Below are 59,041 nucleotides of genomic sequence, written 5' to 3'. Positions count from 1 at the left end.
TTCCCAAGCCGCCCCTCAGGGCACTCCCCCCACCAACATGGCGGCGCCTCCTGAGGGGAGGCGGGGGGGGGGGGGGGGCGCGGCCGCGGGCCCGCCACAGATGTGCACGTGGTGTGGGCACGTGACAGAGGAGCACGTGGTACAAGGCACGTGGCGCCGGGGCACGTGGCGCCGCCCGACGGGGCACGTGGGGAGGGCACCGAGAGCGGGACACGGGCCAGGGACTGCAGAGGAGGGCACGGAGCCCAGAGGACAAACGGGGACCCTGGGGCAGGGACACAGACCCCAAACGGGGACCCCGGGGCAGGGACACAGACCCCAAACGGGGCCAGGGACTGCAGAGGAGGGCACGGAGCCCAGAGGACAAACGGGGACCCTGGGGCAGGGACACAGACCCCAAACGGGGCCAGGGACTGCAGAGGAGGGCACGGAGCCCAGAGGACAAACGGGGACCCTGGGGCAGGGACACAGACCCCAAACGGGGACCCCGGGGCAGGGACACAGACCCCAAACGGGGCCAGGGACTGCAGAGGAGGGCACGGAGCCCAGAGGACAAACGGGGACCCCGGGGCAGGGACACAGACCCCAGACGGGGCCAGGGACTGCAGAGGAGGGCACGGAGCCCAGAGGACAAACGGGGACCCTGGGGCAGGGACACAGACCCCAAACGGGGCCAGGGACTCCAGAGGAGGGCACGGAGCCCAGAGGACAAACGGGGACCTCTGAGCAGGGACACAGACCCCAAACGGGGACCCCGGGGCAGGGACACAGACCCCAAACGGGGCCAGGGACTGCAGAGGAGGGCACGGAGCCCAGAGGACAAACGGGGACCCTGGGGCAGGGACACAGACCCCAAACGGGGACCCCGGGGCAGGGACACAGACCCCAAACGGGGCCAGGGACTGCAGAGGAGGGCACGGAGCCCAGAGGACAAACGGGGACCCCGGGGCAGGGACACAGACCCCAAACGGGGCCAGGGACTGCAGAGGAGGGCACGGAGCCCAGAGGACAAACGGGGACCCTGGGGCAGGGACACAGACCCCAAACGGGGACCCCGGGGCAGGGACACAGACCCCAGACGGGGCCAGGGACTGCAGAGGAGGGCACGGAGCCCAGAGGACAAACGGGGACCCCGGGGCAGGGACACAGACCCCAAACGGGGACCCCGGGGCAGGGACACAGACCCCAAACGGGGCCAGGGACTGCAGAGGAGGGCACGGAGCCCAGAGGACAAACGGGGACCCTGGGGCAGGGACACAGACCCCAAACGGGGCCAGGGACTGCAGAGGAGGGCACGGAGCCCAGAGGACAAACGGGGACCCTGGGGCAGGGACACAGACGCCAAACGGGGCCAGGGACTCCAGAGGAGGGCACGGAGCCCAGAGGACAAACGGGGACCCTGGGGCAGGGACACAGACCCCAAACGGGGACCCCGGGGCAGGGACACAGACCCCAAACGGGGCCAGGGACTGCAGAGGAGGGCACGGAGCCCAGAGGACAAACGGGGACCCCGGGGCAGGGAGACAGACCCCAAACGGGGCCAGGGACTGCAGAGGAGGGCACGGAGCCCAGAGGACAAACGGGGACCCTGGGGCAGGGACACAGACCCCAAACGGGGCCAGGGACTGCAGAGGAGGGCACGGAGCCCAGAAGACAAACGGGGACCCTGGGGCAGGGACACAGACCCCAAACGGGGCCAGGGACTCCAGAGGAGGGCACGGAGCCCAGAGGACAAACGGGGACCTCTGAGCAGGGATACAGACCCCAGACGGGGCCAGGGAGCCCGGGGCAGGGACACAGACCCCAAACGGGGCCAGGGAGCCCGGGGCAGGGACTCATGAGGAGGACACGGAGCCCAGAGGACAAACGGGGACCCTGGGGCAGGGACACAGACGCCAAACGGGGCCAGGGACCCCGGGGCACAGGGGAAAAGGGACGATTTCTGAGGGCCTGGAGCACGGGGAGGGCACTGAGAGCGGGACACGGGATATGGGAATTCAGAGGAGGACACAGAGCCCAGAGGACAAACGGGGACCCTGGGGCAGGGACACAGACCCCAAACGGGGCCAGGAATCCCGGGACACGGACACAGACCCCAAACGGGGCCAGGGACCCCGGGGCACGGACACAGACCTCAAATGGGGCCAGGGACCCCGGGGCACAGGGGAAAAGGGACGTTTTCCGAGGGCCTGGGGCATGGGGAGGGCACCGGGAGTGGGACACGGGCCAGGGACTCCAGAGGAGGGCACGGAGCCCAGAGGACAAACAGGGACCCCCGGGGCAGGGACACAGACCCCAAACAGGGCCAGGGAGCCCGGGGCAGGGACACAGACCCCAAACGGGGCCAGGGACCCCGGGGCACAGGGGAAAAGGGATGATTTCTGAGGGCCTGGAGCACAGGGAGGGCACCAGGAGCGGGACACAGACCCCAAACAGGGCCAGGGAGCCCGGGGCAGGGACACAGACCCCAAATGGGGCCAGGAACCCCGGGACACAGAGGGAAAGGAACGATTTCCGAGGGCCTGGAGTGACAGGACACAGGGAATGGGTTTAATGGGATTTAGGAAGGAATTTCTCCCTGTGAGGGCGGTGAGGGGCTGGGCTGGATTTCGCAGGGAAGCTGTGGCTGCCCCTGGATCCCTGGAAATGTCCCAGGCCAGGCTGGAGTCACCTGGGATGGTGGAAAGCGTCCCCGGATGGGTTTTAAGGTCCCTTCCACCCCACCCCATTCCCTGACTCCACGAAGCCGAAGAAAACACCAACATTTCTTAAACAGCAGTAACTTTATTGCCCACAGAGAATGCAAACAGTTTCCAGCCTTGCTGCAATCCAGCAAGTCTCCTACTTAACAAGGTTCACAAAAGAAAAAGAAACCCAAACTTATTTATTTCAGAAGGACCCTATTGTTCCTTTGAGCACATTCTCATTTTCAGGTGTTTTATTATTGCTCAAATCTACAGTCTGGTTGTGATTGGCCACTCAGATATGAGATATGCAGGATTAAAAAGGGGATACAGGACTTTTAGGCAGTAATTTTTTTAGTTAGAAAATGTACCTGCTGTAGGGCAGAAAACAATCCCAAAGGAGAAATGTTTGAATTTCTGAGTGCAGACTTTCTTTGGGCACCATTGAACTTGAAAGCAGAGTGGGATATCAGCAGACAAAAAATCCTGTACACTGATTTTGAGAAATAACATAGCACTGACTAAATCTTCACACTAACGATGCTGTAGTGTCTTCTAAAAAAAAAATTTAAACAACCAAAAAACCCCAAAATAAATAGGAAAAATTTATTTCACACCGAAGAAAAGCTTTGAAGGCTAAAAAAAAAAAAAAAAAAAAAAAAGAGAACATCTCCATGAGTCCAACACAATTACTGCAAATACTGAATTACTGACTGTAGTTTTTAGGGCACCTCCCCCAAAATGGGGATCTCCTCATTTCTCTCCAACAATGAGAGACAGAGCAAATGTCCCTTTCTTCTAGGGCCTTCCATAGCATCAATTTTTTCAAGGAAAAGGAGGAGAAAAGTGTGGCCAGGGCTCTGTGAAGCTTTTCCTGGCTGGCAGTGCCAAAGCAAAGCCAGGGATTGTCCCTTTATCCCCGGATTGGGAGGGCAAAGGTTGAACAAGGGTTAAATTTCAGCTCCCTAAAACTTCCACCCCTCTTCACCTCCTGCCTTAGGGAAAAAAAAAAAAAAATTGGATTTAAAGGCAACAGGAAACCACCCAGGGATGGAAAAGAAAAAAGTTTTGCTGTTTTAAGCAAGGAAATCCGAGACAAAGCTCGTTCCTGGGACAGGGGGATAAAGGGGGACCTCTGGGGCACAGTGACGCTGTGGGGGTGGATTGAATGCACCAAAAAACACGTGGGAAAGGACAAATCAGCAGTGGTTCCGTGGGCTCTCCACAGAGACATTCAGCAGCACGGAACAGAGGGAGCTCCCTTCCCTCAGACACCCCAAAATCCTGCTCCACTCCCACAGGACGCTGCAGGATCCCGACTCCACCGCTTCGTGCCAAGGCAAAATAAAAACGGGATGCATATCTCTTACAAATGGCCAAACTCACAAGCAAAAAAACATCACTGAAACCAGGAATCGTCCAGCTCTACATTTATTGCAGCTATCCAGAGATTTAACAACGCTACCAAAGGTTTACTTACACTAAAAGGGGTGTGGGGAGGGGGGGGAAATGTTCGGTTTTTCTCAGAACATAAAGCCATTGCCACTAGCTCAGCACTGCTGCATCTGCACGGGACAGAAAGGAGCAAATTCTCTACGGGATTAATGGCAAAACCCAACCAAAAGACAGCAGACACACCACTGGAGTGAGTTAAAATGGTCACTGAAGCTTGCAGTCTTCATGGAAGAGAGCCTGGAACTAAAATAACAGAAAAAAAGAAAAAAAAAAAAAAAGAAGAAGAAGAAGCTTTTAAACCTCCAGCAGGGCAAAGTGGCCAACAAATGTTTCATATTTACAAATATTGGCAAATTTGGCAGAGCTGCCTGCAAAAGGCAGGTCCAAAATCCCATTTGGGGGAAGGAATTTCAGCACCAGCACTGCTGCGAGTGAGGTTTGGCACAAGGGAAGGCAGGCCAGGCTCCGGCCAGCCAGGACACGGTGTGCCCAGTGGTCACTTCTGACTCTCAAGGCAGCATTAAAACTCAAAATTAAACTAAAACTCTGAATGGAACCATTTTCCTGGATCAGCAGCGCTTTCCTCCGAGCCTGGGGAGCAGCAAATGCACCCCAAAAGGTGCCTGGTGAAGTCAGGGTTAAACCAGAGCTGGTCTGGCCTGAGAGGGGATTTAAATCTGGCGTGAAATTCCACTTTTGTCACACAGAATCCTTCCAAAATTTGAGGGGAAAGAAGAAGGGGGAATTGTGCAAGGAAATAAAAATTGTGAACAGCAACACTGGGAAGGTTCAAAGAAAAGCCAAACCCAGCTGGGGGATAAATCAGAGACCAGCACTGGCTCCAGTTATCCCAGTCCAGGCTGGGACTGGGAGATCTCATGGAAAGGCTCAGGTTTTCCTGATTAAACCCAGGAAAGAAAGGGGGGCAGTGAAAAACACCCCAAAAATGGACTTAAACAGCTCAGCACCCCTGCCAAGCACTGGGATTGATGCTCTTCCTGTGGCCCAAAACCTTTAAGGATTGCAACACTTCCAAGAAATTTGAGGAATGTCTCAAATGTCCTTAATGTGCCACCGAAATTTGTATTTATGGCCTTGGTGCTTCAGCTCCTTGCACTGTGAAGGTGAAGACACATCTGATATCCATGGAAAACCAGAATATTTTCCTGGACTTGTCATTTTTGGGGTTTCTGAGTGATTTTTGTGCCTCAAGGCAGCTCAAACTGAGTGAGGAGGAAATTACCCAATGCCACAATTTTGTTCTCAAAGACAGCAAAGGGAAAAAAAAAAAAAACACCAAACTTTGCATTCATGAACTAAAAGTGGCTGCTACAAGCAAGGAGAATTTGTTGCTATGGATTGAAAACAGTTTTTAATGGAGAGAAGAGTTTAATTTTGCTCTTCGAGCAGCAGGCAGGGGCAAGTTGGTAACTCAAGAACAATTTTCATGCAGATTTTTGGCTGCTGGTCAGCAAAAACTTTAAAAAGATCTCCAGTGAAGCAGGTTTGGAACATCCAAGTGAAGACTTGGGGCTGGGTTTGGACTGGAAATGGTGGAGGAAGCACTAAAAGGTGCAGTATTTAAATTCTGTCCCCCTCAGCAAGTCAGGAAAAGATGAATGATCAGACCTTGGGTGTTAATTTTGGTACCACTTTGAAATCTTCCACGTCTTCAGAGCTGCTTCCCCAAGCAGGAAACACTTTTTGTTCATGAATCCAGGCTTCTCTTCCAGGAAATTCTGCCATATTCCCTTAAAAGCACAAGTTTTTTGTCTTATGCCTTGGGGTTGTTCACTCAGAGAACTTCTGCAAAGCAAATATTTAATAGGAATTATTCTCTGAACTGGTGATCCACTTCCAGCGGAATTCCGAGCGTTCTCTTCATCTGCAGGAACAGGAATTGCATCTGCCCAGGGGGAAGGAAAGGAATCCCTCAAGAATTTCTTGGAGAAGAGCAAGAAACAAAACAAAAAGCACCCTTGAAAATGAATTATTTGTCCTTTGCAACCAAAAACCTTCGGAGCTGAGGTTGTCAGGGAAGAGTTTGGTGTTGCCAGCCTGGGATGAGCTCAGCTGTTCATCCTACAAGACTCCAAAATAAACACAGTGGTGGAGGCTGAGAATTGGTGGATGGAAGGAAGGAAGAATGCAGGAGGAGCTTGGAAGATTTACCCCAACAACAAAATGGATCTTAAAATCTGAACTGCCTTGCAAAAGATGGGAATTGGAGAAGACTCTTGGTTGGAGAAAGGACCAGAACCAGGCTAAGCGCGGCTTCCAGGTCACTCATTCCATTTTTTGGTGAGCAATCCCATCCCAAGAGAGATTTGGCCAAAGAGACAGAGGGGAACAGGCACTTCTGACACCAAAAGCAGCTGTTTCTTCCTCAGAAGATGAGACCCTGCACCACCCAGGGCCAGCAGGAAGCTTGGCAAACAAACAAAACTCAAAACTGGAGTCCTCTACAAGAGAGCCGAGCGCTCTTCCCGCTGCTGCAGCTTCCCCCACAGCAGCTCTGCATGTCCCAGCCTCTGTTTGTCAAACCTAGAAAGAAGATTCGGGGTCACTCAGCACCTCCAGGCACTTCAGGGCACCTCTGGATTCTCAGAAACCAGAAAAAACTTGGTGGCAACAGCAAATAAATTGCTTGGAGAAGGAAGATTTTAAACGTGGGCTTTAATTGGAGACTCTAAAGGCTGTGGCACCTACCTATTTACTTGCTCTTTTCTGTCTGTACATTTGTATCATTCTCTGACGGAAAACATCAAATGCATCTTCTTTATTCTCTTCCCCTGCAACACCCAAGCCCTCCCCTGCAGAGGTTGCACCCCTAGGGAGCAAAATTTGAGAGTTAGAACACCCCGAGATGCCAAAAAACCCAGATTTTCCAACACAGGCACAGCTCAGGTGGCACCAATTCTGCACAAATTTGGTGCCTGGCACAGCGAATTCTTTAAAATAATCCCCCACCTCCCGTTCCAAGTGCAAATTCCCAGCAGGAAAAAGGGATTTTGTGGATAAAATCAGGTGGCAGAGCAAATTCTGGTATCAGTTTTAACTTAAGGCTTGGTCCTCTGCTGAAAAGATACCCCAAAAAACCCTTGATTTTGTTATTTCAGAAATTAAGAGGCTTTGAGGAGTGAGCAGGAAACACCAAAGAGCTCTGGATAAAAGGGAATTTTACGGAGTGAAGAGAAGAACCAATTACTAAATTCAATCATTTAATAAACCAATTAAAATGAGCAGGAACTGCCCCGAGGGCGTGAAGAGAGCACAGAAATCCCTGGAGAAGGAAAATTTCTAGGAGTGCGGACTGGAAAAGTTGTGTGGGCTCAGGGGGAAATTATGAAATAAATAAGATTTCTGCTCCTTTTTCAGGCAGAGGGATGAAGGAATCCATAGGGAAGTATTATCCATGAGGAATTATTATCCATTCTCCATGCTGGACTCTGGATACAGCAGCTTTAAATGACAAAATCAACCTTCTTTTCTTAAAAAAAGTGCATTTTAAAGACAAAACTTACCTCGTGGCAGCAGCACTCACCTCTTCCCATGTGCAATAAACCACAAAATTAGAGAAAAAAATCAAATTACTGCCTAAACTTGCAACATTGCTGAATTTTCCTTGTAATTGATGTGTTTGATGGAGCAACAGGGAGATCCTGGGGATAATCCTGTGGGATAAAAACCCTGCCAGGGTGGAATTGGAGCATCCCAAATTTTTCCAGCTGCCCTTACATACACTTGGACAGGTTCTCTGATGCCTCTGCCCCGTGTGCCCAGGCCGTGGCCCTCCTGCCAGCCCATCTTCTGCAGCATCTGGAACCCCACGTTCCTGGGGGTCAGTCTCTTGTGGGAAAATTCCAAATCTTTTGGTTTCTATGGAAAAAAAGGGGGGGAAAGCAGGAGAAAAACAAAGGAGGGTTGTTAGGCAGGGAGGTGATTTATTAAAAATGGCTCAAATCCACCCCCAGCCAGCCTTAAATTGAGTTTTGTTTGGATTTCTGGATCTAGAGGATTATTTTCTTCTTCAGAAAAAAGTCACTCAGAGGGTAATTCCCTTAAAAATTTTTCTTGAAAAAAATATTCCTTTTAAAAAAATCCGTTAAAAAAAAGTTCCTTCAAAGAAATTCCTTTAACAAAATATTCCTTTAAAAATAATTCCTTTTAAAAAATCCTGAAAAAAAAAGACTTTAAAAAAAGGAAATTCCTTTAAAAAAAGATCAATTTCAGCTCCTCAAACTGTTTAATGACATTGTTAAAATGGCAAATAACAACCCTTTGTACTTTATATAGTTGGTTTTTTTTAAATAATAAATATTGAGTGATTTGCTGACTCAATCTCTGTTACAAATACAGCACCAGTTAAATAAAACCTCACCAATTTTGGAAAATCACAATATTGTTTTCTGAGCAGCAAAGCACCCAAATCTTTATTTTTTAAATAGAAAATTAACACCCAGCTTTGCAATAATCAAAAAAAAAGGTGGTTAAAATCTAAAATATTAAAGTTTAGAGGAGCCACAGCTTTAGTCCAGATTTTTTCCAGGACAAAGTTTCTCATTTTTAGTTTGATTCTGTGGCAGGAACACAAATTTTTTACCTTTTTTTTCTTTGTGACAGGGCAGCCCCGGGGTCTGTCATAAGCAATCCTGACAGGTTCATGCACTGCAAGGCAAATCAAAGACAAAATTCAGCTGGAAAGCAAAATTATTTTAGTAAAGAACTCCAAAACACAGCCAAAAAAACCTCCAAAAAGTGCATTTCAAGCCTAACTCAATGCCTGGACCTAAAACAGAATCAATAAGAAAAATCAGAGCAATAAGAAAGATCAGAACTCAGAAATATCAAAAATATACTCAGAGAATATTGGAAGATGTTTGATACAAACTTTGCTGTTGGCCCATAACACAAATTATTTATTCAGCTTCTCCTTTGCCCCTTGAAAAACGTGAAGTGAATTTTGTGTTCAATTTTGCATGAAATGCAATTTTTTAAATCAACAACCAGCAACAAAGCACCTAAACAAAAAAAACCAAGCAGGATTTTTGTCCAAATTCTCTTTTGTTTCGATAGAAAACTGAAACATTTCCATGCCCACTGACCTTTGGGTTCTTCTATGAGGCAGATCCTTTTGGAAGCAGGGATCATCCCAACTTTCAGGGACTTGCTGCTGATTCGTTTGCGGGGGAATCGGGCGCCGGGGGCCGGGGGCGGTGCCTGTGTCGACAGATTTGGTACAGCACCATCAGAGGGGCTGGAAAGCTGCATTTCACCTCCTGCAATTTCCTCTCCTGCTCTGGAAACCAGCTCTTCCTCTAGGTTTGCCACACTTCTACCTGCTGGCACGTCCTCCTCTTCCCCCTCCGTTTCTTCCAGAGGTTGGGAGGTTTCCTCCTCAAACTCAGCTTCCTCCTCGTTGTCTTCTTCCTCTTCTTCTTCTTCCTCCTCCTCCTCTTCCTCTTCTGACATCTCCAGGGTTCTCTCTGCAGCTTTAGCACTTTCTCCAGCCTCAGCTGCCTCAGCACTGAAGTTGATGGAGGGGCACAACTCATAAACTTTCATTCTGTAGAACTTGAAAGCGGAGCTGTTTTGATCCTGGAGAAACCTGAGCCAATGAAAAACCAAAAATCCAGGGAAAATAAGGTCAGGAAGAGATTTTCTTCAGCTGGAACGATGCAAGATAATAGAAATAAATCTCTGGTTGATTTTTGAGTGGTCACTCCAGGTGTGTTTGGGGAGAACTGGAGGATTCCCTTCCTACAAACAGCAATTTTCCCCCTAAGCTGATGTTCAGCAGCACTTCCCAAACCCTGCTGGGAAGAATTAATTCAGCGGAATCATCTTGAAAATTCACTTTTGTTTCAGGATTCAGGTTGATTATTAGGATCAAAAAGAAATAAATCTATGCATTTGGGAGAAGTGGGGTTTTTTCTGAGATATTTCAGATATTCACCATTAATGGAAGTGCTGAAGACACCAGGGAGAATTGCCCCAAATCCTCTGTTCTTGAACACACTAAAAACAGAGATCTCAGCAAAAAATGAAAGGAAAAGGAAGCATTTTGGTGGTTGTGATGGGTTTCCAGAGGCAGGTGCAGGTACTCACCAGAGGTCGGGGTTATCTGCACTGTTGTCTATGCTGAACTGCTCGATTTCTGGTCCTACCTGAGCCACAAACTTGGCGAGTTTCTCTGCAGTTTCCATGGTTTTGGCATCCACTGCAAGGGACAAAATGTTCTGTTAGCATCACCCAGAGCCTGGAAAGGTCAGTGCAAGCTGAGAACTAGCCACTTCACAAATAAATAATAAAAGAAACGATGGTTAGGATTTCCAGCAGAAATTATTTTCATGGATAACTGGTTTGCAGGAGAAATTGTTTTCTATAAAATTCCACATCTAACCCCGAATCCTCACTCACCATCAGGAAACTGAGAGGCCAACGGTGGGAAAAGCTCTGGTGATGGTGATAAATCCTCAGGATCTGCTTTTCCCTCTGCTGGCACAGAAACCTCGGAGCTGGTGGCAGCTTGGGAGGCTGAGGTGGCGTCGAGGGCAGGGCTCTGCTGGGACAGGCTGGAATCTGGCACGGAAATCTTTGCCTGGATTGAACCTGGAAGATGTTTGTCTTGGTGCTTCAGCACTGTCCCAGCTGACAGCACAGTCTGGGTGCCTGTGGTTGCTCTCCTCACCTTCCTCGCCCTGGTGCCACGGGGTGGGAGAATTCCAAGTTTTTTCCTCTTGAAAAGCCTCCTTTTAATGCTGGCGACTTTCCTGGCGTAGAGCATGGCCCGGAGGGACTCCGGAGCAGCTCCCTCCCCACCCACGGTCCTTCTCTGCACCTCTGACAGCCTCAGCCTGTAATATTTGTACTCCAGACTGTCCTCGTCAGACAGGAACCTGAGGAACACAGAAATGAAAGGAGAACTCAGCTGAAAATTCTTAATTTTTCAAGCCAGGAAATCTCAGCGATCCAGCTTTTTCTTTTTTTTTTTTTCCAGGTGTTTAGCGTGAGGCTGAGCAGGTTTCTCTGGGAATAACAAGTCTAAGAGCAGCAAGGAAAGTGTGCCAAGCAAATAAATAATGGAGGGGTTTGACATAAATCGTTTGGGTAATTAATCAGCTCACACATGGAGAGGTGCTGTCATACACTGGAGATGTCTCAGCTTCCCTTTTCCAACTCGTGGAACTCTAAATCCTGTTACCTTGCTGGATGTCTCCATCACCTGCATTTGCTCCTAAATGCAAATTGCTTTTAACACCTCGGATTTGGATCGACAAAGAGCCATTATTGGCACATCAAAAGGAACGGGATCTCCTCCCCACAACACAAACACCAGGATCATTTCCAGGGACAGCAGGATAATTAGCTCCAGGAAAACATTCTCCAAAAAAAAAAAAAAAGCTGATTAAATATACAATAGGCTTTGATCTTTTCCATTGAGTGAAAGGCTGAACTTAATTACATCTACTCCAAATACCCCAGCCCCAGTTCCCACACACCCACCAATATTCGGGACAGTTCTTCTGAGCATTCCTGTCTTTGGCAGACAAAGTTCCTGACACGATGCTGGTCACCAGCTGCTCGATTGTGTCCACAACTTTCCTGTCAGCTCGTTGTGGGGCTGCGGGGAGAAATAAAAACCAGTCAAACCCACTCATTGTTTTATTCTCATCAGCAGAGTGACAAGATACAAGATGCTGTAATTTTTATTTTTTCACAGGTTGATATTTCCAATTTTTCAAGGTATTAAGAGGCAACAGAATCCCAGGAGGGCTGGGGTGGGAAGGGGCATCTGGAGATCCCAAATCCAACCCCTGCCCAGGAGCGGGTGACACAGGAATGTCTGGTGGGGTTGGGATGTCCCCAAAGGAGGCTCCAGGTTCCCTCCCTGGGCAGCTGCTCCAGAGCTCTGCCACTTCCATGGAAAGAAATTCTTCCTCATGGGGAGGTGGAACTCGTTGTGCTTTAGTTTGTGGCCATTACCCCTTGTCCTGTCACTGGGAAGAGCCTGGCACCATCCTCTGGACACTCTTTGGGGATATTTGTACGGATTTTGGGATCCCCTCTCAGCCTACCCTTCTCCAGGCCCAGCCCCACAGTCTCTCCTCAAGCTCCAGACCCCAAATAATTTCTGGAGCCTCTCCTGGTGTTCCTGGAACAGTGGAGCCCAGAACTGGGCACTCCAGAGGGAGCAGAGGGGCAGGATCCCCTCCCTGACCTGCTGGAAATGCTCTTCCCAAGGCACCCACACTTTTCCAGTGCATCCTTCCCAAACTAAAATAAATTAAGGAAAACTCTAAACTTTAACTGAGATTCTGCACCTGTTCATTATTATTAAAAACACCACGGTTTAAAAAAATCATTTTTGGCTCTCCTAGGTAAGTGAAATCATCCTTAAAAAGGCAATTTCTTCATGGAGCAAAAGGATTTTGTGGAAAATCCGTTTATTTGAACGCTGCTCCAAAGGGCTGAGTGACAAATTTTTAACCATTCGGTGTCAGCACTGCAAGGCCTCCCTGAGAAAGGATCTGAAGCTCAGGAAAAACCAGGATGAGCAGGAATGTTTTAGGCAGGAAGAATCACTGGCATAACCCAGGGATGGGGTATGAACATCTCCAGAGGAATGCACCTGGATCTGATTAAAGTGGTGATGGTGACATCTCCAGATTTGCATATATGCAAATATTCACTGTGTAGTAAAGGCAGTTCCAGGTTGGTCCTGGCCTCCCTACCTTGAGGTGGTGAAACCGGGATGAAAATCCTGGATTTAAGGTCTAAACAGGTGCCAGAAAGGGGAGGAAGGACATGACTTCACCACAAAAATGCCAACAGAGAGCATTCACTCCCTGCCCCAGCCCTGATTTGGGATTTACCTGGAATTCCCAGAGTCAGGAATTCCTGATCTGATGAAACCATAAAAATCAAACACATCCTGCAAAGCATCTCCCAGCAGCGCCCTCCCTTTTTTACCTTTGGTGTCAGGGCAGGGTGCTTTGAGCTGCTCCGTGGATTCTGGCTCTGGTTTTTTCATCTGGATCGGGTATCCACTCTTCTCCAACCAAGCCTTCAAGTTCTCAATGTACTCCCTCCCAAACAGCGTCGAATCATCAAAATTTGGGAATAATGTCGGTGCTGGAGCCATCTCCTGGAGCCCCACAGCCTCCAGGATTTTCTCCTGCCTGAAAACAGAGGCCAGAGCAAAGGTCTGCCCCAGCAGGGCCAGGGATTTACGACAGAGGGACACAGTGGTCTCGAAAGCATTGGCCATTTCTCTGGGATTGCCAAACCCATTGGTTTTAATGCTCAGCTCATAGGCATTGCAGGCCATCAGCAGTGGGGTGACCCCCTTGAGGAGGCGGTCCTGGAGCCTCATGATGTATTTATCAAAAGGTTTGATGATCTCAAAGAAACAATTCTTGGTTTTCACCGCCCCCTTGTCCAGCAGCATGTTCAAGAACTCGTTGTCCACCTTGGGGGTTTTCAGGGCGGCGTGCTGTAAACTCTTGATGGTGAAGAAACAATAATCTCTGTGCTCTGGCCTCAGGGAGCACTTGAAGGAGGCCAACATTTTGGCACAGGTCTCAGTCTCCAGCTCGAAGAGGGCCCCGAAGAGCCGCGAGAACTCGGCGTCGTTTTTGATGGCGTGGAACCCGGCCCACTTGATGATTTCGATGCCGAAGGTGGAAAAAATGTCAGATTTATCCACCAGGTCAAAATTGAGGTTCCTGAACACGTGGGCAGGCTTCGGCAGCCTCAGGATGGGTCTCTGGGCTGCCAGAGGGCGTGGGGGCAGCTTGGGGTTGGGGTGCTGCTGGAGGGGCACCGGCCTCTGGCTGGGGTGTTCAGCAGCTTCCAGAGGCTGATCCAGCGGTTTGGGATCGAGGCCTGGCTGTGGCTTTTTCATGTTCCACTTCTTGAGGGGAGCTTTGATGTCTCCTTTGAACACTTTTGCCTTCACCACCCCCCTGGTGAGGCGCTTGCCCCTCAGGATCCTCCCCCTGCCCACGCCTCCCCTCCGCAGCGGGGGCCGGAATTCGCTGTCCGGCGCCCCGAACTCCACCTCGTATTCCTGGTTCTCCACGCTGCCATATTCCTCTTCCATGAGCCCTGGCGACCTGAAATCCCCTAAAATATCCGAGGAGCTAAAATCAGGTTCGTGTGGCCCGCTGGCTTCCCAGGAATCCGAGGGGCCGTAGTCCTGCTCGTGAGGTGCCAGGCCCCCATAGTCCCTCTCCCGCCCATATTCCCGGTTTTGGTGTCCATACTCCCGGTTGTGGGGAGCAGGGTGCCCATATTCCCTGGTTTGGGCAGCTGCACGCCCGTATTCCCGGTTTTGGGAAGCGGGACGCCCATAATCCCGGCCGAATTCCCGCTCCCGGGGCGTGGGGCGGCCGAATTGTTCGTGGAAATAATTTTCCTTGCGGAGCAGAGGGCTGGCGGGTCTGTAGGAAGGGCCAGGATAGTCTTCCCTCGGATAATCTTCCCTGGGATCCTCGCTCCAGTCCTCGTGCTGGGAGTTGTCGTGAGGGAACCTCCCGTCGTCGTGGAAGCTCTGGTTGTAGCGGGGCCGGGGCAGCGGCCTGGAGTGAGCTGGGGAAAATAAAACCAGGAAGAATTTAGGGGTTGAAAAGAGTCAAAATACCGAAATTTCTGAAGGAAATCCACATATCTGACTTCAGGATATTCCCATATTCCAATCCCTACAGAGACTGAGGAGAGCAAGTTCTCCTCTAAACCCCAGTTTGTCTTTGCTCATCACTTTCTCAGATTTTCATCTTCTACTGGGGTTCCTCAGACATAAAACCCATCAAAACCCTGAACTTTCAGTTTCCCAGAATTAAAACTGTCAAAGACCTCCAAGATCATCAACTCCAAGCTTTGACCAATCCCCACCTTGTCACCCAAACCAGATTTCCCAGGAGGAATCTCACAGTTGGACAGAAGCTCCTATCTCCTGCAAACTCAACCACAATTATCTAATTATTGCAGGAAATTCTAGGATTTCTCATTATCCAAGATCCCCGTTCCTCAATCCCAGAAGTTCGATTCCGAAAGTAAAGAATACTTGAAAAAAAATTGAAGTATTTAATATAAATTATTTCTCCAGGGCTCATACAAGTCTAAAAATAACAAATTTCATTTTAAAGCTCTCCTATGAATGCCCATCCCTGTGAATGTGATCCAAGTGTTTTGCTGGACGTTTTATATCTCAAATTTAGGAGGTAAAATAAATTTGGGGATCACGTTTTGTGTTATGTTCATGAGGTTAATGTCCTGCTTTGAGCTATTTCTCCTAAAATAACACCAAACACAAAGACCCAAAGGCTTCCAGTGCACTCCTACGTTTATTTAACTTATCAGCCATCAACAGAATTCCATCCTGCAGCAACGTCCCTGGAGACCTCGCTGAAATTGGACCCACTCTCTGATGCTGCCTGAACAGAATTCCTTTGTCTGAATTTCCATTTTTTTCCCCCCCGCCTTAGAATTTGCACGGTGTCAGTCCTGCCCAGCTGTTCGCCTCTTCCATAAAAATGGATGTGGAAAAACACCAGCACAAGGCAAATAAATGGCAGGCGATGGAAGGCTGCTCCCGGAACAGCCGGCACATCCCCCGGCGCGTCCGTCATCCCGCTCTTCCCTACCTTTGAAATGATGGATGGTGTCCCCCGCGGCATCGCTCCGCTCCATGCGGTACCGTTTAACTTTGTCCTGCACCACGGCCTCGAACGTCTCCCGGGTGATCCTCCGAGAGGCCATTTTCCCCCTGGAGCCGCCCCGCACAACGCGGCCGCCGCCCGGGGCACGGCCTGGCGCGGGCCCGGGGTCCCGCGGGGCGCCGAGCTCCCGCCGCGGCCTGAGGGGAGGCGCAGCCTGAGGGGAGCCTCACGGTTCCCCGCCGCCCCCCGCGCAGCGCCGGGAGGAGGAGCGGAGCCGGAGCCGGAGCCGGAGCCGGAGCCCGAGCCCGCCCCGCCCTCACCGAGGCGGCCCCGCCCACCCCGGCCCCGCCGCCGCCGCCGCCTCCCGCCACACCGGGAGCTCCCAGCGGCCCGCGCGGGGTGCCGCCGGCCCGCCCCCTCCGCCGGTAGCCACGCCCCTCCCGCCGGCCCCGGGACTCCCGGAGACCGCTGCTGGTCACGCCCCCTTCTAGGCCGCGCCCCCGAGCCGGTCAAACCGCGCCCCCGCCCTCACACCGGCCGCGCCCCCTCGGCCATTCCACCCCGCCCTCAAACCGCGGTTGGCCGCGCCCCCGGACAGGCGGATCCCGCCCCCTCCCGCCGCGCCTGCGCCGCGCGGAGCCGCCTCATCCGCTGCAGGCGGGCGGTGCTGGCGCGGCGCTGCGGGCTCGGGGCGGTGCTAACAGTGCGGGCGCGCTGCCGGTAAGCGGAACGGGAGCGAGGGGAGCGGCCCGCGGCCTCCCGCTCCAGGGGCGGGGCGCTGGGGCAGCGCGGGCGCGGGGGCGGCCGGGCGTGGGGCGGTGCGCATGCGCGCTGCGCCGCCCCGCGCTCTTTTTCGCTCGCCGTGAGGGCGGCGTGAGATTAGGCAGCGGCGCATGCGCGGAGCGGGCGGGGCCTGCGTACGGCGGCCGAGTGGGGCCGTCCCGCCCTCGCCTTTTGTCCGGCGGGGGCGGCCGGCGGGAGCCCAGGTGGGTTGTGAGAGGAAGCGCGGCCGCGGGTGCGCCCCGGAGCTGCCTCAGCACTGCCTCAGCACTGCCGCCTTCCTTCAGGGTCTTCTCCGCGTCGCTGGGAGCAGCGGGGTGGGATCCCGTAGGCTTGCGGGGCCTGCTGAGGGGGTGTGGGATGCGCCGGGGCCCGGGAGGAGCGGGGTAGGGGCGGGCTGAAGGGCCGGGACCGTGACCGGGCACGGTGCCCTCTGTGCCGCAGCGAGAGCCGTGTCACGGTAACAAATCCCGAAACCCCATCAAAATCCTGGAATGCTGCTGAAATATGTCCTTATCTCTCTTAATTGCCATATTTTTCCCTTTAAATAAAAATCCGGCCATGCGTCTGTATATTTTTCGCTTAGAGTTCTGAGCTTTTGTTTTGAGGAAGAACAACCCTCTTGCTTTGTTCCTGGTTGGCATTAGAAGGTTTTGCAGTAAAATTAGCTGTGGCCTCTCTCGACAGCAGGACACGGAGGTGCTTTCATCCCTTCCCAGGAAAATGGGGTCCAAACAGATCGCCCAAGAAACGTTTGATGATGCAGTGCAGGAGAACATCACCGAGTTTGAGATGGATCCAGAGGAGGCTGTGAGAGAAGCTGTGCAGCAGTTTGAGTCCCAAGGTATTGTACATGCAGCTGCTTTTGCAGCTCGGGTTGTTACAGGCTGAGGTTCTACAAATCCGAAGGTTTAAGAGAAAGCTGTAGGCAAAGATGGATCATCCAGCATTGGAAAGGAGCCTTTGTGAAGTGGAACAGAGACACCATTAATGCTGACCTGGTTTTGTGGATTAATTATGACTGGAAAACTGCTTAGAGGGAAACCGGAGGGTGAAATGAAATTCTTTCTTTTTTCCCCTCAACTGACACCTAGCTTTGTTCCAGGATGAATTTGACCTTACAGTCAGAATTTAACATCTCAGCATCTTTACAAGTTCATCTTTGTTCTCCATGAACTTGGCAGATTTTCCCTGGAGCTAATACTGTTTATTTGACTCTAGTTATCTTGGAACCAATATTAATCTTGGTTTTATTTCCCGTTTTAGGTGTGGACCTGAGCAATATTGTGAAAGCTGTGCGACCTCCTGCCTCTGAGAACGGGCAGAGGCAAAAGCATCAAATCCTGCTGGTAGGAGCACAAATTGATGATGTCTCCTAAGGATCAGGGTTATATAATAATATAAGTACTAGGCCAACTTCTGCCTCTGCCCCATTTCTCTGGGAGCTCTTCAGGCAGTTAATCCCATCTATTCTTCAAACTGGGAACGAGATAAAAATTCCAAGAGCTTCTTGCACTTTTCAGGGGAGGATCTGTGTAAGTGAGGTGGGGGTCAGGCTCTGCTCCAGGGACAGGACAACAGGGAACGGCCTCAAGCTGTGCCAGGGGAGGCTCAGGTGGGACATCAGAAGGAATTTCCTCATGGAAAGAGTGGTCAGGCATTGGAAGGGGCTGCCTGGGGAGGTTTGGAGGTGTGCAAGGAATAATGACAGGATGTGGCTCTGGGCTGGTGACAAAGTGGGCAATCAGTTCCCCTATCCCACGTTGCTCCAAGCCCCATCCAACCTGGCCTTGGACACTTCTGGGGCTGGAATGTGCTGGTGGGACCCAATTCACCTGCTGCTGGTCAGACTGGTGCCCAGTGGAGGTGTGACAGTGGTGGCAGAGGGAAGTCCCTGTCCTTCCAAGGGTTCTGTGCACAAAGCCCAAATGTTGCTCTTTAAGACAACCATTGCTCCCATAACATCAAACTGATTTAAACTTAAAACTATCACTAAAAATAAACAAGTTGCTCTTCTTCCTGCGCAGTTCAGGTGCAGAACTAACCCTTGGTGTCTCCCTCAGACCCTGGATGCCCTGGGGAGCACCGTGGCCGAGTCGGACGTGGCGGAGCTGCCCGAGCAGCTCTCGGCCTTCGCGGCGCAGTGCAAGGAGCAGCTGGCGTTCCGCTACCTGGCCGGCCAGAACGGGGCCTACCCCGTGGTGTTCTCTGCCTGCCAGCTGGCTTCAGGAGACAGGGATTTACTGCTCCAAGCCTTCTCCACCCTGTCTGCCTTGCTGGATGGGCAGCCAGACCTGCTGGACGCCGCCGGGCAGGAGCTGCTGCTGCAGACCCTGCGGGAGCAGCGGGAGGACGCGGAGATGACGCTGGCGGGGATCCGCTGTGTCCGGCACGCCTGCCTCAAACACGAGCAGAACAGGCAGGACTTTGTCAAGGGTGGGATCCTCCCTCTCCTCACTGGAGCCATTATCCAGCACGGGAACAGCGCTGACGTGGTCAGGACGGCGGCCTCGGCCCTCAGGATCATGACCTTTGACGATGACATCCGTGTGCCCTTTGGTCACGCCCACGACCATGCCAAGATGATCGTTTTGGAAAACGATGGGTTGAGAGTCCTCATTGAAGCTGCAAAAGGTAAAATTAGCCCCGGGGCTGTTGATCCTAATCGGGAATCACCCAGGATTTCCTCCTTTACTGTCTCGGGAATCAGCTGTGATTTCTTCTTTCACTGTCTAACTTGAAGCTCCTCAGAGGTGATTCAGGAATTTGTCACTGAAACGGGGTTTAATTCTGTTGATGAAATGTGCCTGAGAGAGCCAAAAAGTGCCACTGGTGCTGCTGATAACCTCTGGAGCAGTCAAATGTCAGAGCTGTTTGTTGCTGTATTTAGGAAGTATTTTACAGGTTTAGGGGCAGTTACCTCTGCTGAGGTGCTTCTTGCCAAGAAAACACGTTCTGGCTCTGCCTAGAAACAGGTGTCATCTCTTGTTTTAATGTAAAACGTTAAATATATTGTTTAAATTAAACAAATTAATTCTGCAGGACCCTCCCTGCCTGTAGTTACTCCATCCCTCCTCTCTCCTCTGCAGCGTTCATGGATAACTCTGGGGTTCTCAGTGAGCTCTGTGCCACCCTCTCTCGCCTCTCAGTCAGGAATGAATTCTGCCAAGAAATTGTGGACCTTGGGGGCTTAAATTTTATGGTGACTCTCCTGGCTGACTGTATGGATCACCCGGTGAGCAATGGGAAGTGCTTTGGGAATGGGTTGGAGGGAACATCTCATTCTAAGGAATGAGGTTCATTTTAGTGAGTGAGCTGTAGCCTGTGCAATATTTTAGGTGCAATTAGGGTTGGAACCCCTCTGATACCCATTTACAGCCATATATATGGAATTAACTGCTCTGCAGGTAAGATCTGTGAGCTCGTAGTTAAGTTACTCCTGTGTCTTCCACCCTCCAAGAGCAGAACTCTGCCTGCTCCCAGAAAAGCTGAATGCTTGGTTTTCCACCATTCCAACTAGAAGAGATCCAGGAGGATTTAGATGCTCGAGTCCCAGAGGTTGATGTTTGATTCTTTGAGCTTCACTGATGGCTTGGCAAGAAATTTTCAAGGTCCCTTATGTGGCAAGAAAGCGACTGAGGGTAGAGTTACTCCTTGTAACTGATAATTACCACAACCATTGGCATGGAGTTGCTGGGGGATGTTCTGGTTGGCTTTCCAAAGTCTCAAACTCTCTCTGCTGTTTTTTGCCCTGTTTTTTCTCCATGGAGCAGGACGTGGTGAAGCAGGTGCTCAGTGCCATCCGTGCCGTGGCCGGGAACGACGACGTCAAAGACGCCATCGTGGATGCCGGGGGCACCGACCTCATCGTGCTGGCCATCAGCCACCACCTGGGCAACCCTCAGGTACCACCCTCCAGGGGCTTGGGAATTCCCTCTGGGATGGGGATGGAGCTCAGCTTGAGCTGCAGGATGTGTGTTTATACATCAGCAATGTATAAACCTTGAATACTCAGTTGTAGAGAGCATGCCTGGCAAATATTTGTGTGAATTTAAAGGTTTTTACACCGTATATTGTTTTATTTTTTCTCATTCCTGAATCACACAGCTAGTGGAGACGGTGTTCTACACCTCTGGCATGCAAAACACAGAATCATGAAGGTTGGAAATACCTCTAAGATCATTATTCCAACCCTCCCTTTGGTTTACTTGCCAGAGCAGCAGGATGCCGCAGTGGGAGAAACTTCAAAACAATAAAAATAAATCAAAAACTCCCAGAAAAGGAAACAAACCTCAGTTCTAGTTTCCTTCAAGCCACGTTTCCAGGCAGTGAGCGTGCTCCCCTCTGTGTTGCAGATCTGCGAGCAGGGCTGTGCAGCCCTGTGCATGTTGGCCCTGCGCAAGCCTGAGAACTGCAGCGTCATCATGGAGGGCGGTGGGGCCTTGGCAGCCCTGCAGGCCATGAAGGCTCACCCACAAGAGGTGGCTGTCCAGGTACGTCCCTCACAGCACTTGGAGAGTCAGTCAGGGCTGCTCTTGGCTCTCTTACCTGTTTCTGTGGGATTTTTCCCTTTACTCATCACATTCCAACAGGTTTTGAGGGTGTTGGGAAGGCAGTGACTCAATGCAGCCCCCCTGCATTTGTCACCCTGATCTGCTCAGAGCAAAACTTAATTTAGGTTTCACATCCATCTGGCTGCGGGTTCCTAAAGCTGTGGAATGCCACACTCCTCTTCCAGGCATTCCTTTTCCTCCTGGGAAGAGCAGAATGGGGATGGGCTCCTTCCAACCCAGCCTGTGCCATCTTTCTCCAGGATCAAATAAACCACCTGCATGGCAAGAAGTTTGCCCCTGGTTTCTCCTGCAGGTTTCAGCAGGTTCTGTGTTCGCTTTTCTGCTTTCCAGAGTACTAAAATACCATAGAAAATATTTTCTGAAGGAGTAGTTTTGAGTTAAGTGCCTGGAACAGCATAGGAGGGGTGGGAAGGTGGGGCTGCTGCACTGGAGAATTCTCTCTTAGCGTTACTTAAAAATTAATTGATATTGGCTGATGTTGGATATTTGTACAGAGATTCAACACAAACTTCAACAGGGAATAACATCCATGGATTTTATTCTTCCAGGGAACAGTTTGTTGCTCTCTGCAGCATCTCACATTTGCATTTCTCAAGAAATACTCTTTAGCTGGAGTCAGATCTGCTTTGTGCGTGCCACAATCTCCCATGGCTGTGTTTCCCTGTGGACCCCACTGACCCCTGTGCTTGCCCTGTGTCCCCAGAAACAGGCCTGCATGCTGATCCGCAACCTGGTGTCCCGGAGCCGGGACTTTTCCCAGCCCATCCTGGAGATGGGAGCCGAGAACCTGATCACGGAGGCTCGCGCGGCACACAGGGACTGCGACGACGTGGCCAGGGCTGCCCTCAGGGACCTGGGCTGCAAAGTGGAGCTGCGGGAGCTGTGGACGGGCCAGAAGGGGAGCCTGGCTCAGTGAATCCTCATTCCACCGAGCAGGGAAGCTCCAAGGCGTGTCTGTCCCTGAAGTCTTGTGGGAAAAGCGAAGGGCATGGATCGTTCGGCGCCGACGCCCAGCTGGAGTATCCAAAGCAAATGCCTGGCTTGGGAGGCTGCAGGGAACTTTTTTCTTGGGAGCTACGGCTGAAATGGCTTTCTGCATTCACAGGCTGCAAAATCAACTCTTGTGTAGTGATCATTCCCTGGATCATCTAATGCCTGAAGATGATCTGCTCCCCGCTGTCACCCCTCGTGTGCAGGACGGGGCTGTTCCCGCTGCTCTGATCCCCGCGGTGACAGCAGGAGTGGCTCTTTCCTGCCCAGAGTTTGGCACCGTGGCTGCTGGTTCCCATTTGTCCCTCTGCCCATGGAGCTGGTCACGGGCTGGATGAGGAGGAATCCCAGCATTTGTGAATGTGCTCTGTTCTGTTCCCTTGTTCTTTTACTGCTGACCCTACTCTGTGTTGCTGCTTTGTTTGGGATTTTTTCCGCCAGCGTAACGTTTTAAACAAAAAAATGCAAAGTAAGGATTTGGGATAATACGGCCCAAAGGAACCATTGGCATCCAGGAGGAAAGTTCATGTTCTCCCTCAGTGAGAGGAGCAGGGCAGGGACTGGGAGTGGGGGTGGGAATTCTAAAGTGGGGCCAAGCTGGCAGTGGTTCCACGCAGCGGGAAGCACTGGGAAGCCCAGGCTTTGTCACCGCTTAGCACTTCCCTGGATCCAGGAATGCTTTATTTGTAGTGAAGAGGCCAAGAACCTCATGGACTGAGGCAAAACTGTGGACTTGTGGGCAAAGCAGGCCCCGGAAGGGCTCTGAAGTCTCAGCTGAAGGTTTTTGCTGGGCCGTGTTACCAGCCCTGCTCTGGTGCTGAGCCTTCCTCCTGCGCTGCTGCCGCCGCCGCTGTTTTTTGTGAGTGGATGTTTTTAATGTGATATTCTCTGTAGAAATGGTGACCTTATAAAACATACAAACGTTCCAGGGGTGCTCGGCTCTTTGTGGAGCCTTTCTGTGGCAGGAAAAGCAAGGTGCTGGAAATGCCTCAGTGCTGAGTTTGTGAGTAAAAACCTCCTGCAGCCCTGCTGCTGTGTGCCAGCAGATTGCAAAGGTCAGTGTGTTCTTCAAAGCTTCCTACCCCCGTGGGGGAGGAGAGGCTGCCTGGCTCCTCTCTGCCTGCAGGGGGAAGAGCTGGAGGGGTTTGTGCACTGCTCTGACCCCTGGCTGGGTGAAAGGGCCTCGTTCCTTCACGGCAAAGTGGACGAGAGCTGATGAAGAGATGCAGAGCTCCTACATTTTGGGGAGAACCTGATTGCTGGGGGCAGCGTGTTTGGTGCAGCCTGTGGCTCCCAGGCTTGGCCTTTCTGGGGAGTTTGGGATGGGGGAAAAGCAGCCCCAAGGCTGGGGGAGAATCAAACAGAGGGCTCCCCGCGGGATTTAATTTCCTTCCCCTTTTACCAAGAGTTGCTGGAGCTGAGCTCCCGCCTCCAGCCCTGAGGGGCCGCGGGGACCGGGCAGAGCCGCAGCCTGGAGGACACCGGGGGCGTGCTGGCCAGCGGAGCCGGGCGGAATCTCTGGGCGCTCCCGGTTCGGGATCCCCGGGCAGCCCCGGCCGCTCCCCGCCCCTGCACCGAGCGCTTCGCCCCGCGCCGCTGCGAAGCTCCGCCCCTCGCTCTTGCCCCGCCCCTTGCCGATTCCGATTGGTCGCCTCCGCCGTCAATCCTAACCGCGCAGCCAATCTCCGCGCGCGGTCCTGCCCCCGCCGTGCCGATGGGCCGCGCCCCGGGGCGGGCCCCGCCTCCCGCGGCGCAGCGGGGGCGGCCTGGCGGCGGCGGACGCGGCCGGGGCGGACGCGGAGCGGAGCCGGTGAGTGCGCGGCACCGACCCGGACCGGCCCCGCCGCGGGCGTTGACGCGGCTCCATCGCCGTGGCGAGGCCCGGGCGGCGTTGCGTCGCTGTGGCGGCGTGAGGCGCCAGGTGACATTGCCGCGGCCTCCCGTGGGGTCACCCCGTGCCGGCCCGGCCCGGTCCGCGGGGCTCTGACGCGGCCGCCCGCGTGTCGCGGTCGGTCCGGTTAGCCCGGGAGTTCGGTGCAGCGGCGGGACCCGCCGGGGGCCTGGCTGAGCTGCGGGGGAGCGGCGCCGGCCTTGGCCGCGCTCGCCGCGGGCTGCGGCACCGCGCGGGAGGCCCGGCCCGCACTGCCCGGGCTGGGTGCGGGAGGCTGCGGGCTGCGCTCCCTGCCTGCGCTGCCTTCTTCCCTGTCTGCTCTGCCTTCCCTGTCTGCTTTCCTTACCTGTTTCCCCTGTTTCCTTGTGTTCTCTGCCTGTTTTCCCTGCCTTTCCAGCCCCTGTTTACCCCACTTTTCCTGCCTGCCCTGCTCCCACCTTGCCACCCCCCTCTGACCCTACCCTGCCACCTTTCCAGCCTGTCCCACTGCCCCCTTTCCTACCCTGCGAACCCCGGTGTCTCCTGGTGGCTGTGCCGGGCGCGTCAGGCTCCTGCTCCCTTCCCGATCCAAATGTGCGGCTCCTAACGCGAGATGTGATTTTTGTCTTGTTTGTTCCAATCGGTGAGAAGCTGAAAATAAGGCAGAGTGGTGTTTTTGTGCTGAGGGACAGATCCCAGGGGGCACAGAAGGTGTTGAACACAGATCTCTCCGTCTCCTGCCTCTCCCACCTCAGCAGAAGCAAAAACTTGCAGAACACGGGTGAACTCCCTGCTTTGCCCTCAAAGGTGGGAATGGAAGGAGCCTCTTGGCTTGGCTTTGAGTTATAATCTGAAAAGACAGATGGAAACTGCTGGAAATGCCTGTGCAGGGTCAATAAAGGCTGTTCCACCTTCCCTGCCGTGTGTGAACATGGAACTGGCTGTTCCAGCCGAGCAGTCGGTGCTGCTGACCTTAAACCTGGGCTCCCCTCGAGGCTGGAGGCGTCAGGGTTGTGTTTGTGTGTGTTGATGGTGTTTTTTCCCTGCTGGCTGATGATTTGGAGTGGGTTTGGAAGCTGCTGTCGCTTTGCTTTGGGTTCTCCTGCATCACATTTAGTGCTGTGTGTGGAGGTTTGGCTGCTCTTCCCGTGTTTTTCTGTGGTTTAGGTGGATTTTGGAGTGTTTTGGAAACATCCTGGGTTTTAAGCGACTCCAGGTTGGAGCAGAGGAGAAAAAACAGCTGAGAAAGGAGAGGCTGCAGTGAGGGTTGGTTTAATCACACCAACAACTTGTGGGTGAAGGAATTTAAAAATAATCGTGGCACTGAGTGGGTGAAACACCAGGGCTGGATTCCAGGCCCCTTTGAGCATCTTTACAGAGCTCTGGATACTCAACGTTTATTTTTGTGTCCCCCTGCAAGTCCAAATGATTGTTTAGGACCACAGATGCTGAGGAAAGGGGGCAACTGGGGCTGTCCTGGGTGTTGGATTTTGGCAGGAGTCCTCTGGCCCCGGTGGCTGCTCCAGACAAGGGAATTTGGGCCCTTGGCAACCCCGGGAGCTGCAAGAATTTCACTTTGCTTGACCTGCAGCGTCTGCCCTGCCTTGCACAGGTTCCAGGTGTGTTTGGTGTGTCAAACTTGCCTTCAGGAGGTTGCTGAAAACTCAAACCACAGCCCTGAGTGTGTGATGGGCTTGGTACAGGTCAGACAGGTTTGCTATTAGGAAAAAAAAAAACCTCAAGAACCAGGAATAATTTGGTTTTGAGTCACTTTGCTGCTACTTGGAGGAAGATTCATTTGGGTTTGTCCCTTTTCTGTGTGAAAATGATACCAATTCTTCACTCTGCAGTGCTGCCTGGGTTTTCCAGGGGATGCAGAAGGATTCCTGGTGAAGGAAATCTTTGGGAAAGAATGTTCTGTTTAGCCTTGAGTGGAAAGGTGAACTGCAATGCAAACAACTCCCTCAAGGTCGCCAAATAAATGAGGCTTGGAGGAGTTCTGTGCTTTAGTTGTGCTTTAAATCCACTTCTCCTTGTTGCTGCACAGTCAGAGATGAAGCTCTGGGTGCTGTGTTGGTGCTGTAAGGCCTGGCTTACCAGAAAATAATCAAATTTAGTGGAAATCTGCAGCATTCTGGCCAAGCAGAGGCGATGGTTAACTGTGAACCCTACCAAAATGAATGCAGAGGGAGCAGTGGGGTGGGCAAGGCTCCAGGCAGGGTGGAAAGCATTTCCCTGAGGAAATGGCACTTCCTTGGCACACTTGTGGCTCGTTCTGCTTCACCATGGAAGGTTTGAATTCTTCCTTTTCCTTTTTTTCTTTTGTTTTTAGAGGCAATTTAAACTGCTGGGGGTGAGGGGGGGGGAGGTTTAGAGCAGTTATTGTAATTACTCATTATGTGCTGAAGTAGTTCCTGGCAAAGTTGTATTGACTGAGGGCTGCTTCTATTCCAGATAATCCCATGGAAAAAAAAAATAAAAAATCCCTCTGTGCTGGGATTTGTCTCTTTGGGGACCTCCTGTGTGGCTTTGGTGACATCCAGGCCAGTGCATGCAGGACCTGCTGATGGGGAAAGCATGAGTTTAGAATATTTTATTGCCATTTCTTTAGGATATTTCCTCGGAGAAACAACTTTTGAGCTCGTGGAGGGGTTTTGGGGTCGCTTTTCCTTCTGAAGGACGGGAATTGTTCCCTGGCGCGTGGAGAGGCCCCTGCTCGAGGAGCTGTGCCCTCCCTGAGATAAAGCTGCTTTCTGTCTTGCAGATAAGAGCTGGTCTTCGGTTTGTGGCCGTGGCTAACACAGCTGAGGTGTTCCCAGCAAAGCAGCTGAAGAATGGAGCTCTGTTTTCCCTTGCCAAGATTCCCTCTGTTCCTTCCCAGCTCCCTCCAGCGCACTTGGAATAATCAGCTGCCTCTGGGAGCTGAGCTGTGGGCTTTAACCATTTCCCAGTGGCCCTAATTCAGGGCAGAGCCTCTAAAACCACGCCAGAAACTGGGATTTTTAGCCTCAGTTTTATTGGGGGGCCTGAGTTCCATCAGGGAGGGAGGCAGGAACAGCTTTTATTTGTATTCGACAGCAAAGGGAGCACATAAAAAACTTAAACTCTTCCAGATATTGTAATTTAGGGATTCTTTTAGGCAATGATTCCTTCAAATAGTCCTAACACTTCCTGGCCAGGCCTTGGAGGGAGAAAGAGCCCTGGACTGTTCCCAGCTCATGCTTTGGGGTGGGATTTGTGCGCAGCGAGGTGGAAGTGACTGAGGAGAGCTGGGGCCGCAGGGTTGATTTTTAACAGCCTAATCAAACTGGAAGGCAGAGAGGGACCTCAAGGGGAGAGTTCATCCCGTTCTGAGCATTCCAGCCCTTTTTTTCCCCGTGATTTCCAGTGATTTTCCGGGCTGCTTTTGCTCCGAGGCTGCAGTGATCGAAGCTCTTAGCACATCTCCCCCTCTGTCAGCCTCGAGTGCTCAGCTGAGCAATGATTGAAGGGAACCGAACAGGAGCAACTTCCCCGGCTGCTGGGGCACCTCAGCCTGCCCGGGAGAGGGGTGAAAATTCCTGCAGGAGCTTCCCTGGGTTTTGTTCCTTCCTAATTTCATCCCGTGCTTTCATCAGCGCCGTTAATGGCATCATAAAGGCAAAGGAGGGAGGAGAACTGAGGGGAGCTGGTGAGTGTGAGTGGAGCTGTAAAAGGGATTTTACCCGAGTTAAATTGGAATTGTGGCTTCATCCACATCTGTATCAGTGGAATTTTCTTGTTGTAATTCCCAGTTACGGAATTAAAAAGTCCTTTACTTTTCTCTCTCCATCTCTTCTCTCCTCAGACTAAATTCCTTCTGTTCATCTTTGAATACACTGAATTTTATGGGCGTCAAGTCCCAGCTTTGCCATTCCCTGTCTGGGCCGTTCCTGTGCTCCTCCAAACTATTTTTCATAATTCCTGCTGGGGTTGTCCAGGGAAAAAAGCAAATATTTCTCAGCAAATAGGGGCTGTTTGCTTTGCAGCTTGTCTGTCCCTGCTGGGGGCAGGAGAATGGGAATTCTTTCAGAACTCCCAGGGGTTTGGGACAGGTCTGAATTCCACAGAACATCCCTGATTCCTGAAAAACATGATTTTTTTCAGGTGGGAAAAGACCTTTAGGATCAAGTCCATATCACCAAGTGCCACATCCCCACTGCTGTTAAATCCCTCCAGGAATGGGGACTCCACCACTGCCCTGCCAACCTTTTCCATGAAGAAATTTTCCCTAAAATCCAACCTAAACCTCCCCTGGCACAAGCTGAGGCTGTTCCCTCTTGTCCTGTCCCTTGTGGCCTGGGAGCAGAGCCCGACCCCCACCTGGCTCCAGCCTCCTTTCCTGGAATCCTGGAATGGTTTGGGTTGGAAAGGCCTTAAAAATCCTCCAATTCTGCCCTTTCCCCCACATTTTGGATCTCTTCTTCCTGCTGGAATTTGCTGATGATCTGCCCTGGGAAAGCAGAGCTGGCAAAATACAGAAAAGAGGAATTGCAGGCAGGTTGTGAAGCCAAACTTTTCCATTAAAATTTAATTTGGAGTTATAGAATTGCTGGATAATCCCCCAAACCTTCAGCATCATTTTGAGTTCTTTTAATTTTGCTTTGTTTTTAATTACTCCCATCCCAATTTGTGTTTATTTCTTATTTGAGATGCTGCTCCCTGGAACTCATTGGCCCTTCTGCTGAACAATTAATGATTTTAATTAATTTCAGCTATGCCAGAGAAGGAGCTTCCCTATTTTCCCATCTTGGGGAATAATCTTTAATCCGTGGCCGAGTTCCACGTTACTCATCAACCCTTAACTCCCAAACTCGCCTTTTCCAGCGATTTTCCCTCTTTATTCCTCAGGGAATGCTTTGCTCTGCAACCCTGAGGAGTTCAGGATCCAGATGTGTGACAGGGACTTGTGTAACTCCTATAAAAATAACCCAGGAGTGGGTTAGGAAAAAAACACATTTAATCCCCAGCTTGGTTTTGGGTTTGGGTTTTTTTTCTGGCTTTGTAAACACAAGGAATGACTGTGTGGGGAGAGATCCAAAATACAGGGATTTAACACAAATATCCAGCTGTTCCTCGTGGCTTTTACTGGGTTACTTAATAAGCGAGTCAGGTTGATGGAGATGCAAAGTAATGGCTGGTTTTTAATGGCCAAACTTGAAATTTGTGCTAAATTTTAAGATAGTCTTTGTTGTCTGTGGCTCCAGTGTGAATTATTGGTCAAAATAACCCCCTGACATCAGAATCCAGCCCGAGTCCAAAATAAAATCCAGCTTTGAGGCGAGCAAAGGGGAATATAAATAATAAATAAATGCTATTTTTACATTTGAGCCTCAGCATGTTCAGGGCAGATTTGATGTGTAAAACTGAGCATATAAACAGGTGTTTGTAGGCTCAGGGCAGTGGGCACTAAAAATAAAAAAGGGATGTGTCTGGGTAGGATAAAAGGGAATATTGTGGAGTAAATGAATCTCATCTTTATGCAGAAATAAGTCCAGCCTTAATAAAATCACTTTAATTTGACAAATTTCCTTCCAGGCTTCTCTTTCTCAATAGTCTTTCAAAATTATATTTTGAAAGAAAGTTGCATTTTGCATTGCCAAGCCCTTTAGCACAATTTCTATTTTTGGGGGGGAAGGAGGGTTATTTTTGGCAGAGATAAATCTGATATTGTGACCTACATTCCTTTATTCCAGGCAGGGGAGGGATAATATCTCCACCTGTGATTTCCTTCATGCTTTGACTGAAAGGGAATTTTACAATGCATTTTTCCAGGCCTGTGAGATAAGGGGGAATGAGAAGGGAAGGAAATGACTGCAGGTAGTAATTAGAAATAATTAACTGTGTTCTTCAAGTGCAAAATAATTATGGATCATCTCTGCTCTTGATCCTTGTGGGAGTTTCTGTTCGCTTGCTCTGACGTGAGGGAACTTTTCTGGTAGTGCTGTTCAGGTCATGTCAGGTGTTCTGTCCCATGAAAACCTGGAGTTATCCCTCCCTGAGTTTCCAAAACACCCTCAGGAGTTGGGAATCCGTGGATTTGTGTCTTCCCAAAGCTCTGGGAAGTGAGGAGAAGTTTTGGGGTGACTGAATTGGGACCTTGAGGGCCTGAAGGGGGCAACAAAAAAGATGGAGAGAGGCGATTTCCAAGGGCCTGGAGTGCCAGGACAAGGGGGGAATGGCTTCAAACTGACACAGGGCAGGGATAGGTGGGATACTGGGAAGGAATTTGGGATGGAATTCCCAGAGAAGCTGTGGCCTCCCCATCCCTGGAAGTGCCCAAGGCCGGGTTGGAGCAACCTGAGGATGGTGGAAGGTGTGGGGTGGGATGAGATGATCCTAAAAGTTCTTCCCAACCCAAACCATCCCAGACTTCTGTGATGATTAAAGATCCCCAGGTGTGTTTGTCCCCCTCTGGAGCGAGGATGAGGCTCCTCCATCCCAAATTGGTCACGCCCGAGTTCAGCCAAGGCTGAGCCGTCTCCGCTTTGTGTTCAAAATCTGCTGCAAGCCAGGCCTGGGAAATGAGGGCTGGCACTAATTTATGAGGGGAAAAAAAATAGGTCAGCAAGTCTGAAAGGTGCTGACAGGCATAAAGTACCTGAGATTGTTAAAAAAAGGGGGGAAAAGAGGCTGGGAATGAGGCTTTTTTTTCCAAGTAAAGCGAAATGTTGTACCCAAGGTTTCACAGGCATCAGAGGGAGCAGGAGGGAAGGAACTGCTGGAGGCAAGAGCTGCCCGAATTCAGGAATTCTCTTTTCCTAAGGGCACGTTCCTTGAGAGGAACCTTCCAAAATGGGGCTGTTGGAGCAGCTTTGTGGCTTGGAAAAGCGATTTCTGTGGTTGCACAGCTGCTTTGTGAGCAGCTCCAGGGCCACCTCCCGGTGCCACCTCGGGGTTTTCACGGCAGCGATTCCAGTTCTGAATCTTCCAGGCTGAAAAAGCTGCAGCGTAAAAGGCTAAAAAAAGTGAATTATTCTGTTTAAGTAGAATTATTCCTTCATCCACATGCTGCAGCCAAGGTCAGGCTGACCTTTCGTCTCGTGGGGTGGGTTTGGGACATCTCAGAGCAGGAAAAACCTGTGCAAGCCACCCCCTTCCACCACTCTGGGAGGAAAGGGAGTCCTGAAACCACCAGATCAAATCCCAGAATGGCCTTTGTGGCACGTGTGAGGCACTGGATCCCTCTCTTCCCAAAAATAACCTCCACTTGCTCATGGCAGGCTTTGGGGACTCGCTCCTGGGACTATTTTTTCCCCCTTTTCCAGAGGGTTTTAAATTTTCACCTTCCTTCTCCAGTTTCTCGTTGCTCAGCAGTCCCAAGGAGCCATCAAAATTCTCTTTGGGAAAGGGCAAGGCAGGATCTGCTGCTTTTCCCTGGAAATTACGGATATTTTGGTGTTTTATTGCAGCTGAGTTCCTTGTGGGGTGAGAAGCGTGGATATGAATGGCACAGTTTTTATCTGGCACCAAAGTACTTCCCCCCTCCCCCCAAAAAAATACATTTACTCCTTAAAGGAAGGAAATGGCACCAGGATCCTGGAAATGCCCCTTTTCTGGGAATTGGGAGAGGGTTTTCCTACTGAAAATGGCCCTGGGAGTGGGTCACGCCCCCTCCCTGTGCTTTATCACCTGGATATTTCCACCTTTTGACACTTTTTCCTTTGGTTTTGGGTTCCATTTAGGAGCTGTAGCTCTTCTGCCCCTGTGGAAGCGTGACTGGTATGGGTAATGGTGTGAGAGAAGGTCCAGTGGAATTCCAGAGGGATGTGGAGCCCGTCACGGCCCGAATTCCGGCAGAGGTGAGAGCAGGAGCTGGGCTGGGAATCCAAAGCAGCTCCAGGGAGGGAATTCTGCCCCACTCAGGTGAGATCCCACCTGGAATTCTGCATCCAGAAGGATGTGGAGCTGTTGGAGCGAGTCCAGAGGAGGCACCAGGATGCTCAGAGGGATGGAGCAGCTCTGCTGTGGGGAAAGCCTGGGAAAATCGGGATTGTCCAGCCTGGAAAAGCTCCAGGGTGACCTAATTGTGACCTTGCAGTGCCTGAAGGAGCCACGAGAAACGTGGAGAGAGACTTTGGACAAGGGATGGAGGGACAGGACACAGGGAATGGATTCAAACTGGCAGAGGGGGCAGGGTTGGATGGGATATTGGGAAGGGATTCCTCCCTGTGAGGGTGTGGAGGGGCTGGGATGGAATTCCCAGAGAAGCCGTGGCTGCCTCATCCCCTGGAAGTGTCCCAGGCCAGGTTGGAGCAGCCTGGGATGGTGGAAGGTGTCCCTGCCCATGGAATGGGATGAGTTTTAAGTCCTTCCAACCCAAACCAGTCTGGGATTTGAGCTCTGGACTCCTAAAAGCCGCAGTGCTTGTGTAATCCATGGAATGGGACCCTCTGAGCGGATCCAAGCATTCCCATCCCCTTGGGAAGAGGTTGGGCATTCCCAGCTGACAGGCAGGGCACTTCTGTGCCCAGGGTTAAGTGGCAGAGCTGCACCAGGGCCACCAATCCATGTTTCCCTGCTCCCAGGCTCATTGGAATCTCTGGAAAAGGAGGTGATGCCGAACCTTGCTCTGGTTTTGCCTAAATCTGGGGCTGAAGTTCACCTTTGCTTGGCTGCCCTTGCACCAAGGCACAGCTTGGGAGGGGGAATTGAGCTGATCCAGGGGTTTTGGCCATAAACATTAACTTTGGAGTTGGGAAACCACCTGAAAACAAGGGAAATGTTAACTCCTCTCGTCCACAAAGTGTCAAAAGTTCACACATCAAGCCTGGACTTGTCCTCACTCCAGAACCTCCACGGGGTTGGATTTTGTGGCATTTATTTGCTCTTTGTGGGAGAAAAATGCTGATTTTGTAAATCTGAGCTGTGGCAGGAATGCCAAGAATAAAATCCCTCCCATTTCACCCATCAGAGGGGGGAAACTGCCTGGTTTTATCCTCAGGAGCTTGGAAATGATGTGGGAATAGGGCTTGGGTGCTTCTCTTCCAGAAACTTCCCTTCTGTCCATGGGGAGGGAGAAAAAAGAGAAATAATAGGGAGAAAACAGCACATGCATGAGGAATTCTTGGAATTTTTCCTCATGATCCAACCGGGAATTCACTGTGCTAGAAACCTAGTGAAACATTTTAACCTAAATCCTGGCCACGGGGTGAAAGCTGCAGCAAAGGTGAAATATTATTCCTTGTGGGGTTGCCTTTGTCCCACTTATTCCATGCTTTTTCCAGGATAACCAGGAGAAGAAGAAAGTGCTGAACTCCCTGATGTCTGGGGCTCTGGCTGGGGCTGTGGCTAAAACTGCAGTGGCTCCTCTGGACAGGACAAAAATCATGTTCCAAGGTGAGTCCCGTGGGCTTTTCCCGAATTGTTTTTACTTTGAGCTTCTGATCTGCTCATCCAGCTCGTTTTCCAGGAGTGTGAGGAGATGTGGAGACACTGGGAAGAGAGAATTGGGCTGTGGGAGTTCCCTGCTGAAGGCTGGATGCCCAAATTGTGTCAACTCTCCCCAAAATCGGGAGGCAAAAGGCACTGGAGCTGCTGCCTCCCTGGGTGTGTGTCCTCTGGAACCCCTAAATTGTAGCAGAAAAGGAAATTCCTCTGACTGGAATAGAGAATTTCCATGTGTTTAGCAGGATTTGGGGATTTTGGGATCTTTTGCAGTGCAGGGACTGTCAGCTCCACCAGTTATCCCAAAGGGAGCAGCACAGGCCTTTAATTCATTGGACGTTGGGGAAAGCCAAGAATTTTAAATCTGGTGACGTCCTGGATTAACTGAATGGGGCTCCATCTAATCCCTGGCTGACATTTAATTTAGAATTGATTTTCACTCACGTGATTTTCATTCCGGGCAGAGCAAGGAGCTCTGGAATTGCTGGGATATGGATCAGGGAGCCAAATAAATCCTGCGCTGGGATTGCCACTTGGACCGGAATTTTTGGGTTTTCCCACCAAAAACACAAACCCAGGTTCATCTCAGGCTGGAAATATCAGGAGCAAGGATGAGAGGGAAGCCACAGAGTTGGGGTGAGCCAGCAGCTGACCGAGGGAATCGCCTGGAGTTTGGACAGGCCACATTCCTAAAAATCCCTGTTTGCTTTGGCCCATCCAAGTGGCTGGAAAGGATGGGATTAAAATGTTCCAATTGGAGCAATTTCTTGGGATCTGATGGATTTTTTGGGTTCTTGCTGTCTTAAAGGGTTTTATTCCCTGTCTTGTGAAGAAGGAAAGCACCTCTGGATCATCAAAGTGATCCCTTGAATTAAAAACTGGGGAATGGGGCTTGGAGCAGCCTGAGATAGTGGAAAATATCCATGGCAGAGGGATGGAACTGGATGAGTTTTCCCAACCCAAACCATCCCACAATAAATTTCGCTGTGGCAGAGGGAGAAAACCTTTTAAAAGAATAAAACCACCTCAATAACCAGCGGCAGTGGTTTTATTCCTTAAAAAAAAAAAAAAAAATCCAAATAAAAGTGTTGAGTTGCACAGAGGAGCAGCAGTGGGGAAAATGGATTTGCATGGGATTGTTGGATACACTTGAGAGGCTCCCAGGTCTCAGATGAGCGAGGAGGAAGCTGCAGCAGCCCCTTAATTGGAGCCACATTTCATTAGAGGTTTCCAGGCAGGGTTTTCCTTTCCCTGCTGCAAAGCAGAGCTGCCAAACAAATCCTGCTTCCCGAGGCCTCGTGGATTCCACGGATAAGGAGGTGCTGTCACTTTGGATAGATGCAAGGGAAGGAAAAAAACAGGGAGTTCATTTGAGTTTTGCTCGGATGGAGCTGCTCTTGCGTGGAGCTTCGCTTGCTCCTCGCTGGATTCTGGAATTAGGCTGGGATCTGGGCATGGAAATGCTCTGAAAAATAAGTGAACGGTGCAGTTTTGATGTTTTTCCTTAATTAAAATTTTTTTTTATTTATTCATTTATTCCACACAATCTGAATTTTCCTAACAGGCAGTGGGGAAAAAAAATGGGCTTTTGTGCTAAATTATGGGAGCATTTACCAGTGGAAAGTGTTTATAATAAAGAATCTCTGTTTCCTCTTGCATTCATTCTTTTCCTTCTATTTTTATCCCTTCAGCCAAAACACCTGTGTAGTTTATTTAGGGATTCATGGATCAAAAATTTATTTTTATGTCTTGCAAGCCCTAATGTTCTTTCTTTTTTTTTTCTTTTTAGTGTCTTCAAAAAGATTTTCTGCCAAGGTGAGGTGATGTCTGTCTGCTGTTGCCCTGAAGTGTTTGATTAATCTTTTGTTGGCCTTTATTTCACTTTTTTGGGGATTTATCAGCAGCATTCTGTGAAAACACAGAGGGAAAGACTGGGAATGGTGTTGTTAATTATAGGATTAATTAGGACAGTGGTTATTGGGGGGGTTCAAACTCCAGGTTGTACCTGTGACATGACAAGAAATGTGACATCACTCAGGGCTTTGGTTTTTAGGACCTTTCCTGGTGATTTTGGGACCATTTCTAGTGCTTGTTTGCTTCCCCCAACCACACAGGAGTCATTCCAGCCTTTATAGGGAATTAAATCTGGGAGCTGATCCCTCTCGTGGCTTTCTGAGTGGTTTTTCCCTGTGAATTCCAGCTTTTCCCCGTGTGCCATGCCCATGTGTGTGCAATCTAAATGTTCCTGCCCAGCCCTGAGGGGATGAATTTGGGTTTGGGAAGGGGTTTTGTGCAAACTGTGCCTTCCCTCAGAGGGAAAACAAGGCAGGCTGGGATCTAAACCTTCTCCCTGCCTTTGGCTTTAACATGGATGCGATGGAGCCTCCCCAGAGGATCCGGGATTGCCACATCAGCTCCCTGGGAACGGGGGACTGGGAGAGGTTAAGCTGTGGGGTCACCTCCTTCCCCTGCATTCCCGTTATCCCTGTGTCCCTGCCTGACCCTTGCCCTGTTCCCCGCAGGAAGCTCACGGGCTGATTTATCCCTGCAGGAAGCGTACAGGCTGATTTATCACACCTACCTCAACGAGGGCTTCTGGAGCCTCTGGAGAGGGAATTCCGCCACCATGGTCCGGGTGATCCCCTACGCCGCCATCCAGTTCTGCGCCCACGAGGAGTACAAGCAGATCCTGGGGAATTACTACGGATTTCAGGGAAAGTAAGAGGCAGCAGGGCTCGGGATGCTGCTGGGATCCTTGGATCCTGGAGGGTGGAGCAGAGGCTGGAGGGGGGAAGCTCTGAGGGGGAGGCTCCAAGATGGAAGCTGTGAGGGGGAAGCTCTGAGGTGGAAGCTCCAAGGGGAAGCTGTGAGGGGAAGCTCCAAGATGGAAGCTGTGAGGGGGAAGCTTTACTGGGAAGCTCAAGGGGGAAGCTCCAAGATGGAAGCTGTGAGGGGAAGCTCCAAGATGGAAGCTCCAAGGGGAAGCTCTGAGGTGGAAGCTGTGAGGGGAAGCTCTGAGGTGGAAGCTCCAAGATGGAAGCTGTGAGGGGAAGCTCGAGGGGGAAGCTGTGAGATGGAAGCTCCACGGGGAAGCTCTGAGGTGAAAGCTCCAAGATGGAAGCTGTGAGGGGAAGCTCTGAGGTGGAAGCTCCAAGATGGAAGCTCCGAGGGGGAAGCTCCGAGGGGGAAGCTGTGAGGGGGAAGCTCCAAGATGGAAGCTGTGAGGGGGAAGCTGTGAGGGGGAAGCTGTGAGGGGGAAGCTGTGAGGTGGAAGCTCTGAGGTGGAAGCTCTGAGGTGGAAGCTGTGAGGGGAAGCTCTGAGGTGGAAGCTCTGAGGTGGAAGCTCTGAGGGGAAGCTCTGAGGTGGAAGCTGTGAGGGGAAGCTCTGAGGTGAAAGCTCCAAGATGGAAGCTGTGAGGGGAAGCTCCAAGGTGGAAGCTGTGAGATGGAAGCTCCACGGGGAAGCTCTGAGGTGAAAGCTCCAAGATGGAAGCTGTGAGGTGGAAGCTCCGAGGGGGAAGCTGTGAGGTGGAAGCTCTGATGGGGAAGCTTCAAGATGGAAGCTCCAAGGTGGAAGCTCTGGGGGGGCAGCTCCGAGTGCCAGCCCCTCTTGGGATGGGGTTTTAGGGGCCAAGGGAAGGGCAGATTTTGTGACGACACAACCCTGTCGTGTCCAGGCGTGAGCAAGAAGTGGCCTGGATGTGGAACGAGCAATTCCCAGCACCAGCAATGGACAGGCAAAACAAAGAGCAGGAGAAGCAGCAGGCTCCAGCCTCGCCCTGAGCCTCTTCTCCCCATGGATTTTCCCTGTGGGATGGCTGGGAAAGCCCAGCAGGCAGGGCAGGGAGTGGGGAGCAGGCAGAGCAGAGCCATTCCCAGCAGCCGGGTGGGATTTGCAGCTGCAGGTGACGTTTGGTCTCTTCTCTCCCCTCACTTCAGGGCGCTGACGCCTTTCCCTCGCTTCATTGCCGGCTCCCTGGCTGGCACCACGGCTGCCATGGTCACCTATCCCCTGGACATGGTCCGTGCCCGCATGGCTGTCACACCCAAGGAGATGTAAGTGCCTCATGCACAACTTTTTTAGGGTTTTAATAAGGTCACGTGGCTTTATTCCCATTTTCTGGGTCACTTCTTGCTGGGAGCCTTTGGTGGAATAAAGCCCTGGGGTCTGAGCAGTGATGCAGTGAGCAGAGGCGTGAATGTGGGAGGAGATGGATACTGGGAGACCAGTTTAGGAGGCCAGCTGGATCCGGGAAGATCCAAGAGACAGCACAGCAGGGCTGTGGGAGAGCTGCTCCCTCGGGTGAAATCCCCTCTGAGCTGCCTGATGAGCTCAGAGCCGAATTAATTAACAGTTAATCCATCAGGAAGCCCTGCTGGGAATATCCCAGCCGCTCACCAGCGCAGGTCTGCTTTCCCCGTTGTCCTCACGCCAGGTACAGCAGCATTGTCCACGTCTTCATCCGGATATCCCGGGAGGAGGGGCTGAAAACCTTGTACAGGGGCTTCACACCGACCATCCTGGGGGTCATCCCCTATGCTGGCCTCAGTTTCTTCACCTACGAGACGCTGAAGAAAGTCCACGCAGGTAAATCAGGGCAAATGCTGCAGGTTTTGGGGCCAGCTCCAGGGGTTTGGATGGAGGGGTCAGAGTGCTTTTCCTTGGGAAAAGCAACGCTCTGGAGTCTGTCCAGCTCTGGATGATGAGCAGGGAAAGCTACAGGAAGGCTGTGCCTGTCCTGTGGAGGAACAAGGTGGGATTCCCAGGTGGAGAAGGAGTTGGTCCATGCACCAGGTTGGGAGCAAAACCCCGGGAGCTGTACCTGTGATGTGTCAGTAAATGGGACATCTTTCAGGGCTTTGTTTCTGGGGACCTTTTCTAGTGATTTTGGGGACCTTTTCTAGTGATTTTGGGGACCATATCTAGTGATTTGGGGACCTTTAGTGATTTTGGGACATTTCTTTGTGATTTGGGGGCCTTTTCTAGTGATTTTGGGGACCTTTTCTAGTGATTTTGGGGACCTTTTCTAGTGATTTGGGGACCTTTTGTAGTGATTTGGGGACCTTCAGTGATTTTGGGATATTTCCTTGTGATTTGGGGACCTTTTCTAGTGATTTTGGGACCATTTCTAACGATTTTACTTGGGAGTGCAACCTGGGGAGCAAAGCTTGGGCAGCAAAACCTCAGGAATAAAACTCAGGCAACAAAACCTCGCGAGCTCCAACTCGGGCAGCGCAACCTGTGGAACAAAACCTCCGGCTCTACACCCGCTCACCCTTAATTACGTGTTAATTCCAAGGAGTTCCCACCTCTGTGCCCCTCTCTGTCCCCCAGAGCACAGCGGGAAGGCGCAGCCCTCGCCCCCGGAGCGGCTGCTGTTCGGGGCGTGCGCCGGCCTCATCGGGCAGTCGGCCTCGTACCCGCTGGACGTGGTGCGGCGCCGCATGCAGACGGCCGGCGTGCTGGGCCACACCTACAGCTCCATCCTGCTCACCATGCAGGAGATCGTCAGGGAGGAGGGACTCATCAGGGGCCTGTACAAAGGGCTCAGCATGAACTGGGTCAAGGGCCCCATCGCCGTGGGGATCAGCTTCACCACCTTCGACCTGACACAGATCCTGCTCCGGAAACTGCAGCACGGCCCCGGCCTGGAGAGGTAGTGGCTTCATCCCCACATGTAGAAAGAGCAATTAATTCCCTGGCCTCTCACGTGCTCCTGCAGCTGAGAACTCGCCCATCTTGTTGGGTTTGGTGGGTTTTTTTTCCTGTTGTTCCTGGATTTTTTGTTTTTTTTCCCCCTTTCTAATTTGGAAGCCTTGACCTGAAGCTAACTGTTCCCTAAGCAAAAATTCCCGATCCTGCAGAGCTGAGTCCTCCAAAGCAGCTGCCTCACCCTTCTGATGGACTCTGCCCCCAGGAGTGGAGCCTCCCCACCCCACCTGTGCTGCTCCTGGCTCCTCACCTGGCTCTCGGCGGGCAGATGGAAGCGGTGGATGGTGACAGAGGGGGCTCGGAGCTGCTGGCAGTGAACCCCTGGATCTGGGAAGTGGCAGTTCTGTAGCTCCGTGGGGTAGCTGGAGGCAGTCTGCCAAGTGCAATATTCCAGTGTAGTCTGTAGGGAATTCCAGATTCCTCTGGCCTGTGAAGGCAGGGCAGGGCAGGCCCAGGACACTGCGCTTGTTCCGAAAGCTGAATGTTCTCTCTGGCTGGGAATGCTGCCTTTTTTTTCCATTTATTTTCTCATTTTTGTGTTGAGCTGCATCACTGTCCCTCGTTTGTGGTGTCCCTCTGAGATTACCAAAGACTGGAGGCAGCAGGGGAGGGGAGTCCTGAGCCCTTTATAAACGAAATTCTCCTGCGTGTGTTGTCAGTGTTGCCGAGCAAGGGCTGTGCCTGGATTCCCAACCTGGCTCTGCCCCAGCTGCGTTTGTGTTTTCCTTCTGTGCTGTCCTACCCTGGAGAGGCAGCGTTTTCCAGGGGTGGTGTGGATGCACTGAGGAAGGAGGTGTTACAGCCTTCACATCCCATTTGTTTTATTCAGTATTATCACTGCTCTATGCACCGTGTGAGAACAAATCCTGCTGCAGCCTGGGCTGTCCCAAAAACCAGCTGTCCCTGGGAGCTGATCCCAGCTCCTGGCCCTGCTCCTGGACATCCTGGTTGTCCTTTTTGGTACCTGCTGTGTAGGTTGTGTCACCTCTGTTCGTTAACTCATCCCCTCAGCTTTTTAATCCCTAAAATTCCTCTTGGGATTTAACCCTTCCTTGGGCACCATGGCATTGACCCTACTGTGCCAATCACTTCCAGCTGGAATTTGACAACGAGAAGAACCTCTTGGTGTTTCTGTTTCAAATCAGTTTTCAGGGAAATGGAGATTTTTGGCGGGGGGGGTTGGGGATGATCCATCCCTGTGTTAAATTTGGAGTGCAGAGCAGACTTCTGACTCCTCTGATGATCACATGACACAAACCAAGGTGAAAAATCCCTTTCCCAGAGAGTCCATAATGTATAAAAAGATAAAAAGATTTAATTTAAATCCTGTCCTTTCCTGGTTGTTTCATATTTTGGCTGTTGTAGCCAGATGGGATTAATGGGAATGGAGGGAATTGCACAAGGGGTAGGAGCAGCCTTCTCCTTTCTTTTGTCTTTGCACTCGTTCTTTGGAGCACAAACCTGCTCCTGATGCCAAATATTTCCTTAGGAATCAATCCCAGGGAATGTGGGAATGGCACAGAGCCAGCACTGAAGTGTTGACACACAAATTATTCCCAGAGCTGGGATGGGGCAGCCTGGAACTGGGATTAACCTCGGGAATTCTGCCCCCGAGCCCAGCAGGGGTGGTTTCCACTGGGACACACTCCCTGATTTACCTGGGAATTAAAGATCTGTGGGGTTTGGGAAGGTGATGGCCATGAATTCTGTGGGGGTTTTTTGGCTGCTGGAAAAGGCTCAGCTCTGCTTTCCCTTTGTTCAGCCCCGTGCGAGAGCCCTGATTTCTTTTCTCCAATGGAGAAGCCGATTATCCTGCTCTTGTCCTGATCCAGAGGAATTCCCTGGCAGTTCGAGGAGCGCCAGCAGGTCCTGTGTGTTCACCCTGCCATTCCCACCTTGCCAGGCTAAGAGAAGTTGTTCCCTAATTAGCAGCTGCACCTGATTTAAATTCAGTGGAGTTTCAGCCAATTTTCCCCCAAGTTTTGCAGGCTGGGTGTTTGTGCAGAGGCAGATCTTTGAATTCAGCCTGTGATGGTTTTGGTGCTTTTGTTTCTCAGAGTGTGTTGCTGCTTTGGGTTGGTTGAAAAAGCTTTTTTTCCCCCTTTTTTTCTTTTTTTTTTTCCTTCTGATTTGAATGTAGAAAAGGGGAAATGGAGTGTTCCCTTCCCTTCTCTCCTTCCCCCCATGGATTCAGACACGTTCCAGATCTTTTTCTGAGGTGTGCTGGCCAGGAAGAGCTCTGAGAAAGGAAACAAAACAGGAACGTTCTCCTTTTTTTTCCTTCCCTGCAATTCCCTCATTTTGCATTTTATTCCTCTCTAATTTGATTTCCCACTCACCTTCCTCACAGATCCTTAACACATCACCACCAAATTTGTGCTTTTTCTTTTCTTTTCCTCTCCCTCCCCCTGCTTCTTCCTGCACCTTGAGCCCCGCACTGGCACTTCGAGAAAACCAGGTCCAAAAAAAACGCACCCAAAATGTCAAAATTGCAGCTTTTTAGCGACGCCCAAACAGCCCAAACCACATTTTCTCCTCACAGCCTGGATGCTCCAGGAATTTCAGGCACCATGGGATGGTTTGAGGAAGTTTCCTGAGCTCCTTGTCTGGTTTGGCATCTTCACTTTGTACCTTGTAGGGGTTGATTCCTCCCTCTTTTCTTTCTCCCTCTTTTCTTTCTCTCTCTTTTCTTTCTCCCTCTTTTCTTTCTCCCTCTTTTCTCCCCAAAAATGCCATGAGCTGCAGGGTGTCCCAGCACTGGTTACTGCCTGTGTGGTCTATGCATTTATTAATTAGCACAAACACTGTTAATTGCCTTTTTGTGTCCTCACCATCGATGCGTGTGCGTGTGTCGATTTTGACGGCTTTTCTTGGATCTGGAGTTCTATTTTATTGCAGTGAAGACACTTTGTTATATAATGTTTATATATTTTAAGATTTGTGCCAAGAGAGGATGTATATTTAATAAAAAATATGATTGACTTTCCGGCTCGCCACGGGTGGCTCCTGTTCTGAGGCCTGGAACACCCTGGGGGGGATTTTTGAGGGGTTTTTGAAGGTTTGTGAGGAAATTTTTGAGGGGTTTTGAGGGTTATTTTGGGGGTTGTGAGGGGTTTTTTGGGTGGTTATGAGGTGTTTTTTGAGGGGTTATGAGCTGATTTTTGAGGGGGTTTTTGAGGGGTTGTGAGGGGTTTTTTGAGGGGTTATGAGCTGGTTTTTGGAGGGGGTTTTGAGGGGTTGTGAGGGGTTTTTTGAGGGGTTATGAGGAGATTTTTGGAGGGGATTTTGAGGGTTTTTTGGGGGGTTATGAGGTTTTTTTGGGGGGGTTGTGAGGGGGTTTTTTGGGGGCTTAGGGGTTTTTTTGAGGGTTTTGAGCGGTTTTTTTTGGTGGTTATGAGGAGTTTCTTGGGGCATTGTGCCCTCTTGACCATACCAGTCTCCTGTCCTGCGGCTCAGGGCTTTGCTGGGAAGTCGGGAGAATCCCAAAGGAAGGGAAGGAGCTCTGGGGACGGTTCCAGGGCTGAGCTGTCCCTGTCCCTGTCCCCAGCCTGGGTGTGCGGTGGCAGCAGGTGGCACTGTCGGCTTAGGCACGGCCTGGTGCCTTCCCCCAGCTTGGGGACCCCCGGTTTTGGGGGGATTCCAGCCGCATTCCAGGCCCGGGGTGGGGGTGACAGGGAGGTCACAGCAGGGACAGGTCCCAGAGTCACCTCCCTGCATCCCATGGCTGTTCCCGGTTGTATCCGGAGGGAAATCAAGACCTGGAGGCTCAGACTTGGTTTAAACCTGGCTGGAATCCTGGGGCAGAACTGGTCCCTGTCCCTGTTCCCTGGACCAGGTGAGCCTGCTGGATGAGGGAATTCCCTGGGTTTGGGAATCGCTTTTGCTCCAAAATTCCTTCTGCTCCAAGCAGGAACAGCTCCGGGGGATCTCACTTGGGATGGAAGCGGAGTGGGAAAGGATTCCTTGCTTCCCTCCCTGCCAGGGACGAAGGAAGAGCTCCAGGGACACCCTTGGGTTCTTCCCAAGGTGCCAGATCCCACCAGGATCTGGAGCAACAAAACCTCTCGGTCCCCCTCTCCCAGCCCGCCCCATCCTCGGCAGAAAACCGAACTCCAGAGTAAAAACCATCCCGGAAAACGGGCTGGGAATGGTTCCCTCGCTGCCTGCGGCGGTGTCTGCCGCTGCCGGCTGCTCGATCTGTCATTGTCCCCGCCGGGGAGGGTCACCCGTCTGGGCAGCTCCCCGGGGAGGCTCCGTCTGCGTGTCTGACTCCGGCCTTAGCAACCGGCCCGCCGCCCCCGGCGGCCTCCTCCGGGAGAATCAGATAAATGAGCCATCAAGGCGGCGGGACCGGCTCTTAATGGGATGGCCCCGGCTGCTGGGACGGGTCCCTCCGCATCCCAATCCTGCGGGAATCGCTCCCTCCCGCCGCCTTCCCACCCTTCTCTCGCGGCAGCACCGCTGGACCCGGGCTGAGCTTTGGAGTCCCCCGTCACAAAATGGGAATTTCTCCCCCCCCCTTTTTTTTTTTTTTCCGCAAATGTCCACGGCGAGGATTCCCGGGAAGCAGCAGCAGCAGGAGGAGGAGGCTGGATTAGCCCAGTTAACACCGGGCCCAGGGCTCCTGCCTCCTCCCGGCCCTCGGCGAGAGGGAATTAAGACCATTACAAGGCTATCAAATAGGATCAGAGCCCCTCTCCCTTTCTCCGAGCAGCCCAGACCTGCTAATCCTGTTTCATGCACCCACCACGTGGAACAGCTCGGCTCAGAGGGACGAGGGGCCCCGTCCCCCCCCGCAGCCACCGCCGGTGTCACCAGCCCCGGGGTGACCCCAGGGACAGGCACCAGTGGGGTGAGCTGAGGTCTCCTCCTCCTCCAGGGTGATGCTTAAAGCAGCTGCTCGGGGGGAGGGGGCTTTGGGGACACCGAGTGCAGCTTTTGGGTGACAAGGACTCTGGTGTCACTTCTTTATTGTGAAGCAGCCACCCTCGGGGCTGCTGGGCCTGAGGAGTCACACGGAGCACGGGCGGCGGTGAAGCCCAGGTGCAGAGACCCTACAAAAACCCCCTCAGCCTCAGCTGAGAACACCCCGAAGTCTGTGCTGGCGAGTCCAGGTGCCACTGCCGGATGTCCCCACCGTGTCCCCAGCGCACCAGGAGCTGCTGCCCTCCAGGAAAAAGCAGCACTGGAGTGTCCCCATGAGGGGCTGGAAGGACAAGAGCAGGCACAGCGGTGACAGGCCCGGCCACAAAAACCATCCTGGTGGCACCAATGTCCCCACGAGTGTCCTCAAAGCAGGACAATCAGCTGAGGCAGCAGCGAGGGACCAGCAGCCGGGCTCTGACCAGCACATCCCAGTCCCTCCCAGTCAGGACGCTGCCAGGTACTGGTGGAAGTAGAGGCCGAAGAGGCTGGTGACCACCTGGCAGGCGGCCACCCACCAGGTGAGGAAGGAGAAGAGTCCTCGGAAGAAGGGGGGGGTGAAGATGCAGCCCAGGACCCCCGAGATCTCCTGCACCACCGCGTGCACGTCCTCGCCGGCGTCACCCTCGGGGCGTGGCGGGGCCACCGGCGCTGCCGGGGACGCGGTGGGGGACTCGGGGTACAGCCCCCAGGAGTGGTGACCTGTGGGACAGAGGGGACAGGTCTGGGGGGTCTCTGTGCCCCAGCCCTGCTGGTGGCAGAGTCCCATGGAACAGAATCATGGAACAGAACCATGGAATGTCCTGAGCTGGAGGGGACCCAAAGGGTCATGGAATGCAGCTCCTGGCCCTGCACAGACACCCCAACAATCCCACCCTGTCCCTGAGGGTGTTGTCCCAATGCTCCTGGAGCTCTGGCAGCCTCAGAGCCATGCCCATTCCCCGGGCAGTGCCCAGCACCCTCTGGGGGAAGAACCTTTCCCTGCTCTCCATCCCAAATCCCTGACACAGCTCTAGCTGCTCCCTGGACCCTGTCCCTGCTCCCAGAGATCGGAGCTGCCCCTCGAGAGGAGCTGCAGGCATCTCTGAGTCCGTGACGGGGGGGACAATTTGGGTGCTGGTGGCTTCCCGGTGACCTCCAGGCTCATCCTGCCCTTCCCAAACCCCCCCAAATTGCCGACCCCCTTCCTCACCCAGTGTTTTCAGCAGCAGGACGCAGTGCAGGGTGAGGATGATGGGCCCCAGGTACTGCAGGCTCACCACAGACACGTAGCAGTAGATCCTGGTGATCTGCGGGAATTCCAGGAATGCTCAGCAGGAGCCCCGCGGGATGGGGGGAGCCACGCCCCGATCCCAGCCCCAATCCCGACCTTCTGCTGGATCTCCAGCGCCGGGATGCGCCCGGCTTCCTTCCTCATCCGCTGTACCCAGCGCTCGGCCAGCCCCAGGTAGGCCTGGAGGTGGTGGCGTGTCCCCAGCAGGCGCAGCAGGGACAGCACCACGATGGCCCAGAGCCGGGCAGTGTCGAAGGAGGAGTCGGAAAGGCTGGGACAGAGCAGGGGCTGGGACAGGGCTGGGGGACAGGAACCCCCCCTGCTCCAGAGGGGACACGGGGGACAGGGGGAGTGGGAGGTGTGGGGGTCATTGGGGCGGTTATTAGGGGACATTGGGGGGGCATTGAGTGCCACAGGGGTCACTGAAGGTCATGGAGGGTCACAGGGGTCATTGGGGGGGTCATTACAAGGGGACGTGGGGGGTCATTGGGGGTTATTGTGGGGACATTGTCACAGGGGTTACTGGGGAGGACACAGGGGGTCACTGGGGGTCACTGGGGGATGGGAGACCCCGTGCCCCAGTGTCCCCCCAGATGTCCCACTCACATCTGCACCGTCCGCTTGCCCAGCGGGGCCTGGAGCAGGAAATCCCGGGAGAGGGGTCTGACCCACATCACCACCACCAGCACGGGCGCCACGAACCCCACGTGCAGCAGGACCCTGCGGGGGGACCATCAGAGACCCCACAGCCCCCGCTGCCCCCTTCCCTCCCACCCCAAACCTCCCCCACAGCCGGGGGGTCCCCGCTGTCCCCCAGTGGCACCCAACTGGGTCAGGGGCTTGTCCGCTGCCATCCTGAGGGCGTCCAGGTGGGTCTGGGCCAGGCGCAGCCCCGGGAAGGTCAGGAGGGCTCCCAGGAAGGAGCACAGGGCCACCAGCCCCAGCTTGAAGCCCAGCTTAGCCAGGGGCAGCCTGTGGACACAGAGGAGGGACAGTGGGGGATGGTTCCCACCCCAAACTTCCCAAAAACCTCCCCAAAAAGGGGTTTTTCCCCCCATTTCCCTCCCTGCCCAGTTGCCAACTCACGTCCACTCCCAGCCCCGTGGCTTCAGGATGGTCTCCAGGTTATGGGTGACTCCGGCCAGCCCTGCGGGGAGTGACTGCTGTGAGTGGGGAGTGACCAATGAGGGGAGTGACCTCTGGAAGTGGGGAGTGACCCCTGGGAGTGGGGGGTGACCAATGAGGGGAATGACCCCTGGGAGTGCAGAATGACCCCTGGGAGTGGGGACTGACCCATGAGTGGGCAATGACCCCTGGGAGTGGGGACTGACCCCTGGGAGTAGGGGGTGACCAATGAGTAGGGAGTGACCCCCATGATTGGGTCACCTCCCTGCTCCCTGTCTCCGTCCCTGTCACCCACCAGCCTCGAGGCCGAACTCCAGGTAGTCTTCACGGACCACCAGGGCCACCATGGCGAGGAGGAGGAAGAAGAAGGCGAAGGTGAGGCACACGGAGCGCTCCCCGCCCTCCTCCGAGCGGAAATAATGCCGCATCACCATGAAGAAAACCTTGCTGGGGTTTGGGGGAGGCTGTCAAGGAAATTTGGGACACACCAGGGGACACCCCAACCCCGGTGAGGCCCCTAAACATCTCCACCATGAAGCCACCACCAGCTCCTCTTCGGGGCACCTTCAGAACTTGTCATAAATAATCCATAAAATTCAGTTTTACGCCTCAGCGCGGAAGAAAAATAAGGAGGGGGAGTTCCCTCTTCGGCCTGGCCCCCTGAAAATCAGGATACACGGAGAAGACGATGGTCAGCAGGCACCAGAGCACGCCGAGGTTGGTCTCCCTGGTGGGGCTGACCAGGCAGAAGTAGCCCTCGCTGAAGACGTACACGGCACCGGCGTAGACGGCGAAATCCACGAACCACTGGTACTCCAGGAAATAGCGCAGCACTGGGGGGGCGTGGGGACACGTCACCGCCCTGGGGACACCCCGGGGGGGGCCTGGGTGGCGTCCTGGGGGAACAGGGCATTACCCAGAGCGTCCACGGCGGTGATGGGGCTGGTGTCCAGCTGGAGGTTAATGTCCCGGGGCACGGACAGGGGTTTGTCCTCCATCATCCCATTCATCTTCCTGCGGTGAAAACCAGAGCTGGCTTGTCCCTTGTGTCACCCCGTGGTGGGGTGACACCCCTGGTGCACCCCTCAGCACTCTGGGGTGACTCCCACTGTCCCCAACCTCAAATATTTCCCACTCCCAGCCCCTCCCACCCCCCGGGACCGCGGGGGTGACCCAGGCTGACCTGTCCCTCTTGCTCTTGGGGCGCTGCTTCCCGGCCAGGGCGCAGAGCTCCTCGTCTGAGGGGTGCTTGTAGCGGTACAGGCTGCGGGGAGAGGGGGGTCAGAGGTGCTGGGGGTCCCCGAGCCCTGCTGGGGACAGGGACAGAGCCGTACCTGCCATTGCAGAGCAGCCAGCGGGCGAAGGAGCAGTGCGGGGCCATCTTCTGCATGAGGCTGGCGGCCAGCAGAGTGACCACCACCTGCACCCCCATCACCGCCTGTGTGTGGACATCGCGGGGTCACCCCAGGGCCCGGGGATGGGGGGCATGGGGACTGTCCCCAGCCCTGCCCCTGCTGGGGATCCCCTGGGTGAGGACACCCCGGATGCGAATCCCCCGGGCAGGGACCCTCCGGCCGGGCACAGCCCCGGGCAGTGACCCCCTGGCCATGGTCACCGTGGGACCCCCGGGCAGGGACCCCCAAGGTTGGCACTTCCCGGACAGCAACCTCCCGACCATGCGCACCCCAGAGACGCCCCGGGATGGGACCCCCGGGCAGTGACCCCTCGGCCATGGTCACCACGGGACCCCCGGCCGTGCCGAACTCTGGAACCCTCCGGGCTGGGACCCCCTAGACCCGCACCCCCCGGGCAGCCTGGACATGCACCCCCCGCTCAGAGCCCTCTCCGGGGCCGGCCCCTCGCATCCCCCCGGTCAGAACCCCCCGGTGAGAAGCCCCCGGCCCGGCCCGGCCCGGCCCCGGCCCGCGCCCACCATGCCGGGGGTCAGCGCAAAGGCGGCCGCAGGAAGCCCGCCCGCGGCCACGCCCCCGAGGGCACGCCCCATCCAGACAACCAATCCGCGACCGCTTTCGCTTTGATTGGCAGCTAATTGACCAATGGAGAGCGGGATGCGGGCGGGGGGGCGGGCTCGGCGCGGCGCGCGGTTCCGCGGGCGCGGCCTCCCGGGAGCGGCTGGGCCACGGGTTCGAGTCCCGGCTGCGCCCTGCACGGGATATCGATCTCGATAATATCGATAATAAATCATATCCGCGTGTCTTCCCTCGTCCCCTTCGTGGGATGACCCCGGAGAAACGCCAGGGATCCACCAAAGCAGCTCCAGCACTCCCCCTCCTCAGCTGACCCACACAGACAAACCAGACCCGACTCGAGGAAATTAAGTTAATTTATTACCAATCAAAGCAGAGCAGGAAAATGCGGAATGAAGCGAAATCTTAAAACCAGCTTCCCCCCCCACCCCTCCCTTCTTCCGGAGCTTAACTTCATTCCCAAATTCTCTCCTTCCTTTCCCCCAGTGGCACAAGGGGACAGGGAATGGGGTCAGTCCATGGTGCTGTCCCTGCTGCCCCTTCCTGCTCACGCTCCTGCCCTGCTCCAGGACAGGCTCCTCTCTCCACAGAGCCCAGATTCTGCCACCAAACCGTGTCCCCAGGTGCCACATCACGGATCTTTTCTGTGCCTCCATTGCTGGTGACACCACGGGACCAGCTGCACCCACCCCACCCGCCGCGTCCTTCTCCTCGTGTTTTCCTTGGGGGATAAATGGGATCGTTTCCTGGCTTTATCCTGCTGTTCTGCCCGGCCGAGCCCTGGTTCAGCGCCCACCACGGTGCCACATCCCAGTGCCAGGCCCCAAATCCTGGCTCCAGGCCCCAAATCCCGGTGCCACCACCCACATCCTGGTGCCAGGACCCAAATCCCGGTGCCAGCACCGACATCCCGCCGGGATCTGCGAGCATTCCAGCCGATCCCGGGGTCCCCGCGGGCGCCGCTGGGTGCCCCTGGTCCAGGCGGGCGCGCTGTTCCCGAGGGGTTGCCATGGATATCGATCTCCCTGGCGACGGGATGCGCTTCCCACTAGATGTCGCTTCCGCCCGTGTCCGGAGCATCCCCCGAGGCCTTGAGGTACCCGGCTTTGGGGGGGTGACACCCCAGAACACCTCCCCGCGCACCCCCGGGGCAGCCCCCGGTGTGCCCCCCACACCAGGAGCGAGCAGCCCCTCGGCCAATGGCATGCGACACCAAAAATCCCCCAAATTCCCCCAAAATGACCCAGTCCTGGCTGCCAGAGTCCAGGGAAGCAGCCTGCTCCATCACCTTCTCTGTCTCCATGCCCTGGGCTGCCCAAAATCCCCGCGGCCCCAGTTTTTGCACTAGGGCTGCCCAAAGCGGCACCTCGGCCCCTCTTGGAACGAATGCGGAGCCCCAGGACCCTCTCAGCCCCCACAGCGCCGCTTTCAGCTCGGCCGGGCCACAAAAAAAGAAAAAAAACCCGAGGGAAAGGTGGAAGAAGATGGATGCTCGGAGCACCTCCAGCCCCGCCGGCCTCCCCCGGGGGACACAAAAGCCGCTTTGAGGGCTGATTTTACACCGCTCCCAATTAGCATCAGCAAAGGGAGCGGCCGCCGCGGGACACCGCGGCCAAATTCACGGGGTCCGCATTCCCCACCCCGCTCGCGGCGTTCCCAAATGTCCCCAAAACGGGACATTTCCTCCCAGGTGACTTCGCAACCACCGAGCCGCGGCCCATCCTGGCATAACCCAGCTCATCCTGGGGACACCGCGAGGCGCTCAGGGGACTTCCCACCTCCACCTCCCTTTCGGCGGCCGTTTCTTCTCTCCCCACCGCCCCAAAAACATAAAATAAAAGTTTCCCGTGGCGCACAAAGGCGGCGGCCGGGCATTGTCCCGGGGCTGCATCGCATTACCCGGGGCCGGCGGAGAAATCACTCGTATTTCACGCTCCATTGAGCAGCTGCCTGTATATATTTTCTGTGTTGCACTTTTAGCATGACAAAAGGAGAGGGCCTGTGAACTCCTTGCTCTTCAGACCTCTCCGACTTGTCCCCCGAGCGGAGCCCCCCTCGGTTAGCATAACAAACTGCCACGCTTCCCCTCCGACGTGCTCGCCTTTCCCTCCCGGACCTTTTTAATTTTATTTATTGATTGATTCCTTGATTTATTTATTTATTTTCCCCTTGCTAATTTAATGTAGAGCTCAATATTTGGGCGGCGGCGGCGGCGAGCGTGTGGTGGGAGGGATTGGGAGGTTGGGAATTTCGGGATGTCCTTCCCGAGGTTTGTCCCGGCTCATCGCTGATCCCCGGAAAGGTTTGGTGGGATTTTAGAGCTGTCGCCCTGTGGAGAGGACAGAGCTGGAGTCACCGAACTTTGCTGTGCTCTATCCCCAGCCGCTGCTGGAGCTCTGGGTTTGCCTTGAAATCCGGGTAAAAGACGGAAAAAACCGGGAATTTTGAAGCTGGAATGAGGCTTGCAACCAGCAGGACCAGTTGGAGCTGGAGCAACCTGGCCTTGTCCCCCAGCCCGTCCCACCTGTCTCCATCAGGGTCACCCCAGGGAGTCGGGAAAGAGGGATCAGAGCCAGTTCCCAGGTCCTGGGTGGAAATGAGGAGAGGAAAAGGGAGCGAGGGTGAGGGGGAACATCCCTGTCCCCACAGGGAATTGGACAGGAATTGTCCCCTCTGGGCTGCCGGGACCCCTCACCTCCCTCTGCAGGGAAGGAGAGGGCTGGGAGAGGAGAACCCAGTTTTTTGGGGGGAAGGAAACACCCCCTGGACAGGGAGTTTTGCAGGGATTGGGGGATCCTGCAGGGAAAAGGGACAAAATTCCACTCAAACACCAGGCTGGGACAGGCTGGGAGCTTCCAACACTTTTAATGCACTGGAATTTTTTCCCTTCCCCTCGTCCTCCCGGTGCCTTGGGCTTGGCGGCACCGGCTCCGTGTCCTCGCGGCGTCCTGGGATGTCCCCTCGCTGTCACCTGGCCCAGAGGCTTGGGGGACACTCAGGAGGGACCTTCTGGCTTGGGAGATGCTTTTTTTGGGAGAGGAGGGATCAATCCCTTACCCTGGGGTGGGAATTCCACGGCTCCAGCCCAGCCTTGCCTTTTGTCCGGCCTTTCTCGGTCACCTGGACCCCCACGACGTCCACTCTTGTCACCTGTGAATGGGACAAACTGGTGTGAGCCCAGCGCCAGCCCAGTGAGAACCAGGGATGAGGAGGTGACGGTGTCCCCACCATCCCAAATCCCTTCCCAAATCATTCCCTCTGTCCCCACAGCCCCTGCGGGGCACTTGGGGACATTCCAGCAAAGGGACAGGCGGGAATTTGGCATCAGCGTCCGTTTAAGGGGCTGGTGACACCTTGGGACACCTGGAAGGAGGGCAGGTGACAATTCCACTTCCCACCCCATTCCCAGGAATTCCTCACCACGCACCGTCCTCTGGGTGGGGTCTCTTGGGGACAGGGTGACCTCGGGGACAGGCGGTGGCACCTCTTCCCTCGTGTCCTTGTCACTGCGGGTGGCTCGAGGGGGTCCCAAAGTCCTGGCCAGGGGGTGTGGTCAGCCAAGGGCCTGGGCAGTGTCCTGTGGATGGACGGGGATGGACGGGGATGGATGGGGATGGACGGGGATGGACGGGGATGGACGAGGATGGATGGGGATGGACAGGGAGGGACGGGGATGGACGGGGATGGACGGGGATGGATGGGGATGGACAGGGAGGGACGGGGATGGACAGGGATGGACAGGGAGGGACGGGGATGGACAGGGAGGGACAGGGATGGACGGGGATGGACGGGGATGGATAGGGAGGGATGGGGATGGACAGGGAGGGACGGGGATGGATGGGGATGGACGGGGATGGATGGGGATGAACAGGGAGGGACGGGGATGGACAGGGATGGACAGGGAGGGACGGGGATGGACAGGGATGGACAGGGAGGGACGGGGATGGACAGGGATGGACAGGGAGGGACGGGGATGGACAGGGATGGACGGGGATGGACGGGGATGGATGGGGATGGACAGGGAGGGACGGGGATGGACAGGGATGGACAGGGATGGACAGGGAGGGACGGGGATGGACAGGGAGGGACGGGGATGGACGGGGATGGACGGGGATGGACGGGGATGGACAGGGATGGACGGGGATGGACGGGGATGGACGGGGATGGACGGGGATGGACGGGGATGGACGGGGATGGACGGGGATGGACAGGGAGGGACGGGGATGGACGGGGATGGACGGGGATGGACAGGGAGGGATGGGGATGGACGGGGATGGACGGGGATGGACGGGGATGGACGGGGATGGATGGGGATGGACGGGGATGGACAGGGATGGACGGGGATGGACGGGGATGGACAGGGAGGGATGGGGATGGACGGGGATGGACGGGGATGGACGGGGATGGACGGGGATGGATGGGGATGGACGGGGATGGACAGGGATGGACGGGGATGGACGGGGATGGACGAGGAGGGACGGGGATGGACAGGGAGGGACGGGGATGGACGGGGATGGACGGGGATGGACGGGGATGGACAGGGAGGGATGGGGATGGACGGGGATGGACGGGGATGGACGGGGATGGACGGGGAGGGACGGGGAGGGACGGGGATGGACAGGGATGGACAAGGAGGGACAAGGATGGACACATCCAGTGTCACTTGCTGTCCCCAGGAATGTCCCTGCTCCCAATTCCCATCTCCCGCATTATCCCACGTTATTCCATCCTCTCCTCACACAGCCCTGCACGGCCTGAGCCCAAATTCCCTCTCTAATTAATTGCTTGGGATAATTAATTGGGGTGGCCCTGTGCTCGCCCTGCACGTTCAGCCCCTGGTGTTGTTTATGGGGTGCAGCATCCCAGACATCCCTGGAAATGCCTCTCCCTGCTGGCTCTCCCAGCCCTGATTCCCAGGATCTTTGGAATTCTGGTCCACGTGAAGTTCCCGACCCCCTCCAGCCCCAAGGATGGCCCCAGGGATTCCCAGGAATTCCCTGAATCCACCCACGCAGGGATGGTGGGAGTGTGTCCGATGCTCCAGTGGGAATATTGCTCTTGGAAAAGTTCTTTATCCCGGGATTTTGCCACAGCCTGGCCGGCCTCTCCCTCCAGGATGCTCCAAAGGGGATGGGAATCCTGCCAGAGGTGTTCCCTCTCAATCCCGACTTTTCCCACTTCAATTCCAGGTCAAACCCCATTCCCGGATCTCCCTCGCCCTTTCCTGGCACTGACAGTCCCAAAGGAGCCTCGTCCCAGGGACTCGGATGTCCTGGATCCCCCTTTCCAGAGGCTTTATGGGATCGGGGGGCCCACGGGGGCTGCCCAGAATTCCCGGGGTTTTGGGGTCACGGGGTTCACTCTGTCCCCACGAACCCAAAGGAATCTCCCTGGGCCCCATCCCAACAGGAACGGGAAGAGCCGGATCTGCTTAATCTGGGATCTATTTCAGGGCCATTTTCATGAATAAACCAAGGAATTTCGGGCAGGAAAACCCGGATTTCTCATTTCTGGGAATGCTCCATTTCCCCCTCGTGGAATAACCGAGGCTCGAGGTTTTTTGCGGCAAAACCAACGCAAAAAAACAAAACAAAACAAACAAACAAAAAAACCACAATAACAAAAACCAAAAAAACCAGCGTTTTCCAAGGCACAACGAGAGCCACTGGAATCTTCTCCCTGCTCCCCAAGACACCCCTTGGGAAAAATCATGGATTCAAACCTGGATTTGGGGCTCAACTCCGCACTTCCAGGAGGGAATAATCCCAGGAAATGTGGCTGTAAGGGGGGCAATCGGGGTTCCCGGGAGTCTCCACTCCCTCCCCCCTCGCCAGGCTGGGAACAGCTTGAGTGTCCAGGCGGGAATTCATTTAAATAAATTTCCATAGGGATTAATTTCACCTCTTCCCAGCAGCGTGTGGGAGCTGAGCCTGGATTGGGGGAGATGGGAAAACGAGGAAGGTGGGGGGCTCCATCCTCCCCCCCCCTCCATCCCTCCTTCCCAGCTTCGGGAATGTTTGGAGCCCATCCCGAGCCTCCCAAAATCCCTGCTCCCAAGGTTAGCAATCCAAACCCCACAAAAATTCCCGAACTTTCCAAGCAGTGATCCGACAATCGCCCAAAAAACACCACTAAGGGGAGAAATTTGGGATGGGCGAATTCGGGAATCGACGGGATTTTCCATGATGGAAAACCCATGGATGCGCCCACCTCGCCCAGGTTTTCCCTGTGGATGTTTGACCTGCGCCAAAAATCCACGTTTTGCTTTTCAGCACTCCCTGGGCACAAAAAGAGGGATTTTGGGAAGGATTCTCCATCCCCACGGATCAGCTCTGGCACAGACAGAGGGGGGACACAGCGATGTCCCCGAATTCTGCTCACCCCCAGCCCTGCCATCCCATTTCCAGCAAAACAGGAATATCCAGGCTGGGGAAAAACCCCTCTTGGAGCAGCCCCACGATCCCACGACTCGGAAATCCCAGGAATTGCCGAGGCCACGAGGTCTTCCAGCTTTTCCAGCCCTCCCCAGGCCCCCCTTGGAACGGAGGAAAAATTATAATCCCCCCTATTAAACGGCACAAGAGCATTGAAATGACGGATTCAGGGTTTTTTTCCCCCATTCTGTTCGGGATTTGGGATTCAAAGAGTGAGCTGGGATTCAAATTCCCGGGGTAAAAAAATCCGGGATAGGGAACACTTGGAAACAAGCGGAGCAACAGATTTTTTATGGCAAAGTCGGGAGATTTGAGGGCTCCTTCAGGGCTGCGAGGATTCGCTTCTACTGCAGAAAAAAAAAAAAAAGAAAAAAAAAAAAAAAAAAAAAGAAGGAATTTCCTTTATTTTCCTGGAGAGATGGAGATGGGAAAACCCAGCACCACCCACACACACACAAAAAAAAACAAAACCAAAACAAAACAAAAAACGAAGCCGATTTGGGGTGGAAAACGGGAAATTGGGGTGGAAAAATGGGGATTCGGGGTGGTTTCTGCCGGGAATGTCTCCGTGGAGGGGCTGTCCCTGATCCTGCCACGGCTCCCGTGTGGAATTTTATCCACTGAGGACGAGAAAAAGAGAATTGAACCCAATTCTCGGACAACGCCAAGCGGGGCGCAGAAATTCTGGGATTTCAAAATCTATTTGTTTTTTGAACTAAAAAAATATCCTTTCCGTTGGGATTTTCTGCGGGAATCCTGATTTTTGAGCATTCAGGCGCATTCCCAGCCCCCAGCGCTGTCCCAGTGCCCTGCGCCTCCTTTCCTGGTGTCTGTTAAACCTTGGAAAAGTGGGGAAAAACAGGAAAAGCGGCTCATTTGCATAAATTTGGAGCCCTTTAAAACCTTTGGAGCTCCCGAGCTGGGCTTGCAGGGATGGGGAGGAGCATTTTTTGGTGGGGATATCCCAAAAAATCATCTCCTCTTTTCCAGGAGAAGCTCTGCCGGCTGCTCACCTGTTCCCAGGTCAAGCCGGGCTGCGAGGCTCAGGATGGCCTCAAAACATTCCCCAAAAAACCCCAAAACCGGAGCTGAATTCTCCTGGAAGATTCTCCCGGAGGTTCCCGGCTCTTTGCCATGGAAACCGAGCGTTGCCAAGGGATGGAGAGCCCGAAAATTCCAAGTTTTTGGGGCAGCAGCGTTGAACCCCAAGCTCCGGTTTTCCATCGGCGTGGAAAAACCGCTGGAATGGGGGGATCCGGGCGCGGGGTGCGGAGATTTGGGGTGGGCACACAGCAGAGCCCACCACGCCTTAATCTGAACTTATTTGGCATTAAACAGACCCCAAAAAGCTCTTCCGGAGCCAACCCCCGTGCCTCAGTTTCCCCTCCCAGGCGGAGCTTTCTTAAATTTTCCGCGCTTGAGGAAAAGGGGTTTTGATGAGGAAAAAGGGGGAAAAACCCAGGCAGGGGCCACCTCTGACCTTGACCCCCGCCCGTCCCGGCTCCCCGCGGCAGCTGGGCCGGAGCTCAATGGGCGCTTTGTCCCCTCCCGCCGGCCCCGGGCGGCCCCGTCGCTCCCAATAATATTTATGGAGCCGGCAGTCACCTTGTCCCCTGCTCCCTGCATCTCAATCACCGCCGGCCTGCGAGATCCAGCGGGATTTACGGCCGCTTTTTAGTCCTGTGGGGTGGGAGAGGATTTTTTTTTTTTCCCCCCTCATCCCGGTTTTTTTTTTTTTTTTTCTTTTTTTTTTTTTTCCCGGAAAAAAAAAAAAGCGCGATTTAAAAGCAAACAGGTGGAGGGGTTTTCCCGCTTTTGCCAAGTTTTCCAAAGCCTCTCTGCTCCCAAAGCATGGGAAAGGTGGTGAAAAGGCGGCGCTGATTTGTTTTAATTCTGTTTCTTCTGTTTCTCGCCGGCCAATTCCTTTTAAAACCTCGAAATCCTGAATCTCCGGCAGGGAATATTTAAAAATCCTTCTCCCAGAGGTGGCCGCAGCCCCAACACCCCCAAAAATGGGGTATTTGGGGTCTGCCCTGAACCCATGGAAGTCCCTCATGGAAGCTCCTCAGCATTCCCTGCTCCGAAGGAGATGATTTGGGCATATTTGGGAAGGGCTCAGCCAGGGAAAAACTCAATATTTGGGGAAGAAAGAGGAGGATCAGCGCAGGCTCATGGCGTGGAAACGACCCCGATTTGCTGGGATTTGGAAAATCCTAAAAAAAGGCAAATTTTCCTTGAATAAGGGCAAGAAGGGCTTGGAGGGGAGTGAATCCAAGTTCCTGCCGAGTTATTCCAAACTCTCCCAAAAAAAGGAGTTGCGGATCTCTGTGGGTGGGAAATGGGGCCAATGTGGGATCTTTCGGGGCTCCAGCCGCACAGAAATTCCCGCATGGATATAAGGGTCGGGAATTCTTTGTGCGGATCAGATGCCGAGCGATGGGGAATTGCCAAGGATCGGATCCTTCCCCGCTTCCCGGAGGGAAAATCCAGCCCGGAAAGGATCCAATGGCTCTTCCAACAGCCGGGCAGGATCTTCAGGGACACCGAATCCCCCTCCAAGGCGTGGAATTTCTCCCCAGGGGCATTTGCTGCCCCATCCTGGAGAAATGTGGGATTTTGGGGCTGTTTTCCTGGATTTTGGGAGATGCCTCAATGATCCAAACCGCTCCTTTCCCAGCTTTTCCATCATTTCCTGACGAATCCCCTGGTTTTTGTGCTGGTTTGGTGCTTCCTGCTGTTCATGGAGCTGGGAGGGGACTGGGAATGGATTCTGGGATGTCCCCAAACCTCCCTGCCTGGAAAATCCTTTTTTTTGAGCTGTCCCAGAGCTGTGGAATTCCGGCATTTTCCTCGGGGCTGGGTGGGAATTGCTTCTCCTGACCCCAAACACCACACGGGGGAGAGGAGGAGGAGGAAGAGGAGGAGGAAGGATGGAAGCAGAGCCGCGATTCCCACCCGTCCCGAGCTCCTTGAGCTGATCCCCCCCGGGAACAGCTCCAAGCTCGGTCCCCACCTCACCGGGGCACCCCAAGGGAAGCAGCTCCCACGGACCCACAGCCGCTCCCAGCCTTTTTCCAAGAGGAAAACACTGGATTTTCCTCCTCCTGCTCGGCTGCACGCAGGTCGGAAGGTGCTTGGGGCATCCCGAGGCGGGGGCTGGTCCCGAAAATCTCCCGCAGCTCCCACCGGCTCCTTCCCGGTGCCCTTTCCGCAGGGCTCCTCCCGGGAAATGCTGCCTGACACCGGCCCCGGAGCGCTGGCAGCCGCCGATGAATCCGGAGTGTCACCTCCCGCCACCGCCCGCCTTTCCCAGGGATCCGAGGGGATAAGGCACCCCTGGAAAAGGCGGGGGAGGACGGCGAGGGGCCGGGAGGCAAAAATAAAGGGATTTTTGGGAAGCCGAAGCTCCCTTTACGGAGGGTTTGTGTTGTTGTCCACGCAGGACAGGGACAGCGGGATGGGATGAGGATGGTTCTGGAAGAACCTTGGATAAATCCGGGTGGGAAATGCGGATTTAAGCCCAGGATCGAGATGCGGGAAGGAGCTCGGGGCTCACCTCGAGCCGTGCGACGCCCAAGCTGCCACCAGCAAGCCACAACCCAGCTTGGAAAACGGATTGGAAAAGGGCATCAGGATGGGGTGGGACCCTCGCCAACCTCCCAAAAGACCCTCGGGAAGGACCGGGACCGGCTCAACCCTCCCGGGAGCGATCTCCCGGTGGGCGACGGAGGGTGGCTGGAACGAGCCTCATCTCCAGCTTGCTGAGCTCGGCATAATTGTTGGGAAAAGCGCTGCGCACATGCTGAGCTCCATAATTGTCAGCCTTGTCTGCCAGGCTCGCCCTGCCCCCAGCACCTCGGCACACTTGATTATGATTATGGTGGCTAATTTTGTCTGGTGCATCTCGGGCATATGGGCCCCCACCTGCTCTGAATATGCAAACGCCGCTGATTTGCTCCTCGGGGCCGGGGGGCAGGCGGGGAGGGGGGGAACCTGAACAAAGAAACCCCACAAAGAAGCGCCGGAGCTGCCCCAATGCCCGCGACCCGGATGGAGCATCCATGGGGCGGCCGGGATTGGGAGAGCTCGGCCCCTAAAACCAAGCGTGCCAAACTTGCCCGCTTTCCCCCTCCGTTCCCACATCCCTCCAGGAGCGCCCTTGTG

General features: G+C 53.9%; 5 protein-coding genes across 17 annotated transcripts; 2 read left to right on the top strand and 3 right to left on the bottom strand.

The window, feature by feature from the left end:
- Window positions 1-2,764: 2,764 nt before the first annotated feature.
- Window positions 2,765-16,089, bottom strand: SUGP2 (SURP and G-patch domain containing 2). Of its 6 annotated transcripts, none has more exons than XM_048287636.1 (10): window positions 15,788-16,087; window positions 13,113-14,732; window positions 11,646-11,763; window positions 10,560-11,038; window positions 10,248-10,359; window positions 9,245-9,747; window positions 8,743-8,807; window positions 7,882-8,018; window positions 6,849-6,969; window positions 2,765-6,683 (listed from the first exon to the last, which is right to left on the bottom strand). In XM_048287636.1, exons 1-9 carry the CDS (start codon window positions 15,900-15,902, stop codon window positions 6,849-6,851), a joined length of 3,270 nt encoding a protein of 1,089 aa, XP_048143593.1. In that variant the 5' UTR covers window positions 15,903-16,087; the 3' UTR covers window positions 2,765-6,683. The 6 variants fall into 6 exon arrangements, 5 of the variants coding, with proteins under 5 accessions (XP_048143593.1, XP_048143595.1, XP_048143594.1 ...); XM_048287638.1 differs by having other exon boundaries at window positions 2,765-5,945; XM_048287637.1 differs by having other exon boundaries at window positions 2,765-4,382.
- A 325-nt stretch (window positions 16,090-16,414) lies between these two features.
- Window positions 16,415-23,072, top strand: ARMC6 (armadillo repeat containing 6). 5 transcript variants are annotated; one of them, XM_048287643.1, is made up of 8 exons: window positions 16,415-16,522; window positions 17,270-17,426; window positions 17,849-17,931; window positions 18,646-19,216; window positions 19,672-19,817; window positions 20,356-20,487; window positions 20,938-21,075; window positions 21,860-23,072. In XM_048287643.1, exons 2-8 carry the CDS (start codon window positions 17,306-17,308, stop codon window positions 22,070-22,072), a joined length of 1,404 nt encoding a protein of 467 aa, XP_048143600.1. In that variant the 5' UTR covers window positions 16,415-16,522; window positions 17,270-17,305; the 3' UTR covers window positions 22,073-23,072. The 5 variants fall into 5 exon arrangements, with proteins under 5 accessions (XP_048143600.1, XP_048143601.1, XP_048143599.1 ...); XM_048287644.1 differs by having other exon boundaries at window positions 16,418-16,522; window positions 17,273-17,426; XM_048287642.1 differs by lacking the exons at window positions 16,415-16,522; window positions 21,860-23,072 and adding exons at window positions 16,686-16,788; window positions 21,705-21,853.
- Window positions 23,073-23,915: 843 nt separating this feature from the next.
- SLC25A42 (solute carrier family 25 member 42) lies at window positions 23,916-42,120 on the top strand. Of its 4 annotated transcripts, none has more exons than XM_048288265.1 (8): window positions 23,916-23,956; window positions 31,720-31,836; window positions 33,262-33,373; window positions 35,211-35,236; window positions 35,973-36,139; window positions 37,361-37,477; window positions 37,858-38,009; window positions 38,757-39,179. In XM_048288265.1, the coding sequence occupies exons 2-8, from the start codon at window positions 31,759-31,761 to the stop codon at window positions 39,080-39,082; spliced, it is 978 nt and encodes a 325-aa protein (XP_048144222.1). In that variant the 5' UTR covers window positions 23,916-23,956; window positions 31,720-31,758; the 3' UTR covers window positions 39,083-39,179. The 4 variants fall into 4 exon arrangements, with proteins under 4 accessions (XP_048144222.1, XP_048144221.1, XP_048144224.1 ...); XM_048288264.1 differs by lacking the exon at window positions 23,916-23,956 and adding an exon at window positions 24,004-24,067; XM_048288267.1 differs by lacking the exon at window positions 23,916-23,956 and adding an exon at window positions 24,006-24,067 and having other exon boundaries at window positions 38,924-42,120.
- A 1,967-nt stretch (window positions 42,121-44,087) lies between these two features.
- TMEM161A (transmembrane protein 161A) lies at window positions 44,088-48,450 on the bottom strand. The gene is made up of 12 exons (XM_048288225.1): window positions 48,389-48,450; window positions 47,790-47,893; window positions 47,639-47,719; window positions 47,372-47,469; window positions 47,132-47,288; window positions 46,751-46,902; window positions 46,417-46,477; window positions 46,159-46,302; window positions 45,937-46,050; window positions 45,427-45,601; window positions 45,250-45,346; window positions 44,088-44,759 (listed from the first exon to the last, which is right to left on the bottom strand). Exons 1-12 carry the CDS (start codon window positions 48,389-48,391, stop codon window positions 44,503-44,505), a joined length of 1,443 nt encoding a protein of 480 aa, XP_048144182.1. The 5' UTR covers window positions 48,392-48,450; the 3' UTR covers window positions 44,088-44,502.
- A 1,931-nt stretch (window positions 48,451-50,381) lies between these two features.
- Window positions 50,382-55,280, bottom strand: LOC125317955. Its single transcript, XM_048288268.1, has 4 exons — window positions 54,166-55,280; window positions 51,864-52,020; window positions 51,501-51,593; window positions 50,382-50,772 (listed from the first exon to the last, which is right to left on the bottom strand). The coding sequence occupies exons 1-4, from the start codon at window positions 54,837-54,839 to the stop codon at window positions 50,725-50,727; spliced, it is 972 nt and encodes a 323-aa protein (XP_048144225.1). The 5' UTR covers window positions 54,840-55,280; the 3' UTR covers window positions 50,382-50,724.
- Between the last annotated feature and the right edge of the window lie 3,761 nt (window positions 55,281-59,041).

The sequence above is a fragment of the Corvus hawaiiensis genome, chromosome 28 (genome assembly GCF_020740725.1).
Source record: "Corvus hawaiiensis isolate bCorHaw1 chromosome 28, bCorHaw1.pri.cur, whole genome shotgun sequence".
Lineage (NCBI taxonomy): Eukaryota > Metazoa > Chordata > Aves > Passeriformes > Corvidae > Corvus > Corvus hawaiiensis.
The sequence above is the reverse complement of the archived record's forward strand: the minus strand, read 5'-3'. Positions and strand labels throughout refer to the sequence as shown.

Excerpts from the sequence above, each read along its gene's own strand:
- SUGP2 (XM_048287635.1), bottom strand. The coding sequence starts at position 15,902 with ATGGCCTCTCGGAGGATCACCCGGGAGACGTTCGAGGCCGTGGTGCAG. Across the intron at positions 8,808-9,244 it reads CCTCATAGAAGAACCCAAAG|TGCATGAACCTGTCAGGATT; the intron begins GTCAGTGGGCAT and ends TTTGCCTTGCAG. Across the intron at positions 8,019-8,742 it reads CTGTCACAAAGAAAAAAAAG|AAACCAAAAGATTTGGAATT; the intron begins GTAAAAAATTTG and ends TTTTTTCCATAG.
- ARMC6 (XM_048287640.1), top strand. The coding sequence starts at position 16,696 with ATGCGCGGAGCGGGCGGGGCCTGCGTACGGCGGCCGAGTGGGGCCGTC. Across the intron at positions 17,427-17,848 it reads GCAGCAGTTTGAGTCCCAAG|GTGTGGACCTGAGCAATATT; the intron begins GTATTGTACATG and ends TTCCCGTTTTAG. Across the intron at positions 19,217-19,671 it reads CCTCATTGAAGCTGCAAAAG|CGTTCATGGATAACTCTGGG; the intron begins GTAAAATTAGCC and ends TCTCCTCTGCAG.
- SLC25A42 (XM_048288265.1), top strand. The coding sequence starts at position 31,759 with ATGGGTAATGGTGTGAGAGAAGGTCCAGTGGAATTCCAGAGGGATGTG. Across the intron at positions 31,837-33,261 it reads CGGCCCGAATTCCGGCAGAG|GATAACCAGGAGAAGAAGAA; the intron begins GTGAGAGCAGGA and ends TGCTTTTTCCAG. Across the intron at positions 35,237-35,972 it reads CAAAAAGATTTTCTGCCAAG|GAAGCGTACAGGCTGATTTA; the intron begins GTGAGGTGATGT and ends TTATCCCTGCAG.
- TMEM161A (XM_048288225.1), bottom strand. Across the intron at positions 46,903-47,131 it reads CTGACCATCGTCTTCTCCGT|CAAGGTTTTCTTCATGGTGA; the intron begins GTATCCTGATTT and ends CCCAAACCCCAG. Across the intron at positions 44,760-45,249 it reads CCTGCTGCTGAAAACACTGG|GTCACCACTCCTGGGGGCTG; the intron begins GTGAGGAAGGGG and ends TCTGTCCCACAG.
- LOC125317955 (XM_048288268.1), bottom strand. The coding sequence starts at position 54,839 with ATGGCAGGGCTGGGGGTGAGCAGAATTCGGGGACATCGCTGTGTCCCC. Across the intron at positions 52,021-54,165 it reads GAGTTGAGCCCCAAATCCAG|GACACTGCCCAGGCCCTTGG; the intron begins GTTTGAATCCAT and ends GTCCATCCACAG. Across the intron at positions 51,594-51,863 it reads CACCCAGAGGACGGTGCGTG|GTGACAAGAGTGGACGTCGT; the intron begins GTGAGGAATTCC and ends TCCCATTCACAG.